The following is a 72,089-nucleotide window of genomic DNA, read 5'->3' as shown; positions in this document are numbered from 1 at the left end:
CTATAAAGAACTTAAAAAGATCAGACCTCCCAAATTTAAAGACCCAATCCAAAAATGGGCATCTGAAATGAACAGACATTTCTCAGACAAAGAAGTAGAAATAGCAAATAAATACATGAAAAAATGTTCAACATCACTGGTCATTCTTGAGATGCAAATGGAAACAACGCTGAGATTTCACTTCACTCCAGAAAGAATGGCTGCTATCATGAAATCAACCAAGAACAAATGCTGGCGGGGCTGTGGGGAAAGAGGAACCCTGCTCCACTGCTGGTGGGAGTGTAGACTGGTGCAACCACTGTGGAAATCAGTATGGAGATACCTCAAAGAACTAGGACTGGAAGTCCCATTTGACCCCGCTATTCCACTGCTGGGGATCTTCCCCAAAGAATTAAAAGAATCATACCACAGTGATATATGTGCGCCCATGTTCACAGCAGCGCAGTTTGTGATAGCTAAAACTTGGAAACAGCCCAAATGCCCATCAACTGGAGACTGGATCAAGAAAATGTCGTTCTTTTATAAAATGGAGTACTACTCAGCCATAAAAAATGAGAAATTAGAGACATTTATAGCTAAGTGGATGCACATGGAGGTGATACTCTTAAGTGAAATAAATAGGACACACATGTGTAAATACCAAATCGTTTCTCTGGTGTGAGAAACTGAAAGTGTAAAGAAGAACTAAAATGTATAATAGGTCATGTGAAATAGGAAGAAAAGGGGCAAAGGGGAAGAAAGTGGGAGGGCTAGAGGAAAGGATAGAAGGGAATGGGATTAATATGAGCAAATGGAAAAATAGGAACAAAATCTTTGTAAATAGGGAGGAATGGAGGGTTTGAAGGGAGGGCTGGGCAAGGGTGAAAAATAAGAACCAAGAGAGACTACATGATATATTTTGATTCTTATTTCTTCCCCATTACCTGTGCGCCCTTCACCCCCTCCACCCTTCCCTACTTACAAAGACATCATTTCCATTTTTTTCTTTTCTCATAATTTTTCTTTTCCCTTCTTGAATACATTACCTTTAGAGATTGCCTTTTGTTCACCTAGCATGATGCCTTTGAAGTCTATCTAAATTGTACTGATACTTCATTCCTTTGTATGGCAGAATAGTACTTTTTATGTGGTATTTTTTGCCTTTCTGTGTGTTATAGTATGTATGTATGCATTTATTTATTTATTATGAGACAGTGTCTCACTGTGTAGTTCAGGCTGGCATTGAACTCACTATGTAGCCCAGGCTGGCCTCAAACTTATAGCAATCCTCCTGCCTCAGTCTCCGTAGTCCTGGGATTATAGGCGTATACCACAATGCCTAGCTCTATGTGTTATTATATATAGATATATAGATATAAAACGTCCCCCAAGAGCTGGGCATGTGGCACATACCTGTAATACCAGCACTCAGGAGGCTGAGACAGGAGGATCACTGCAAATTCGATGCCAGCTTGGGCTACATAGTGAGTTCAAGGCCAGCCTGGAATACATAGCAAGAGCCTGTCTCAAAAAACAATAAATAAATGAAATGTCCTCCTAAAGTCTCACATGTTTGGGGGGTGACTGGGTCATGGGGGAGCTATCTATACTCATTAGTAGATTAATCCATTGATGTATTCAGTGCGGCTGAATGTGCTGTTAAGCGGTAGGGTCTGGTTGGAAATGGGTCACTGAGGTCATGACTTGGAAGGGTGTATTCTTGTCCCCAGCTCTTCCCTTCTCTCTCTGCTTCCCAGCTGCCATGCAGCCCACAGTTTCCTCCACCACGCCATTTATACCTTGGAGCCAGCTGACTATGGACTGAAACCATGAGCCAAAATAAACCTCTCCTCCTGTAAGTGGTGGGTGGCAGGTATTTTGTCCCACTGGGTTACTTGAACATTTCTTAAGAATTTCATTTTCATCTATTGAGGTTTTGTTTAGTGCATCTCTTTGTATACATTTCTTTTTTTTGGTTATGGGGATAGAAACCAGGACCTTGGGCTTGTGAGGCAGGTGGTGGCACCACTGAGCTAAATCCCCGGCCCCACATTTTTTTTTTTTTTTGGACTGGGAATCGAACTGAGGGTCTTGTGCATGCCAGGCAGGTGCTGTGCTGCTGAGCTACATCCCTGACCCTATGTAGATATTTTTAATGGTTGCTCTAGGTATTATATTATACATACAGTATTTATCACAGTCTAATTTTTTTATGTCTTCTATTTATAGTGTCTTAAATATTTCATCTACATGCATTTAAAACCACATCAGACAGTGCTATCATTTTTTTTTTTTTTTGGTACCGGGGATCGAACCCAGGTCCTCAGCTTGTGAGGCAGGTGGTGGAACCACTGAGCTAAATCCCCAGCCCGACAGCGCTATCATTTTTGTTTCAACCATGAAACATAATTTAGAAATTTCAAGAGTAAAAATAAAATATATTGTATCTACCTATGATTTTTTTCCCCACTGCTTTATTTTTCTGATGTTCCCAGATTCCTTTTTTTAATCTTTTTATTTAGGTTTAGAGAACTTCCTTTAGTGGGTAGATCTGATGATAATATGTTCTTTGGTTTTACTTCTGAAAATGTCTTGATCCCCCCCCCCCGCCTTTTTTGGTACCGGGGATCGAACTTGGGACCTTGAGCTTGTGAGACAGGTGGTGGAACTACTGAGCTAAATCCCCGCCCCCCCTTGTTTTCCCCTTTTATTCCTAGAGGATATTTTCAATGGATGTAGGACTCTGGCTTGACAATTCTTTTATTTCAGTACTTGAACATTCTGTCTTTTCCCTGTTATTTACAGTGGAATATAATGCAAATGCCCTTTTTTCATAAGCCTTGGATTTGTCTTCTCATGGAAATCTCAATTAATTAAACACTTATTTCCACATGCCTAAGCTTATAAAAAAGTTTATATTCAAATAAATTGAATTTTAATTTTGTTGTGTGCAAGCAGGGATAATTAGACCACCTTCTTCTCTGTTTGGAAGCCTTTATTTCTTCCTCTTATTTTTTTCTTTTTTATGAGACAGCGTCTCACTTTGTAATTCAGGCTGGCTGTGCATTCACTATGTAGCCCAGGCTGGCCTCGAACTCACAGCAATCCTCCTGCCTCAGCCTCCCGAGTGCTGGAATTACAGGCGCGTGCCACCACACCTGGCTTCCTCTTATCTTATTGCTGTGGCTAAGACCTCCAATACAAGCGGTGAAATTAGACTTCCATGTTTTTAAAAAATCCTCACTTTAAAAATTGCTGAAGTTCCTTACAATTATGCCCCCTTATGCTCTATGTATTTTAAAATATTGTATTGTCACTCTGGTTAATAGATTAATCTCTAACTTCTGCCTTTGGCACCTCTCTCCATGGATACTGTTCTCAACTCATGTCTTAGTTTATTTTCCATTGCTATAATCGAATACCACAGAATGGGAAATTTATGAAGAATAAATGTTTCTTTAGCTTACAGTCTTAGAGGCTGGGAAGCCCAAGAATATGGTGCAACATCTGCTCAGTATCTGATGAGGGCCTTTGTACTGATTCATGGCATGACAGAGGGCATCAAATGGCAAGACAGAAAATATGCCAGGAAGAGCTCACTTTCCTAACAAAGCCCCAATCATTTCCTCAATGTTCCACCTCCAAATCCCATTAACATATGAATTTGGGGATTAACTTTCCAACACATGGAACTCTTCCTTGTGGGTGCCCATCTAACCAAACTCAGATGGGCTCTGTGTCAGGCTACGCTCACATAGATATGTACCTTCACCTCATTAGACTGTGACATCCTTTCCCAGGACTCCCCGCCCCCCAGGCCACAGAAGCCCTCCTCACTGTGCTTGGTTTCTGATGTTCTGTGGTAGGCTTGCTCTTGTATGAATACCCCAAACTCCTCACCTAGAGAAGAACAAGAGACTTGACCATTGTTGGAAACTCCATATTCTGCATGTTTCTAATCACCTCTTGTGTCTTTAAACATAATAAAGCTACCAACCTTATATTCTTTCTTAGTCTATTCGGCTGCTATAACAAAATACTTTCATCTGGGAGCCTTATAGACTAGGAAAATGTGTTAGTTTTTATCAGTTCTAGAGGCTTGGAAGTTTAAAATCCAGTGCCAATAGATTTGGTATGTGGTGAGGGCTACTTGCTCATAGATGGTTCCTTGTTGGTGTATGCTCACATGGCAGAAGGAGCAAGGCAATTTCCTGTGGCCTCTTTTATAAGGACACTAGAAGACCAAAATGGCAGAGCAATGATCAGCAGCAAAATATAGCCTCTTTGGGACTAGGAATCCAGAGCTTGGAAAATAACTACTTGGAGAAGAGTGAAAAAGAAGTAGATCTCCAGGAGTTGGGTGAAAAATGATTGGAAAATTAGAAACTACAGAGAAGCTGGAGAAATGGAGCACAATGCAGAGAAAAGAACAAAGCAGCCTGGAAATCTCACCTTGGTTCCTGAAGAGGGGAACCTGTCTCTACAAATACAAGATAAGTCCCAGGGTTTGGGAGCTCTAGGGAGAGACAATGACTGAACCAGCAGTGGTAGCCCCAAGAAAAGCCCATGGCTATTGTAAACTGCAAAAACAGTGTAAGGTTTTACTCAGAAAGCAATTCCTTCTGCACTGCAGGCTACAGGTGGAGAAGGAATCCAGGGCAGCATCCATCATATTGCCAGTGTTTAATCAGGTACCATTGTGAGAAAGGGTTGATTATTTAAGACTGAAGGGCACGGGGAACAGTAGAGCATCTCATATACCACAAAGATAAGAGAAAACCGTGACTTGCTGGATTCCAAAACAGTACATTTTAGAATAAAACCACTCATTCAAATACACAGAGGAATTATTTTTGGACTCATTTTTTTTCTCCTTCATTGGATTTTTTTGGGATTGTGGTGTTTTCCTTTCTTACTTTTTTCTCCTTTTAATTTTTTTTTACTTTTTAATTATTTGTATTCTTTTTGTCTTGTTTGTTCTTTTCTATTACCTTTAATTATATCAATTTCCTTTTACTCCGCTAATAAGTCCTTTATCTTACTCTTCTCACCTTCTCATCTTTCACTGCTTAACTTTTCTTCTTTCATTCTACTATTCCTCACACTCTCAATTTTACTAGTATAACCATTAAACTTTATTAATCTTTAGATAGTTAATTAACTCCATGCTATTACTGTTGATTTTTATTGGAGCTATAGTTGTTGCCTTTAGGAGATATTTAGTGTATGAAAATATTTGGTTTGTCTTAGTGTTTACACTATAATTATAGATCTGTTTTCTATGGTTAAGGGTGATACATTGTTGGTATTTATGGTATGTTGATATCCAATTTGTCTGTGATGCTATTATTGTTGGTTATTTAGTTACTATTGCCAAGGTTGCATAGTTCTTGCTATTGATTGGCTTTTTGGTAATACAGTATCTGGATTTGTGTCACTAACAATACTGAGGTTTGGGCTGAGGGTGGGAGAGATGGCCATATTCCAGGTTGAGACTGAAAATAACCCATTCCTGCCTCTGTTGCTAGCCTTGCACTGTGCCGTGGAGATTTCTCAGTTGTGATTTTTCAAAATCTGTGTTTGGATTCTTGGAGCAGCTGAATTGCTATTGCTCAGCACTCTATTTTCCAGCAGTGGAGAGTTGAAGGCTTCTGAGTCTTCAACAAGTTCTTGCTGTCCTCATGGCTTCCAGTCAAAGTAGTCAATCCTGTGAGGGTTCAAGCTCCTCACAGGACACACGCTTCTCTCACATCCTGCAAAATGTGCTCCTAAATGCCAAGTTATGTAAGTTGGTGTCATTTCTGCTCCACAAGTATCAAAAGAAGGAGCAGGTCACCATGAAAGAAATGCTGCATGTTCTGCCCCATGATTACCATAACAACTTCCCTCTGAACTTTGGGAACTCTGTGAGTCCATGAATCCGGGCTTTGGCACTAAAATCAGGAAAGTGAATCACTCTGGCAACACATATGATCTAGTCCCCATTTTGGGTCTTATAATGGGATACTAGATGGTAATGATGAAAGAATCACTCAAAATTGACATCATTATATTCGTCCTGTCTCTAATCTTCATAGAGGGCAACCATATCAGTGAGGAGGACCTAACTGAAAAAGTGAAAAGATGGGACATGTTAGCTCAGTCTGAGCATATTCATTTTGAGGAAGCCTGAAAATTCATCACTGAGGATTTAGTACAGGAAGAGTACCTGATGTACCGGCAGATTCCTAACAGTGACCCTGCTCACTATGAGTTCCTGTGGGGTCCAAGGGCCCACGCTGAAACCAGCAAGATGAAACTCCTAGTTCATATGGCCCATCTTAATGGAACAGATCCCAAGTCTTACCCAGAACTATATGAAGAGGCTTTGGAAGCAGAACTAGGTGTAGAGCCAGGGTTCCTGAGAAACAGGGGACATTGCATAAGGTTGTCGGTGAATTTGGTCTCCCCTGAGAAGAAATGAGGCCCATTTTCAGTCTCTGTGGAGGCCAGGCAGTTTTCTCAGTAGTGAAGGGGCAGGGGAGGGGTAAAATAGCACTCATAGTATCTTGCTGTCTCTTCTACTTGAGTTACTTGGAAATGGACAGGGGTTTTCTTTATGGTTTTTTGAAGTATTGGTCCTTTTTGGGGGGTGCTGAAGTAGCTTGCATATTTATTGAATGGTATTGATCTCCTGTGTATTTTTAGTTCTGTGATGTTGATGTTTGTGTTTTCTGATGGGAATGTGATTTTGTGTGACATTGATCACAAATGGAGTGCCTTTTCCATTCAAATGTAACAGTCTTTCCTGTTTTATCATACAAACAGAAAAACTAGTCAATTTATTTATGATAAAATAGGAGTGGAATAGGAATTTCCTTGGAAACTGTAAGAAGTTTACATCAAATTAGAGGGACCCTAGAAATAGTGATAAGGACAAAAATCAAATTTTGGCTTATTTCTTTTCCCCGGTTGAACTATACTATTAAAATTATATTTATTGAAAAAAAATGATACTGAGGTTGACTCCTGGAGAATTGGATCCTGGACCAATTACACTGTATCCCCTCTCCCAAATTAATGAAGGTAGTCATATCTTAGGACAGAAGCAAAAGCCTCTGTGAAAAAGTGTGAAAAACGGATCTGACATCTGCCAGATGATGCAAAGAAGACTAATTTAAGATTAATTGGAATTACAGAAATCTCAGAAGACAGTAGAAATGGCACAGAAAACCTGTTTGCAGAAATGATAGCAGAAAACTTTCCAAATATGGGGAAACATTTAAACATTCAGATAAATTATGCATATAGAACCCCAAATACCCAGGGTTCAGAAAAGAACTTTCCTGTAACACATCATACTTAAAATTCCAGAAGTCCAGCCTAAGGACAGAACCTTAAAAGCTGTTAGAGAAAATCAACACATCACTTTTAAAGTTAAATTCACAAGAATTACCACAGATTTCTTAACACAGACTTTAAAGGTCAGGAGAACATAAAGGGAAGTGTTCCAAGCCCTAAAAGAAAACAACTTCTAACTCAAGACTGATATATCCTGCAAAACTATCTTTCACAATTGATGGAGAAATAATATATTTCCATAATAAAGAGGACCATAAGAAATTCATGACCGGCTATCATAGCTTTCCACAATAGCCCACACTGTGTTTTCCAGACACAGCATGTACTTTTATCTTTGCTCTTAACATTCTTTTTCTATTTACTTGGCCCAGGCTTGCTCTGCAGAGCCAGCTTCTCCCCAACTCTTCACTTTTATTTTCTCAAATAAACTTTGTCAGTGCCAAAAAAAACCAAACCAGTAATAATAATCCTGACCACAAAAGCAGCACTCCAAAAATTCTCAAAGATATCCTAACAAGAGACAATGAAGCCAACAATTCTAATAGAATGAGTATACCAGGCAGGGTGAGCAGTTAAGCTGAAGGGAGAAAAAAAGGAAATCAGCAACTGGAAAATAAAACAATGACAGGAATAAGTCAATATCTTTCCATAATAACATTCAATGTGAATGGCCTCAATTCTCCTATTGTAAAACACAGATTGGCAGAATGAACAAAGAAAAAACAATATGCTGTATACAAAAAACATAATTAATCAATATAGAAATTCACAGGGTAAAAATCAAAAGATAGAAAACAATAGCTCACGCAACAGGATCCCCAAAACAAGTAGGACTAGGTATTGTGTTTTCAGACAAAGTGGACTTCAAGCCCAAACTGATCAGAAAATGCAAAAAAATACAGTGGTTTAAAGGAACAGTTTAACACAAAGAAATAACAATTATAAACATACATTCACCAAACACCAGCAAACTCAATTCATAAAACAAACACTCCAGGACATAAAAGATGAGGTAGCAGAAATACAATTACAGTAGGGGACCTTAATACTGCACTGTCACAAATGGACAACACCTAGGCCAAAAAACCAACAAAGAAATATCAGAGTTGAGCCACACCTTAAAACAAATGGACTTAATAGATATTGACAGTGTTCCACTCAACAACAACAACAACAACAACAACAACAACAGAATAATACAAGCAAAAACAAAAAACAAAAAACCCCCCAAAATAGCTGTACTTCCAAAATGATATACAAATTAAATGCAATCTCAATCAAAATAATAATAGAATTCCTCAGAGAAATAAAGGAATCTCCACACTGGTCTATACTCCCACCAACAGTGGAGAAAAGTTCTTTTTTCCCCTTCAGTATTAGTTATTGTTTGTTTTTGGGGTTTTTTCCCATTAACTTTATTGGTACACTTTAGGTATAAAATACAGTTACATTCATCATTGGGATCTTGTACCATTACATGAGCATCTTGGTTCTTATTTTCTTTCCCTTCCCCTGCCCTCCCTTCACCTCCTCCACCCTTCCCTTTTTGCAAAGACTTTGTTTCCATTTTTTTCCTTTTCTCATAGTTTTTCTTTTCCCTTCTTTCCTTTCCCCTACCCCTCCCACTTCCCCTGCTCCTTTAGATCTTTTCTTCCTGTTACACAATATCAATTATACATTTTTTAAATTACAATATTAAGATCTAAGAGACATTACCACAGATTTTACAGAATTTAAAAGGATATAGAAAGCATATTTCAAAAATCTGTTTTGAAATAAATTTGACAACTTCTAAGAAGTACCTTGGAAGACAAATTAATGAAACTAACTCTGGAGGAAATATAAAATTTGAATAGCACCTGTTAAAGAAAGGATAGTCCTAGCTTGAAAACCTACCTATATGACAACAGCAGGCTCATAAACATTTTAACTGATAAATTATATCAAACATTTAAAGCAGAAAAAAGAAGGAACACTCCTCCCCTCATTTTAGGAACTCAACATTGTGCTAATCCTAAAATTGGATAAAGATAATAGAAGAAAAAAGTATGAACATAGATAAAAATTTGTTTAACAAAACAAACTATTAGAAGTCAGATCTGGCAGTATGTAGAGTGGTTTTGTTATAGGTATGGCAGTGTTGGTTCAGCATTGGAAGATCCACCCCCAAAGTCACCATTCTAACAGAGGAAAGGAAAAAGCCATATGATCCTGTCACTAGTTGGAGAAAAAGTACTGGAATAATTCTATAGCTGTTCATGGTAAAAGCTATCAGGAGACCAGAAGTAGAACAGAACCTTCTCAACAGATTCAAGACATGTACTCCATACTTCCAGTGAGAACACCTTATATGAATGGAGAAGATACAATGCTTTCTCCTTAAGGTGGGGAACAAGGGCAGATATGCTTACTCTTTATCTGTCCATTAAACTTTGAAACCTAGGCCCCACCAAAATAGTCTGGCAAAAAAATGACACAATTAGGATAGGATTGGCAAGGTAGAAGCAAAATCTTTATATGTAGATGAAATGATCATCCACAGAGAAAATACTAAGAAATCTCTAGGAGCCCCTAGAACTTGTGTTTGAATTTAGTAGGATTAGAAAACACAAGGTATATATAAAAATTCAGGTTGGTATACTTGCTATAAATGAAGAATTGGATATTGAAATTTAAAAATTATGTAGGAGTACAAAGGACCTAGAAAAGTTAAAAAGTAAATAAATAAAAAAAACAGTGTTGGAAGACGTTTAGTTCCTAATTTTAAGACTTCTTCTAAATCTACAGTAATCAAGGCGGTGTTGGTGTAAGGAAAGATATATAGATCATTTGAATAAAACAGAGAATCTAGAAATAGAACCACACATATATGGTCCACTGATTTTTGAAAGATTATTTAACATTAGCATTTTATAGAATATAAACTCAATTCAAGAGCTGAGGAAGAGATAGTGTTTTCAGCAAATGGCACTAGAACACCTGGGATCACCAGATTTTTTTTATATAAAAAAATTAACCTCAACCCTTTATTTCCATACATGAAAATAAGTTGAAGGGATCTATGAATGCAAATATGAAAGCCTAAAGGTATAAAACTTTAAGAAGAAATTATAAGGGAAAATGTTTATGGATTCAGGGTAGGTGAGAACTACCTAGGATACAAAAAACATGATGTATAAAAGAAAAAAAATTGATAAATGAGATTCCATCAAAATTTAGAACTTTAAATGACATCATTAAAATGAAAAGTAGTCCTGAAACAGACCATATTTACAATGCATATAACCTGTGACCAGAATATATAAAGAATTCTTAGAGCTCATTAATAGACAACCCAATTGAAAAGTAGACATGAGAAGATGAAAAATAGCCAGTATAGCACAAGGAAAGGTGTGTAACTCTAGAATCAGAGAAGTACTAATCAGTACAATAACAAGACTGAATTATACACTCATTAGGGAGATGAAGTTAAAAGTTTTAAAAGCCTTGTCATGACTTTTTCTTTTTGTTGGATTCTCCCCCTTTGTGTTTAATTTGTCACACCCAATGGACTCATTCTGCTGGGTTTCCTGGGGTTGTGATCCTCATTGTCATTTCCTAGGGTATTGTCTAAACTTTTTTGGAGTGCCAGTTTGATATTCATGAAGTTCCTGAGGTGCTCTTTATCATGAAAGTATCTTATTTCTCCATCAATTTTGAAAGATAGTTTTGCAGGGTACATCAATCTGGGTTGGAGGCTGTTTTCCTTTAGGGCTTGAAATACATCACTCCCAGCTCTTCGTGCCTTGAGGGTTTGCATTGAGAAGTCTGTGTGATTCTGATGGGCTTTCCTTTGTATGTGATTTATTTCTTTTCTCTCACTGCTTGTAGAATTTTGTTCTTCTGTTGGATTTCTGGAATCCTAACTATTATATGCCTATGTGTAGATTTTTTTTTGATCAAGGCTAGCTGGAGTCCTATATGCCTCACTTATCTGTATGTCAAGTTCTTTTCCCCTGCTTGGGAAGTTTTCTGCCATCACCTCTGTGAACAGTTTTTTTATGTCATCTGCACTCTCTCCTCTTTCTTCATTGACTCCAATCAGTCTTATGTTATTCTTCTTTGCATCGTCTAGCAGCTGCTGGATTGATTTCTCGTGTTCTTTTACAATTTTAAAGCGATTTTTCTTTTCCTGGTCACTAATTGCAATCTTTTCTTCGATTTCTGAAATTCTATCCTCACACTGGTTCATTCTGCTGTGCAGACTTTCAGTGGAGTTTTTAATCTCCTGGAAATCTGTTTGCATCTGTTTTATGGATTCCATTTGTTTCCTATGTTGGGATTCCATCATGTTCCTCAGATCCTCTATTTTTTTATCTGTGTTCTCTCTAGATTTCTTAATCCTGTCTTGCACCATGAGCACAATCTTTTCTGTTATCTCAGTAATTATTTCTGATTTCAATTTTTCCCAGATCCTCTTTCGTTGCCAGTTCAGAGAGTCCAGGTGGTTGAGTATCAGATTGTTCCATCTCGTTTCCCTTTGGGGTTGCTTTAGGTGATCTGGAAGTCTGTTTTTGAGGCTTGTTTAAATGTCTTCTCATTTCCACGGGGTGGGGTGCTTCTGGCACCCACATGGCTCATCTTCTCTGCCCTAGGAGCTTGGGATGGCAGCAGGGGAACTTCCTTCTGGGTTCTGGGACTGGCTCAGCTTCTCTGCCCTAGGAGCTTGGGATGGCGGCGGGGGAGCTTCCTTCTGGGTGCTTATTGGTTGATTTCTTGATAACAGCCATTCTTTCTGGAGTGAGATGGAATCTCAGTATTGCTTTAATTTGCGTATCTTGAATGATCAGTGATATTGAACATTTTTTCATATATTTATTTGCTGTTTGTACTTCATCTGAGAAGTCTATTCATTTCAGATGCCTATTTTTGGATTGGGTCTTTCAATTTGGGGGATCTGATTTGTTTGAGTTCTTTATATATTGTAGATAGTAGTCCTTTGTCTGAGGAATAGCTGGCAAAATTTTTTCCCACTCTGTGGGTTGTCTCTTCATTCTGTTGGTAGTTTCTTTTCCTGTGCAAAAGCTTTTTAATAAGATAAGATCCCAGTTGTTGTTTCTTTGTGATATTTCCTGTGTGATCAGGGTTTTGTTGATAAAGTCTTTGCCTACATCAATGTCTTCAGAGTTCTACCTATTCTATCTTCCAGCAGACTTAGTGTTTCTGTTTTAATATTTAGATCTTTGATCCATTTCAATTTTAGCCTAGTGTGTGGTGATAGGTATGGATCTAGTTTCAATCTTCAGCATGTGGAAAGCCAGTTTTTTCAGCACCATTTATTGAAGAGGCTATCTGTCTTCCAGTGAAATTGCTTGGCCCCTTTGTCAAAGAGGAGGTGGCTGAGTGTGTCTGGAGTTGTTTCTGCATCTTCTAATCTGTTCCATTGATCCTCAGGTCTGTTTTCTGTGGGTTTTTTTTTTTTTTGCCAGTACCATGCTGTTTTTATCACAGTAGCTTTGTAGTAGAATTTCAAGTCAGTGATTGTGATGTCCCCTAGCTTGCCTTTGTTGCCCACAATTGCCTTTGCTATTCTAGGTCTCTTCTGGTTCCAAATGAATTTCAGGATTTTTTTTTAATTAACAGAAATAGAGAAAAAAATTCTAAAATTCATACGGAACTAGAAGAGACCCAGAATAATAAAAGGAATCCTGGGATACAAGAGCAAAGCAAGGAAAAAAAAATCACAATCCCAGACTCGAAGTTATGCTACAAAACTACAGTAATGAAAACAGTGTAATGTTGATACAAAACTGACATATAAATCAACAGAAGAAAAAAAAGGATGCAAAAACAACTCTAGGTTTATTCAGCTATCTGATCTTTGACAAAGGGGTCAAAAACATATTCTGGAGAAAAGATAGCCTCTTTAAAAGATGTTGCTGGGAAAACTGGTTATCCACATGCAGAAGGTTGAATCTAGACCCATATCTCTCCCCATGTACTAAGGTAAAATCAAAATAGATCAAAGACCCAAATGCTAAAACAGAAACACTTGATCTTCTAGAAAGCAAAATATGTTAAACTCTTGAAGACAGACATAGCCATGGACTTTCTGAACCGAACCTCAATTGCACAAAAAATAACATCAAGTATTAACAAATGGGATCATATCAAGTTAAAAAACATGTGCACAACAAAGGAAACAATGGAGTGAAGAGATAATCTGCAGAATGGGAAAAAATTTTGCCAGCTATTTCTTTAACAAAGGGCTAATATTTAGAATATATAAAGAACTCAGATCAGATCCTCTAAAATAAAAGACCCAATAAAAATGGGTCACTGAAATGAATATTCTCTGAAGAATTACAAATGGCTGATAAATATATAAAAAATGTTCAGCATCTCAGTACTTTGGAGAAATGCAAATTAAAGCAAAACTGAGATTCCAGCACTTACTCCAGTAAGAATGGTTATTGTCAAGAAATCAAATAATAAGGCTGGGGATTTAGCTCAGTGGAGCCATACCTGCCTGACAAATGAAGGGTTCTAAGTTTAATCCCTTGTACCGAAAAAAAAAAAAAAAAAAAAGAAAAGAAATCAAATAATAAAAAATGCTGGCAAGGTTCCAGGAATAGAAAGGAGCCCTTCTCCATTATTGGTAGGAATGTAAACTAGTACAATCATTATAGAAATCAGTATGAAGATTGCTCAAAAAAATAAACTAGAAATTTCAATTGACCTAGCTATTACCCTTTTAGATATCTTCTAAAGAGTTAAAAGCATCCTATTATAGTGATACATGCATACTCATATTTATAGCAGTACAACTCATAAAGCTAAATCTTGGAAGCAGCCTATATGTCCATCAACAGATGAATGGACAAAGAAAATGGGGTATTTGGAGCACATAATGGAGGACTTAATCTGCCATAAAGAAGGATAAACTTGAGTCACTTGTGGGAAAATGAATGCACCTCAAGACCATAATGTTAAGTAAAATAAATCAGATGCACAAGCTTAAATATCACATGGTTTCTGTTTTATGAGAAACCTAAAGCATAGTTAAAGAGCAAAATAAAAAATAGCTAATAGTAAATAGGGAGATAGATCTTTTGCAAAAGGGAAGTGGACCAAAAGTTGGAGGAAAGAGCTGGGATAGGAGGGAAAGAGGATAAAAACTTAAGATGTGTTATGTACGTGTACCAACTCTCCATGATGAATGTAATCATATGTACGACAAACATGTACAAATAAAAATAAAAATTAAAAGAGCTAAAAAATAAACCTCCTGTTACTGTAAATAAGAGATCCTATTGGCTCTGATATAAATGTCAGTCATAATTGTTATCTTAAAATACTATATAAAATAAATAACTAGATTATTTCATCTAGTTACTAAGCTCATCAAAATTCTAGCCTGGCTGCATTAAATCTTTTGTCATCCACAGTTCTGATTGTTCTCCAGAGCATTTACAGTCAGATTCATGGAAAAGATTCTAACAAGTACTACAGACAAATTATCTCTTCCTTTCATTATCTTTAGTAAAAATTGATATAACAAAAAAATCACATTGACATTTAAAATAAATAAATAAACAAATAAATAAATACAATGTAGGCACTAATCTCATTCACGGGGCAGAGCCCTCACTTCCCACAAGTCTTACCTCTTAATGCCATCACATTGGTGATTAGGTTTTAACATATGAATTTGGTGGGGGAAATAATCACTCAGACCTTCCCATCCCACACTCTGAAGCAGACACTTTGACTACTCGAGGTCTCTGGAAGTTTGATTGTGCTATTTTGTCTTTGGTGTCTCTCAAAGTACTTTGTTTTTTCACATATTTTGTTCTTAATTGTGTGTTTATCCTCTTTGATAATTTGTATGTGGGGGCAGGCTTGAAAGTACCAGGGGTCTTACCTTTAGAGTGGCTTCCTATAGACATCCCAGCAGGTGACCTCCTTGCTTCCTTGACAAAAGACTTTGAATGGAAACATTGCTTTCCTTTCCATCATATTGGGTACAGTGGTCAGTTTGGTTCTTTAACACACAGATATGAGTGGCAATGAGCCTTAAAACAAACACACATCCATGGGGTCTAGAAATTGGAGAAAAAGGAATCATCATAATATACATCCAGTGAAACAAAATAAAAGTTCATGGGCTGGGGATTTAGCTCAGTGGTTCCACCGCTTGCCTCACAATCTCAAGGTCCCGAGTTCGATCCCTGGTACCAAAAAAAAATTCATGTTTCCCATGTCTCTACAATAATATGGGGAGCGGTCATGCCAAGAAAACAAGTAATGAAAGCATATTACAAAAGAGTAGATATATGGTGTGGGGAGTTCCTGGTCCTTCCACTCCACCACACTAGAGCTAATAAACTGTGTATTGGGAGTTAGGGTTGGGTCCTTCCGCCACTTACCTCTTGACCTCCTCATCTCCATCCTCTCAGTGGTCTCCACAAACAGTAGCCAAACCTACTCTGTCCCGAGTGAGTCTCATTTTAGTGGATCCCCACTTCATGTCCCAGCCTCAGACCTAGTCCCTATCTCCTGTCCTCTCTAGCCCACAGAGTGTGGAGGCCCTGCCCCAGGGTCCAGCAGAGCCTGTTTCCCTCTGCCTGCTATCATTGTTTCTGTGTTTGAAAGCAGCTGAGAGTGTCTTGTTATCATACTGCTGAAGCTAGCAATTAGACTTTCACAGGCTCACTCCCCCAGGACATAGCCACTTGTCCTACCTAGAGAGGATGTGGAAATCCTGAAAATGCCGCCCTGAAATAAAACCTGCAGTGGTATCTTATCTGCAATCTAGCTGATAACATTCTTAATTCAGTATAGTTGCAGGTTGGGGATTATGATATCCCCTGCCATGTCTCTGTTACCTAGAACTGCAAAGCTACTGTGATAAAAAACAGCATGGTACGGGCAAAGAAACAAACTTGAGGACCAGTGGAACCGATTAGAAGATGCAGAAACAACGCCAGACACACTCAGCCATCTCACCTTCGATAAAGGAGCCAAATACCCTCACTGGAGGAAAGATAGCCTCTTTAATAAATGGTGCTGGAAAAATTGGCTTTCAACTTGCCAAAGATTAAAACTAGACCTATATCTCTCACCATGCACTAAACTAAAATCAAAATGGATTAAAGATCTAAATATTAAAATAGAAACTCTGAACCAGTTGGAACAGAGGTTAGGTAGAACTCTTGAAGATATCAGTATAGGAAAAGATTTTATGAACAAAACCTCAGTTGCCCGTGAACTAGCACAAACAATCAACAAGTGGGATCTCTTCCTATTAAAAACAATCTGCACAGCAAGAGAAACCACCAGCAGTGTGAAGAGACAACCCACAATGTGGGAAAAAATCTTCACCTGCTCTTCCTCAGAAAAAGTCTACTATCTCGAATCTATAAAGAACTTAAAAAGATCAGACCTCCCAAATTTAAAGACCCAATCCAAAAATGGGCATCTGAAATGAACAGACATTTCTCAGACAAAGAAGTAGAAATAGCAAATGAATACATGAAAAAATGTTCAACATCACTGGTCATTCGAGAGATGCAAATGAAAACAATGCTGAGATTCCACTTCACTCCAGAAAGAATGGCTGCTATCATGAAATCAACCAAGAACAAATGCTGGCAGGGCTGTGGGGAAAGAGGAACCCTGCTCCACTGCTGGTGGGAGTGTAGACTGGTGCAACCACTGTGGAAATCAGTATGGAGATACCTCAAAGAACTAGGACTGGAAGTCCCATTTGACCCCGCTATTCCACTGCTGGGGATCTTCCCCAAAGAATTAAAAGAATCATAGCACAGTGATATATGTGCACCCATGTTCATAGCAGCACAGTTTGTGATAGCTAAAACTTGGAAACAGCCCAAATGCCCATCAACTGGAGACTCGATAAAGAAAATGTGGGTTTTTAAAAAATAAAATGGAGTACTACTCAGTCATAAAAAATGAGAAATTAGAGACATTTATAGCTAAGTGGATGCACATTGAGGCAATTCTCTTAAGTGAAATAAATAGGACACACATGAATAAATACCAAATAGTTTCTCTGGTGTGAGAAACTGAAAGTGTAAATAAGGACTAAATGTAGAATGGGTAATGTGAAATAGGAAGAAAAGGGGCAAAGGGGAAGGAAGTGGGAGGGCTAGGGGAAAGGATAGAAGGGAATGGGATTAATATGAGAAAATGGAAAAATAGGAACAAAATCTTTTAAATAAGGAGGAATGGAGGGTTTGAAAGGAGGGCTGGGCAAGGGTGAAAAATAAGAACCAAGAGAGATTATGTAAAGGTGCAAATTTCCAAGGATGAATGTCATTATATTGTATACCTAAAATGTACCAATGATTAGAATGAACAATCAATAATGTAAAATAGGAAGAAAAGGTCCAAAGGGGTAGGGGTAGTGGGAGGGGCAGGGGAAAGGAAAGAAGGGAAAGGAAAAATGCCGAGAAATGGAAAAAATGGAAATAAAGTCTATGTAAATAGGGAAGGGTGGAGGGGGTGAAGGGAGGGCAAGGAATGGGGAAAAAATAAGAACCAAGATGCATTATGTGAAGGTACAATTCCCAATGAGAAATGTAATTGTGTTGTATACCTACAATGTACCAATAAAAGAATTTAATGAAAAAAAAAATTCTTCCTTCAGATAAAAGACAATTACTGGACAAGCCACCAGGGGGCAAAGTTACTCTACTTTAGTAAATACCAATTGCTTCTTAATAGGAAAATATTCATGGAGAATATACATGAACCATAGACACAGATAAAAATCACCGGATATCTAGTATTCCAGATAACCACCCACATCATTATGGCATTTTGTTTACATTAGTTTTCCGTCTACCTAAATGCAAACAAAAACTTTTAAATGGAGTATTTACTTGCGTAGTATCTTATTTCTACTTTGAAACAAAATCCTGTGAAGATCTTCCCGAGGTATTAAATATTTTCCTATGCCACTATTTTCTAATGTCTAATTTTTATAAAAACATAGACAAGTTGGGTGTGGTAGTTCACACCTATAATTCCACTTACTCAAGTAGTCGAGAGGCAAAGTTTGAAAGTTTCAGGCCAGTGTGGACAAGTAAGCAAGACCCTATCTCTAAATAATTTTTTTAAAAAAGAAGCCAGGCATGATGGCACATGTTTTTAATCCCAGCACTCTGGGAGACTGAAGCAAGAAGATCGCGAGTTCCAGGCCAGCCTGGGCAATTTAGCAACTTAGTGAAGTGAGACCATCTCAAAATAAAAAATAAATAACAGCTGGGGATCGAGCTCAGCGTGAAGGCCTGGGGTTCAATCTCAATAGACACAGGATAAACACACATAAAAACAAACAAAATCATGGACATATACTTCATCATAGTTCGATTGTTTTACACATCATTGATGAACTCCTTAGCTTAGATAATGCCTGACTAACAGAGGAATTGCTGGTTTAAAAGCAATATACTTCTTTTAGGTTTCGGACATGGATTGTTTTGTTTTTTTTTTTTGAGTCAACATGATGGGTTTATTGTTTGCTTTGGGGTTGTTTTTTGGTTGGTTGGTTGGTTTTGGAGGTGGGGGTGTTTGCTTTTGGCCTTAACTTTTCTTTTTTTCTTTTGGCCTTAACTTTTCTGCTGAGCTCAGATGTCATACTCATGATAATTATTTGGTAAAGCTAATAGCAAGGAGAGCGGTATGTTTATTGTGCTACAGATTCACTGGCAGATGAAAGTTGACATCAGTCCTCTTGACTGGGACACCGTAGATGCTCATTGTCAAAGGAGTCTCTGGGGAAGGAGTAATGTCTTCTGGAAATTAGTATTTTATGTGACTGAATAGCTGCATGACCTTTAACCCAATGGACCCAACAAGGCAGGCAGTGTACACGGGCAGAACACCGAAGTCCAAGCCCCAGAGAAGAGGGGACACTGGCTCCACACCACCATGTATGTGCATCTACTATCACTGCTGATGAAAATGTGCTCAATGCCATTTAGTGGCTGTGTTACAGTAGGCCCTTAATAAATAAATACCTCTTGAGTGTGGTTCTAAAAGAGGCCATATGGGGAGAAAGCCGTCGCCTCAGATTCCCCCCTCAGGGCAGTGGGACAACAGTGGGACTTAATGCTACTGAAGTGCAATTTAAACAAGGCAGGAACAGTGAGGTGTGCTTTGACACAGCCAAGATCACACAGCCATTCTGTATTTGGGTTTGTGGCACTCCTGGTCGTTACCAGTTCCTTACTTCCAGCAAGTGGATATCACCATTGATGGCCACTGTGTCGATGCTGCCCAGGTCCAGAAATCTGTGCTTGTTCTCCAGGCTGTGTGCTCCATTGATTGCAACCTTGAAATCTCTAGGATCACAATAAATTATCATCTCAAAGTACATCCCAGGACTGAATGGGAAGAAGGTAATATTTCTCTCTTCTTCTCCCCAGGCATCATTAAGAAAAGAATTTCTTACAAATGCTTTAATATTCAGGCATGGGTTCAAGTGTAGAGCAATATCCTTTGATTTTCCTGCTATTAGATCAGCATTAAAGCTTTTGGCCTTCATATTCACTTCTCCTTTAATGACAACAGTTCATCCAGGGCCCATGGGGGAATTCAACCTTGCTTCGCAGGGCAGGGTAAACTGTGAAATGCCAGACTTTTGTACATTTTCTCTATTTATGTTTGTCAGTCCTAGAGTAGATGCTTGGGTACTTTGTAAATCCGAGCTGAATCTAAAGCCAACTGAGTGAACATTCACGTGGTCATAAACGCCTAGTGTGTCTATTTTCTCTAGCTTAATCCTGTGGGCATAGAGCAGAGTATGTTTTCCATTCACAGCCACCTGGAATTTGTCCTTCAGCACCATGATCACAATTTCCAAAGATTTTTCTTTTTGGAAGGGCATGTCATAGGTGATCTCTTCCCATCCCCACCTTTCATTTGTCAGAGTGTGCAGACAATGTAGTTGCCCTGCTTGAAGTCGGGGGGTTGAAGTGAAAGGCCACATTGGCCCGGGGCTTCATGCTGCTGCCACACTGCAGGCCCACCTGGAATCGCTCAGCACGATTAGGAACATGGCCACGGATGACAATCAAGGATCCAGGCTCCAACTGCTCAGAAATGGTGCCAACATAGGGGATGGTTGGGTTATGGATGACATTTTGAAGGTTAAGGATAACATAATTCTTTTCCAAGTTAGTGTAGATTTTGTTGATTGGAATCTCTTTTCAGTGAGTAAGATTTTAACTATGTTCCATTTAAAGGTTATCCAGATTATTTGCCCTCGGCCAGAGCTGTCCAGGGAAGAGTAGGACTCCTGACGACCTCATTTTCCTGGCTCACCTCTGGCAGACGGACATGTATTGTTAAGGTGTTTTCCAGAGTGACAACTACACTGTCCCCAGAAGGAAAAGGAAATGCTGCTGTGGCTCTCTCATTTGCGATATTGTTCATATCTTTTAAAATCAGTGTCAATTTGACAGGTAACATGGCATCATAGTTGTTTTAAGTTATAAACTCCTCAACATTCAAATGTAAAGGGAATGTGAGCAAATTTTTGTTGTCATGTTTTTGTTGTTGTTCTCCTCAATCTCGTATTCTAGGGAGATGAGGCCGAGAGAAAAACAAAATAAACTGAGAGACCAATTGTTAGAGATTGGGTGAAGTGTTGCAGAGGAACGAAACGAGATAACTCAGGACAGATAGTAAAATGCATGCTCACTGGATATGGAGAGGTTAAATGATGTTTTCCCTATGCTCATCAGCTACTGTACTTCTTTGTTAACTTTGGTAGAGTAAGGGGTGGGAGTGAAGGGAAACTGATCCGAAGTTTGCTGCTGTAGTAATAATGTCCTACATCTGGCAAAGGGGGCACTGAAATCCTACATTACTCCTCTGACTCATAACTCTGAACCACTGAAGTGGCCTTGTACTAGTGGGAGATCTATTTCCGATGTCAACACACAGTGGGTGTGTACATATTCTCTCTCTCTCTCTCTCTCTGAAACATACACCAGTGTAAGCCTTATGATGAGAACAGTCAGAGAGAGATGATCATCCCCAGTCCTTGAGCAAAAGCCCTGACCCTCCTCTTTCTTTCCTCACACAGGGCCCATCAAAGCATATGATTCTAAATGCAGTACATGTTCTCACTGTAGAGCACTTGTAATAAGCAAGGACGTCATCCAGACTCAAAAATATATTCCTTACACTCACACAACTGGTATAACAGTCGCAAGGACCTGAGTTCGATCCCGGGTACCAAAAAAAAAGAAAAAAAAAAAAACAGAGACAACTGGTATAACAGTAATGGCTACATTTTGTTTTATACCGCCTTACTAAAGATTAGCTTTGCTTTGAAAAATGGTCCCCTTTTTTTCCCTTTGCTAAGCATTGTAACTTCTAAAGAAAAACCTTTAAATGGCTCAAATATTAACTACTAGAATCAACTATTCCGGGAATAGGGAACAAAGAAGGGGGAAAACCACATTGCTTCCCAGACCTCCTAATCAATCATTTTTCTTTAGTTTTTCAGAACCTGGAATACCTGGTGGTTTTCAAATATCATCAAAGTGTGGGCCAGAACCTTGCTAATCTTGTACTTTAATTAAAAGAATAATGTTTAATTTGAAGGAAAATAATGTTTATCTAAAGGGTCATTAGGACTGGCCCAGGAGACAAGGTTCACTTATAATCACAAGAATTTGAACTAAAGTTCCTAGGGCAGAGAAGGTGAGCCCGTCCCAGCACCCAGAAGGAAGCTCCCCATCTCCATCCCAGGCTCCTAGGGCAGAGAAGATGAGCCGGTCCCAGCACCCGGAAGGAAGCTCCCCGCCTCCATCCCAGGCTCCTAGGGCAGAGAAGCTCAGCTGGTCCCAGCACCTGGAAGGAAGCTCCCCGCCTCCATCCCAGGCTCCTAGGGCAGAGAAGCTGAGCTGGTCCCACCACCTGGAAGGAAGCTCCCCGCCTCCATCCCAGGCTCCTAGGGCAGAAAAGCTGAGCCGGTCCCAGTACCTGGAAGGAAGTTCCCCTGCTGCCATCCCAAGCTCCTAGGGCAGAGAAGATGAGCCATGTGGGTGCCAGAAGCACCCCACCCCGTGGAAATGAGAAGACATTTAAACAAGCCTCAAAAACAGACTTCCAGATCACCTAAAGCAACCCCAAAGGGAAACGAGATGGAACAATCTGATACTCAACCACCTGGACTCTCTGAACTGGCAACGAAAGAGGATCTGGGAAAAATTGAAATCAGAAATAATTACTGAGATAACAGAAAAGATTGTGCTCATGGTGCAAGATAGGATTAAGAAATCTAGAGAGAACACAGATAAAAAAATAGAGGATCTGAGGAACATGATGGAATCCCAACATAGGAAACAAATGGAATCCATAAAACAGATGCAAACAGATTTCCAGGAGATTAAAAACTCCACTGAAAGTCTGCACAGCAGAATGAACCAGTGTGAGGATAGAATTTCAGAAATCGAAGAAAAGATTGCAATTAGTGACCAGGAAAAGAAAAATCGCTTTAAAATTGTAAAAGAACACGAGAAATCAATCCAGCAGCTGCTAGACGATGCAAAGAAGAATAACATAAGACTGATTGGAGTCAATGAAGAAAGAGGAGAGAGTGCAGATGACATAAAAAAAACTGTTCACAGAGGTGATGGCAGAAAACTTCCCAAGCAGGGGAAAAGAACTTGACATACAGATAAGTGAGGCATATAGGACTCCAGCTAGCCTTGATCAAAAAAAAATCTACACATAGGCATATAATAGTTAGGATTCCAGAAATCCAACAGAAGAACAAAATTCTACAAGCAGTGAGAGAAAAGAAATAAATCACATACAAAGGAAAGCCCATCAGAATCACACAGACTTCTCAATGCAAACCCTCAAGGCAAGAAGAGCTGGGAGTGATGTATTTCAAGCCCTAAAGGAAAACAGCCTCCAACCCAGATTGATGTACCCTGCAAAACTATCTTTCAAAATTGATGGAGAAATAAGATACTTTCATGATAAAGAGCACCTCAGGAACTTCATGAATATCAAACTGGCACTCCAAAAAAGTTTAGACAATACCCTAGGAAATGACAATGAGGATCACAACCCCAGGAAACCCAGCAGAATGAGTCCATTGGGCGTGACAAATTAAACACAAAGGGGGAGAATCCAACAAAAAGAAAAAGTCATGACAAGGCTTTTAAAACTTTTAACTTCATCTCCCTAATGAGTGTATAATTCAGTCTTGTTATTGTACTGATTAGTACTTCTCTGATTCTAGAGTTACACACCTTTCCTTGTGCTATACTGGCTATTTTTCATCTTCTCATGTCTACTTTTCAATTGGGTTGTCTATTAATGAGCTCTAAGAATTCTTTATATATTCTGGTCACAGGTTATATGCATTGTAAATATGGTCTGTTTCAGGACTACTTTTCATTTTAATGATGTCATTTAAAGTTCTAAATTTTGATGGAATCTCATTTATCAATTTTTTTTCTTTTATACATCATGTTTTTTGTATCCTAGGTAGTTCTCACCTACCCTGAATCCATAAACATTTTCCCTTATAATTTCTTCTTAAAGTTTTATACCTTTAGGCTTTCATATTTGCATTCATAGATCCCTTCAACTTATTTTCATGTATGGAAATAAAGGGTTGAGGTTAATTTTTTTATATAAAAAAAATCTGGTGATCCCAGGTGTTCTAGTGCCATTTGCTGAAAACACTATCTCTTCCTCAGCTCTTGAATTGAGTTTATATTCTATAAAATGCTAATGTTAAATAATCTTTCAAAAATCAGTGGACCATATATGTGTGGTTCTATTTCTAGATTCTCTGTTTTATTCAAATGATCTATATATCTTTCCTTACACCAACACCGCCTTGATTACTGTAGATTTAGAAGAAGTCTTAAAATTAGGAACTAAACGTCTTCCAACACTGTTTTTTTTATTTATTTACTTTTTAACTTTTCTAGGTCCTTTGTACTCCTACATAACTTTTAAATTTCAATATCCAATTCTTCATTTATAGCAAGTATACCAACCTGAATTTTTATATATACCTTGTGTTTTCTAATCCTACTAAATTCAAACATAAGTTCTAGGGGCTCCTAGAGATTTCTTAGTATTTTCTCTGTAGATGATCATTTCATCTACATATAAAGATTTTGCTTCTACCTTGCCAATCCTATCCTAATTGTGTCATTTTTTTGCCAGACTATTTTGGTGGGGCCTAGGTTTCAAAGTTTAATGGACAGATAAAGAGTAAGCATATCTGCCCTTGTTCCCCACCTTAAGGAGAAAGCATTGTATCTTCTCCATTCATATAAGGTGTTCTCATTGGAAGTATGGAGTACATGTCTTTGATCTGTTGAGAAGGTTCTGTTCTACTTCTAGTCTCCTGGTAGCTTTTACCATGAACAGCTGTAGAATTTAGTCCAATACTTTTTCTCCAACTAGTGACAGGATCATATGGCTTTTTCCTTTCCTCTGTTCAAATGATGACTTTTGGGGGTGGATCTTCCAATGCTGAACCAACACTGCCATCCCTATAACAAAACCACTTTCTATATCCTGCCAGATCTGAACAGCCCCTCCATCTTAAATTCATTCTCACCCACTCTTGTCTCCCAACTATTGGCTTCTGAGTGGTGAGCAAAATGACATTGGGTCCAGTATCAGTCATTGCCACTACTCTTTTCTGAATTCCTAAGTATCCAGGAGACAGGGTGAGGTCTGGGTGTTAACTGCACCCTTGGGACAGTTCCTCCAACATGAATTATGTTTTTTTTAAATTCATTAATTTAATTGGTACATTTTAGGTATATCATATAATGACATTCATCATTGAGAACTTGTACCTTTACATGATGTATCTTGGTTCTTATTTTTTCCCCATTCCCCTGCCCTCCCTTCAACCCCTCCATCCTCCCTATTTACAAAGACTTTTATTCCATTTTTTTCCATTTCTCATATTTTTTCCTTTCTCTTCTTTCCTTTCCCCTATCCCTCCCACTTCCCCTTCCCCTTTGGAGCTTTTCTTCCTATTTCACATTATTTATTATTCCTTTTGATCCTTATTTACACTTTCAGTTTCTCACACCAGAGAAACTATTCAGTATTTACACATGTGTGTCCTATTTATTTCGCCTAAGTGTATGGCCTCATTGTGCATCCATTTAGCTATAAATGTCTCTAGTTTCTCACTCTTCATGGCTGTGTAGTGCTCTATCTTATAAAAACCACATTTTCTTTATCCAGTCTCCACTTGATGGGGAATCGGGCTATTTCCAAGTCTTAGCTATTACAAACTGTGATGCTATGAACATGGGGGCACATGTATCACTGTTGTCTGATTCTTTTAGTTCTTTTGGGAAGATACCCAGCAGGGGAATAGGTGGGTTAAATGGGACCTCTAGCCCTAGTTTTTTGAGGTATCTCCATACTGATTTCCACAGTGGTTGGACCAGTCTTCATTCTTACTAACAATGGAAAAGCGTTCCTTTCTCCCCACAACCCCATCAGCATTTGTTGTTGGTTGATTTCTTGATAGCAACCATTCTTTCTGGAGTGAGGTGGAATCTCAGTATTGTTTTTATTTGCATCTCTCGAATGACCAGTGATGTTGAACATTTTTTCATATGTTGATTTGCTGCTTTTACTTCTTTGAGAAATGTCTGTTCATTTCAGATGCCCATTTTTGAATTGAGTCTTTAAATTTGGCAGGTCTGATTTTTCAAAATTTCTTTATACTTTCTAGATAGTTGTACTTTGAGGAACAGCTGGTAAAATTTTTTTCCCACATTGTGGGTTGCCTCTTCACACTATTGGTGGTTTTTCTTGATGTGCAGAAGCTTTTTAATAATACAAGATCCCAGTTGTCAATTATTTATTTATTTATTTATTTATTGGTACCAGAGATCGAACTCAGGACCTATCGCTTCAATCCCTGGCCCCCAGTGGTTGATTGTTGAATTATGTTTAGTACCACATCTGTCATTCTAGAGTGGCATCGGATCTGGAAGCACTCATTAAGGAGTCTCCAAGGGCCAGTGATGTAGCTCAGTGGCACTGTGCCTACTTGGCAAGAGCAAGGTCTTGAGTTTGATTCCTGGTACAAAAAAAAAAATAAGTCTTTAAGCCGGGATGATGGCACATACCTGTGATTCCAGCAATTGGGAGGCAGAGGCCAGATCAGAGTTTGAGGCCAGTCTATGCCAAATTACCAGTTCAAGGTCAACCTGGACTAATGAGATCCTGTCTCAAAAAAAAAAAAAGTAAACACATACAGTCTTTTAAAAAGGGCTTCAAAACAACTTCATGATAACAATAGTGAAAGTACTTGTAGGTGCAGAGAAAACATGGATCCAATCTACCCAGTTAATCCATTAAGTGCATCACTTTCCTTCCTCTTTTCATGTGCCACAAGGCTTCTTTGTGACATTTGAATGACACAGTGGCACCTAGAAGAGGTGGGTACATGTAGCTATTGGACATAGACCATGAGGCTTTAGTGGGATATGACACAAGGCACAAACCCACAAGACAGTGCTAATGGGCTCAGTTGGCCAAGATGGACAGGATTGTGCTCCTGGGATGGGAAGCCCAAGGCCGTGGTTCAGAATAGGCAGGGCCCACATTCTTTCCTTCCCCTTAGGCCTGTTCATTCACACAGGCTCCTATACAACAGAGTTATAGTGAAATGGACATGCTAAACAAAACCTCTTTGCCTGGGAGCAAGGATTTAGAACATGGAGCTAAACCACTGGTGCCTGTGCATTGGGAAGGGCACATACCTACCCCTGCGCCTTGCTGCCCTGAGGCTGGCTTGCAGACTATCTGCATGAAGCTGGGGCTCGGGACCACCTCTGCTATCCTGCAACTGGGAGTCACTGCCCTGCTTTTGGCAGGGCGCGGGAGAGCACAGCCCCAGAGTGACTTTTCCTGAGTAGCAGATCCACATAGAAAGTCAGGATTGGCCAGGGCAGCTTGGGGAAGAAAAAAGCCTTCCTGGCTTTGCCTCATGCTCCGCAGTTCTGATTACTGTGTGGTTCAGGGGATCCCGGATTCACCAGATGCCAGCTTACATCATAGATGAGTGAAAAGTGCATCTAAATAGCCCAATGCAAGAGATATTGTGTGAATGTTTATGTACTCCCTGTATGGAAAATTGTTTTCCATGTATAGCAGCAATAGACGCGGAAAATGAACACATAAATTACATTCAATCAGGTAAAAATTCAAAATTTATGTTTGTGGAAGAAATTATTCACATGTAAAATGAATGAGGAATAGATATTAACCAAATATCAAAATGGTTACTGTGCTTCATACATAAATGTTCACAGAAATATTCAAGTAAAACAATGACACACCAATTAAGGAAAGTCTGCACAGGATATAAACAAATAATCTAGCTAACACGAAGAAATGAATAAACACCAAACATATGGAAAAGGATCAACCTTAGTAGTAAATAAGTAAAAATAATAAGTAAACAAAGAAAAATAAATGCAACATTGGCTCCCAAAGTGCCATTTCTTTCTGGGTTGGGAAATTAAAAAAAAACAACCCAGTAACAATGGTGAAGATATAATGAAATGAGCATTTTCATATATAGCTAGAAGGGGTATAAATAGGTAAAAATGTCCTGGAAAACAATTTGGTAATCATTCAGAAAATCAAAGGTGGCCTGGTATTACCTTCCTCCTGTTAATTTGATTTTTTTTTTCTTCAGTATTTATGCTTCCATTACATTGGGTTTTTTTTTGTTTTTTTATTTGTACCAGGGATCAAACTCAGGTCCTTGCGCTTGTGCAGCAGGTGACAAAACCCCTGAGCTAAATCCCCGGCCCTCCATTTCATTGTTTTTAACAATTAAACTGCCACCTCATTACTCTTAAGAGCAGTATAATGAAACATACATACATTTAGAATTATGTTCATCATAGCTTCAAAGGTTTCCCTGAAATAAGCCTGCGATTCACATCTTTTTCCTTAAGAGAAGAAATGCTAACAGTAATTTTTTCTTTTACCCAAACACCCTCGCTCAAACAATTAAATGATAAATAGAAGTCTAATGCCACTTAAAAATTTGGTGTCTGCTACAAGACATTCATCTGATATGCCTCCCTGCATAATATGTTTATTAAGCCTAACAAATCATTTTTAAAGCCTATAGGAATTCTCTTTTCTTTTTTTTTTGCTTGTCCACTGGAGACACATTGGTTTCTGAATTTTATTTAAAAAAGAGATGAATTAATGATATTTAATGAAATTTGTCATGTTTAATTCCATGGAAAGGATATTTCAAAGCTCTTTTTCTGTTACTCTCTGAAGTATCACATTTTTTTTTGTATTAAATTCTTTTATTGGTACACTGTAGATATACAACACAATTACATTTCTCATGGGGAATTGTACCTTTACATAATGCATCTTGGTTCTTATTTTTTCCCCATTCCTAGCCCTCCCTTCAGCCCCTCCACCCTTCCCTATTTACAAAGACTTTATTTCCATTTTTTCCATTTCTCAGCATTTTTCCTTTCCCTTCTTTCCTTTCCCCTGCCCCTCCCACTACCCCTACCCCTTTGGACCTTTTCTTCCTATTTTACATTATCGATTATTCATTCTAATCATTGGTACATTTTAGGTATACAATATAATGCCATTCATCATTGGAAATTTGCACCTTTACATAGTCTCTCTTGGTTCTTATTTTTCACCCTTGACCAGCCCTCCCTTCAAACCCTCCAGTCCTCCTTATTTAAAAGATTTTGTTCCTATTTTTCCATTTTCTCATATTAATGCCATTCCCTTCTATCCCTTCCCCTAGCCCTCCCACTTCCTTCCCCTTTGCCCCTTTTCTTCCTATTTCACATTACCCATTCTACATTTAGTCCTTATTTACACTTTCAGTTTCTCACACCAGAGAAACTATTCGGTATTTACACATCTGTGTCCTATTTACTTCACTTAAGAGTATCGCCTCAATGTGCATCCACTTAGCTATAAATGTCTCTAATTTCTCATTTTTTATGGCTGAGTAGTACTCCATTTTATGAAAAAACCACATTTTCTTTATCGAGTCTCCAGTTGATGGGCATTTGGGCTGTTTCCAAGTTTTAGCTATCACAAACTATGCTGCTATGAACATGGGCACACATATATCACTGTGGTATGATTCTTTTAATCCTTTGGGGAAGATCCCCAGCAGTGGAATAGCAGGGTCAAATGGGACTTCCAGTCCTAGTTCTTTGAGGTATCTCCATACTGATTTCCACAGTGCTTGCACCAGTCTACACTCCCACCAGCAGTGGAGCAGGGTTCCTCTTTCCCCACAGCCCCACCAGCATTTTTCTTGGTTGATTTCATGATAGCACCCATTATTTCTGGAGTGAAGTGGAATCTTAGTATTGTTTTCATTCGCATCTCTCGAATGACCAGTGATGTTGAACATTTTTTCATGTATTTATTTGCTGTTTCTACTTCTTTGTCTGAGAAATGTCTGTTCATTTCAGATGCCCATTTTTGGATTGGGTCTTTAAGTTTGGGAGGTCTGATCATTTTAAGTTCTTTATAGATTCGAGATAGTAGACCTTTGTCTGAGGAAGAGCAGGTGAAGATTTTTTCCCACATTGTGGGTTGTCTCTTCACACTGCTGGTGATTTCTCTTGCTGGGCAGAAGCCTTTTAATGAGAAGAGATCCCACTTGTTGATTGTTTGTGCTAGTTCATGGGCAACTGAGGTTTTGTTCATAAAATCTTTTCCTACACCGATGTCTTCAAGGGTTCTACCTAACCTCTGTTGCAACTGGTTCAGAGTTTATATTTTAATATTTAGATCTTTAGTCCATTTTGATTTTAGTTTAGTGCATGGTGAGAGATACAGGTCTAGTTTTAGTCTTTGGCAAGTTGAAGCCCAATTTTTCCAGCACCATTTATTAAAGAGGCTATGTTTCCTCCAGTGAGGGTGTTTGGCTCCTTTATCGAAGATGAGATGGCTGAGTGTGTCTGGCGTTGTTTCTGCATCATCCAATCTGTTCCACTGGTCCTCAAGTCTGTTTCTTTGCCAGTACCATGCTGTTTTTATCACAGTAGCTTTGTAGTATAGTTGCAGGCTGGGGATTGTGATACCCCCTGGCATGTCTCTGTTACCTAGAATTGCTTTTGCTATTCTGGGTCTCTTCTTGTTCCAAATGAATTTTTGGATTGTTTTCTCGAGGCCTATGAATGGATCTCAGATGGAATTGCATTAAATCCATATAGCAGTTTTGGAAGTATGGCCATTTTCACTATATTAATCCTTCTTACCCAGGAGCAGTGGATGTCCATTTTCTGATATCATCTTCAATCTCTCTTTTCAGAGTGCCATAGTTTTCAGAGAAGAGGTCTTTGATTTCTTTCGTTAGGATGATTCCTAGGTATTTCAGTTTTTCGGATGCTATTTTGAAAGGAATTATTTGCCATATTTCTCTCTCAGTGAGTCTGTCATTGGTGTAGAGGAAAGCTATTGATTTTTTTGTGTTGATCTAGTAACCAGCTACTTCACTGAATTTGGTTATTAAGTCTAGAAGACTTTTGGTGGAGTTCTTGGGGTCTTCTATATAGAGTATCATGTCATCTGCAAATAATGAAAATTTGACTTCTTCATTTCCTATCTTTATTCCTTTTCTTTCTTTCTCTTGTCTAATTGCCGTGGCTAATGTTTCCAGAACTATATTGAACAAGAGTGGTGATAGTGGACATCCTTGTCTTGTTCCTGATTTGAGTGTGAAGGATTTCAGTTTTTGACCATTTAGTATGATATTGGCTGTTGGTTTTTCATAGATGGCTTCTATCAGTTTGAGGTAGAGACCATCTATTCCAATTTTTTGTAGGGTTTTTATCATAACTGCATGTTGGATTTTGTCAAATGCTTTTTCTGCATGTATGGAGATAATGATATGATTTTTGTCCTTGGCTCTATTGATATACTGTATTACATTGATTGATTTGCATATATTGAACCATCCCTGCATCCCTGGGATGAATCCCACTTGATCAGGGTGTATGATCTTCCTGATGATCTTCTGCATTCTGTTTGCCATTATCTTATTAAAGATTTTTTCATCTATGTTCATTAGTGAGATTGGCCTATAGTTCTCTTTTTCAGTTGGGTCTTTCTCTGCTTTGGGGATCAAAGTGATGCTAGCTTCCAGGAATGAATTTGGGAGTATTGCTTCCTTTTCAATTTCATTGAAGAGTTTAAACAGTAGTGGCAGCAGTTCCTCTCTAAATGTCTTGTAGAATTCAGCAGTGAAGCCATCAGGGCCTGGGCTTTTCTTAGTTGATAAGTTTTAATTATGCTTTCAATTTCATTGGTTCATATTTGGTTGTTTTGAATTTTTAGGTCTTCTTCATTCAACTTTGGTAGTTCATATGTACCTAGGAATCTGTCCATTTCTTCTGTGTTGTCCATCTTATTGGCATATAGGTTCTGGAAGTAGGTATTGATGATCCTCTGGATTTGTGCTGGGTCTGTTGTCATTTCACCCTTTTCATTCCTAATTGCATGGATTTGGGCCTTTTCTTTCCTTTTGCTGACAAGGTTGGCTAAAGGTTTGTCAATTTTGTTGATTCTTTCAAAGAACCAACTCTTGGCTTCATTGATTTTTTGTATCATTCTCTTAGTCTCAATTGCATTGATTTCTCCTCTGACCTTTATAATTTCCTCCCTTGTGTGAGCTTTGGGGCTGTCCTGCTCATCTTTTTCTAGAAGTTTGAGGTTCAGCATCAGGTTGTTTAATTGGGCTTGTTCTGTTTTCCTAATATGCGTAGTCACTGCTATGAATTTCCCTCGTAAGACTGCTTTCATTGTGTCCCATAGATTCTGATAGGTTGTATTGTCATTGTCATTTAATTGAAGGAAGTGTCTGATTTCTTCTTTAATTTCCCCTGTGACCCATTGGTTATTCAGAAGTGTGTTGTACAATTTCCATGTGTTTAGGAAATTTTTTGAGTTTCTTTTGCTGTGGATCTCTAATTTCATTGCAGTATGGTCTGATAATATACAGGGGATAACTTCCATTCCTTTGCACTTACTTAAACATGTTCTATGTGTGAGTATGTGGTCTATTTTGGAGAATGACCCATGTGCAGCTGAGAAGAATGTGTATCCTGATTTTGTGGGGTGGAAGACTCTGTAAACATCTGTTAAGTTCATTTGTTCAAGAGTTCGATTGAGTTCTAGTATTTCATTACTTATTTTTAGTCTAGTTGATCTATCTATTTGTGACAGTGGGGTGTTCAGGTCCCCCACTACAATTGTATTAGTGCATATATGACTTTTCATGTCCGTTAGTATTTGTTTTATATAGTTGGGTGCACTAGTGTTTGGTGCATAGATATTTATGATTGTCATCTCTTCCTCTTGGATTCTTTCCTTTACAAGGATGTAGTGTTCTTCTTTGTCTCTCTTAATCAGTGTTGGTTTGAAATCTATTTGATCTGCAAAGAGGATAGCTATTCCTGCCTTTTTTCGGGTTCCCGTTGCATGGAGTATTATTTTCCACCCTTTAACTTTCAGTCTATGAGTTTCCTTTTGAATTAAGTGTGTTTCTTGTATGCAGCATATTGTTGGATTTTGCTTCTTGACCCATTCTGCCAGTCTATTTCTTTTGATTGGTGAATTGAGACCATTAACGTTGATTGTTATAACTGAAATGTATTGACTTGTTATCGCCATGACTTTTTCTTTTTGTTGGGTTCTCCCCCTTTCCATTTAATTTCTTGTCATGCCAGATGGGTTCATTCTGCTTTGCTTCCTGGGGTTGTGATCCTCAATGTCTGTTCCTAGGCTATTGTGTAAAATTCTTTGGAGTGCTGGTTTGGTATTCATGAAGTTCCTAAGGTGCTCTTTGTCATGAAAGTATCTTATTTCTTCATCCAGTTTGAAAGATAGTTTTCAGGGTACATCAATCTGGGTCGAAGGTTGTTTTCTTTTAGGGCTTGGAATATGTCACTCCAAGCTCTTCTTGCCTTGATTGTTTGTGTTGAGAAGTCTGCTGTGATTCTGATGGGCTTTCCTTTGGATGTGATTTGTTTGTTTCTTTTCTCTGACTGCTTGTAGAACTTTGTTCTTCTGTTGAGTTTCTGGAATCTTAACAATTATATGCCTATGTGTAGGTTTTTTTTGATCAAGGCTATTTGGAGTCCTATATGCCTCACTTATCTGTATGTCAAGCTCTTTTCCCCTGCTTGGGAAGTTTTCTGCCATTATTTCTGTGAAAAGATTTTTTATGTCATCTGCACTCTCTCCTGTTTCTTCATTGAGCCCAATCAGTCTTATATTAGTCTTCTTTGCATCATCTGGCAGCTGCTGGATTGATTTCTCATGTTCCCTTATAATTTTGAAGCAATTTTTCTTTTCCTGGTCACTAATTTCAATCTTATCTTCTATATCTGAAATTCTGTCCTCACATTGGCTCATTCTGCTGTGTAGACTTTCAATGGAGATTTTCATGCCCTGGAAATCTATTTGCATCTGTTTTATGGATTCCATTTGTTTCTTATGTTGGGATTCCATCCTGTTCCTCAGCTCCTCTCTAGATTTATTAATCATGTCTTGCACTAGGGGCACAATTTCTCCTGTTATCTGAGAAATTATTTCTGATTTCATTTTTTCCAGATCCCCTTTTGTTTCCAGTTCAGCGGGTCCAGGTGGTTGAGTATCAGAGTGTTCCATATCATTTCCCCTTGGGGTTTCTGTAGGTGATCTGGAAGTCTGGTTTTGAGACTTATTTACATGTTTTCTCATTTCTACTGGGGCAGGGGGCTGTTAGCGCCTGCACGGATTACCTCCTCTTAGCTGGGTGAGGTGGGACAGGGGCCAGGATTAGCAGTATTGATGGTGGCCCAAAAACCCTTTCCTGTGGCCTGGACGCCCCTTCCTCGGCCAGCAGTGGTGGGACAGAAGGTGGCCCAAAAGCCCTTTCCCCTGGGCTGGGAGCAGCGGGAAGGATGGTGACCAGGAAGCCCCTACCTCTGGGCTGGGAACAGCGGGACTCAGTACCTTGGTCTGGTGGTCTGGTGTCCTCTGCGTCTTTGTAGTGTGGAACCAGGGGCTGCTTGTCAGCAGCGGGGTGATTCGGTTGATTCAGTGTTTTCCACGTGCCCGAATTCTCTAACCTAGGGAATTATATCATGATACTGATTTTTTTTTTTTGGTCCAAAACACAGGCTAGGTGGTTTCTCACTACATTTGATGCTAATGAGTTTCAATAAAAGCAGAATAGCTCTTCATAAACAGCTGAGAAGCTCTAAAGTGAATTTGGCTATTTTCTCATTACATGACAAAGAATGGTTTGGGTTTTGAACAGCAATATTTTAACAGCTCCTAAACAGGGGCATGAGAAGGAATCAAGTTTGCACCAGTCCAAGTACCTACAGTAATATGATAGAAGCAATAACCACCAACACTTCACACTGCTTCCCTCTCATGCTCCTAATAACAAGAATTTCTCACTAGTAATAGTGTATTAACAAACTAGTGTCTCAAACGGCTAAGTGTGAAAACATCACTTAAGAAAAGAAGTACATTACTTATTTTTGGCCAGTCAAGAGTGAAATGGCCATTTATATTATTTTTAACTGTTCTAAGTTCAGAAAGTTTTGTATCTGATCATCTAAAATGAAAATTTGTTTTGCTTGTAATGACAGAATAAAATGGTAAAGTGGCAAATAGTTCACCCTTTGTTGAAAAAGAAGTATGTTCTAAATTTACATACTACAAACTACCTAAGAAATGATATCTGCATAGTATAAGTCATGTTTATATTATGCACCAATTTAGGAGGGAGGAAAAGTTCACAGGGATTTATTCACAAGATATATAATAATATCCTAAGAATGTTGATTTATACATATGGGATCTGTATAAACTGTACATGGTCAACTTAGCTGGATTCTAACAAGCCCTATAATGCAAAAGCTGACTAAAGGCCCCAATAAAGCACTGAAAGTCACAATTTAGTCATTACTTTCTCTTCTCCAATATAACATTATCTGGTAGTCATCACTGTTGATGGCGTGGTAATATGTTACACGTTTAGACCACTCTGTCAATTTAATTTCTAAAACCTAAGTCTAAGGAAACAAGCCAAAAAACAGAGAAAGATTTATATTAAAATGCTTTCACCAAAGCATTGCTTATAACAACAAAATAATTGCTTTTTTTTTTTTTTTTGGTGCCCGAGATCGAACTCGGGACCTTGTGCTTTCGAGGCAGGTGGTGGAACCACTGAGCTAAATCCCCAGCCCGACAACAAAATAATTGAAAATAACCTAAATCATAATGAACATGGGAATAGATAAATATATAACAATCATCTGAAGCAAATATGTAACCATTCTAGTCATCTTTTGTCAGAAAATTAATGACGTTGGGCTAGGGATTTAGCTCAGTGATTCTGGCACCTGCCTGGCAAGTACAAGGCCGCGAATTTGATACCCAGTACCAAAAATTTAAAAAAAGGAAAATTAATGACATAGAAGAATGCTCACAATATAAACATACTAGAAAATAACATGCTACAAAATAGATCTGAATTTTTAAAATATATCTTTAGAGCTGGGGTGTAATTCAGTGGTAAAGTGCTTACCTACCATGTGCAGGATTCTGGATTCTTTCCCTTTTATCCTACACACACACACAAATACATAAAAGAATAAAGAAAATAAGAATATCTTTAGCCATAGCTAGATATAACAAGATAAATAAAATACCAAAATAGTAAGAGCATTTTTATGGAGAGTTAAATCAAAATATCTGAGGCTGGGTGTAAACCAACCGTCTCACTTTATAAATGGGGAAGTGAAAAGTAGCACATACAAGGATAGAACCCTGGTATTGGCCTAGCGGAGTCAGCAATTCTCCAGTGCCTTAGATTCCAAAGAACAGTAAGGATGAAGGAAAAGTTCCCTGAAATGACTTTCAAAACAATTTCCTCTTTGAAGGGCCATTCTCCAGGGCCGTGTGCGTGTGTGTGTGTGTGTGTGTGTGTGTGTGTGTGTGTGTGTGTGTATGTGTGTGTGTACAGTACCGGGGATTGAACACAGGGACACAGGGCCTTCACACTGAGCTACATCTTGAGACCCCCTCCTAACTTTACTATTATTTTTAAAATTTTGAGACAGTTTCTTTTTGTTTGTTTGTTAAATTGAGCTTTATTGATGAAATTGAATTCAGACTATCTTGTGAGAAACAGCAGCAGGCCCACCAATCATGATAGCAAAAATATGACAGTCACCTATTTATATAGGATGCTGCTGCTTATCAATTAGTAATTAAATGTAAGGACCTGTAAAAGAGGTGCAAAGAAACAAAGCATTTTAGCCCCAAGATTGCTCTTTATAGAAATATATTGTATTACCTGCAGTACTCACGGCAACATGGAGACAACATCCTGAAAGACAGTGAAGTGAAGCAAATGGCTTTGCCAACCATGCCAATCCTCTGCCAAGAACGTGAAGGCAGCTTTCTTTCCTTTCCTTTCCTTTCCTTTCCTTTTCTTTCCTTTCCTTTTCTTTTCCTTTCTTTTCTTTTTTAGCAAAACATTTTTTTTGGTACCAAATATCAAACTCGGGACCTTGCACTTTTGAGGCAGGTGGTGGAACCACTGAGCTATGTCCCCGGCCCAAGAGTAGGAAAATTTATTAAGAGAAAGATGGATCTGTCTAAGAGAGATGGAAGGGGAACCATTAAGTGGGTTGGCCCTAGCAAAACATTTATTGGTACATTTTAGATATACATAATGATAACATTCATCATAGCGAATTTGTACCAGTACATGATATATCTTGCTTCTTTTTTTTCACCTTTCTCCCCATGTACAAAAGCTTTGTTACCATTTTTCCTTCGATTTTCTTTTTTTCTTGTCTCTTCCTTCCTATACCCGTACCCCGTCCCTTGTTTCCCTTCTCATTTTAACATTTTCTTCCCATTTCCCAGTGTCTATTGTACATTCTAGTCCTTATTTCCACTTTTGGTTTCTCATTCCAGAGAAACAATGTGGTACTTAAACATGTGTGTCTCATTTATTTCACTTAGGAGTATGGTCTCACGGTGCCTCCATTTAGCTAGAAATGCTCAAGTTCATCATGAAGGCAGTTATCCATAACTCCTTGAATACTCAGCTTTGTAAGGTTTTGAAATTATTGTCCATCATCATGTGCATGTTTGAGCATTTAGCTGACATGGCTGTTGCTCTCCCTGTTGTCCCAACCCCAAGCCCAGACACAACATGAATTGAAAGGACTATATATCTGTTGCATCACACAACAACCCAAACATTTCTTATATCTTTGATAGTGATTTTAAAGTACTTCATAATTAAATATGAGCATTTTGTTCAAGGACAACCATTGTACAAAAAAATCATAAAATAAAAGTTGCTGGAGTCTGACTTACAACATGGATTATGGTTTGAAATCATGTTTACTTAAGTCTCAAATTTATAAAAAAAAATCAGTTCTGGGCTAGCTGTTGTACTGCTGAAGTTCTCTGGTGTAGTCACTCTCACCCACATTGTATCCCCTTTCTTAACACTGAGGGTGGATGGTAAAAGGTTCAACAAAGTTGACCGTACTCTTCCTTGGAGGTGAAGTAAGCTCCATGGTTAGATGAGTAGTTTCTCCACATATCATCAGTTGCTGTAGACTCAGTGTCATCATTTTTGTAAGGATTCAGTCCATTGTAAACAGCTTCAATCATATTCTGGCCTTTGACCAATTCACCCCCTGGTGGGAGGCTGGGGATGTTCTCACTTGCTCATGTGTCTATCACACATACTAAGTCTGGGATGCATTCGCCCGCCTACTTCATTATGATTTCTTTGACTCTGCATTCCAGGTACCTGTCCAACTCTGTTTCCTTCTTCATTGCTTCTGGAGATACTTTGGATGCATTAGGCAAACAGCTCAAAATCACACTCACGTTGTGTGGACTCCCCTTATACAAACAGGTGTCAACTACTTCATTGCAATCTTTCTCAAGATCATCAGTGACTTCCAGCCTGGATCTTACAAAACCCCAGAGCTCCTCGTTTCCCATAACATCCCAGATACCATCACGTGCAGGAATAATGAACAGATCATCATCTTCTGAGCTCTCCATATCATGGACTTCAGGCTCTGGTGAGACAAGCTGCTCTCTAGGACCTTACCGTGCACACATTTGTAATCAAAATCCCCAAGGGCCTGGACACAGCCAGAGAGCCATTCACACACTGAGTCATTGCAGAGCCACCTGCATTCTGAATTTGGTCCTTTTCCAGCGAATTACTCGGTCTGTGATCTTGTGTGAAGAAGTGAACATTCCTGTTCCGACAAAGTAAACCTCTTGGGTCTCCTCAGTTAATGAAATAAGCGTGTTGGGGAGAAATCAGGACACCCACAGCTGTTGCCCCACTTCGGCCCGCACCATGTTTCTTCTCTGACATAGCTGTCAGTGTTCCTCAATCTCCAGCAAACCGGTTCTGATGCCATTCTTTCCATTTGCACAGAAGGTGCTCCTGAAGACCCTGTCACATCCTGGCTATTGGTGATGTGATCTCACAAATGCTCACAGCAGTGTTTGGCAACCTGAGAACCAGCACGTCCATGGTACACCGCAAAGAATGACCATGTTTCCGGTCCACGTGGCCAGCACGTCACAGGCGCGTTGACACTCTCCATTTCCACTCGCCAATCCTGCATGCAGCTTAGCCTGAATCACAGCCCATTACCCTGCCCCTGGGCATTATTCTGTGCCATCTTTGGCTTGTCAAAAAATGCTCCCTTGATTCTCTAGGTCCGGAGCAGCCGTAGGTGGGTGGGTCCCCGGTCAGGCAGCGTGGCCTGGGAAGGGGCTCCCAGGGAGTCACCTCACAGGCGGAGGAGAGGATCTCTAGGCGCCATCCAGGCTCAGATCATCCTGGCGCCAGGCGGCCACAGAGACCGGGTCCCGGACAAGAAGGAGGAAGAGCCTAGGAGACATCACTTCGGTGCCCCACCTGCCTGGCATCTCCCCACCCATCCTCCCCAGCCACCCGTCCTGAGCCCCAACCACTGGGCATCTGAAGCTGCAGACCTTGCTGAGTCTACTTTTCTCCAGCTCCTGCGCTCTCCAACCACCGCCTCTGGACACAGAGTCTTCTTGCTACAGTGCTAGGTGCTCAGGCTGGACTTGAACTTGTGATCTTCCTGCCTTAGCCTCCCAGAATGGTGGCATTACAAACGTACACCACCATGCCTGGCTCACCACATATACATGTATGTATGTATTGAGATAGGGTTTCACTATGTATTCCAGGCTGGCCTCGAGCTCAAGATGATCCTCCTGCTTCATCCTCCCGAGTGCTGAGATCACAGGCGTGTGCCACCACACCCAGCCACACCTGGAACATTTAACAAACTTTTATTCTGGAAGAAGATATTATGAAGAAGAAGAAGGAGAAGGAGCAGGAGTCAGAGGTGGAGGCAGAGGTGGACAAGGAGAAGGAGAAGGGAAAGAAATAGAAATTATCTGAATGGTGACTGGTGTCTCAGGCTGACACATGAATCTTCCTAGGAGATTCTGCTGTGGACACAATTGTTGGCTTCGTAGCCATAATCAGTTCCATAGGAAAGATTAATGCTGGGTGACAGGTTCTATTTTGACTAAACAGCTGTATTTTCATGCTCGAATTCACCCAATAATTGTTCAACTTTCTGCTCACATGAGAAACAGTTGATAGCATGGCGGGCAGGAGGCAGCGAAGCCTGCCCTAGATCTTTCCCTTTATATTCCAGCCGGGCTATAAGCTTATTGATTGATGCCACCGCATTCAAGGTGGGGGCTTCCACTACCCACACACAGGACTATGCTAAGCCAATTTAAACATCACACATCCTTAATCCATGTTCTCACACCCTAGATCTAGCCACCTCTGAAAAGCCTCACCTATGAGCACATGAGGCTTGGTGGGGGAGCTGCAGCTAGATTCGAGCCATAACAGGAACTGAGGCTGAAAGACGACAGGGAGAAAACACACGGAACATTAAGACTCGGAAACTGGAGATTGAATGAAACATGATGTGTGGACCCAACAATTTTGACAAAGATGAGAACAGCCCAAAATGTATGGCAGTGAAAAGACACGAAGCGGGAGTGGGCATATTTTATATCACGGTTGGCTTCTTTCTCTAGGACTTCCCAAATAAATGCCCGGTATGATTCTCCACCAAGACGTTGTCAGTGGCTCCGATCTCACCCCTTTCCAATACACAGAACCAATAGCCTTTATATTTTCTTATTTACCATACAAATAAAAACCCTGTGCAGCACTCCCACAATTCCTGAATTGCTCAAGTTTTTCTGCACAATCCGGCTCAGTCCCTCTGGCTGCAACCTGCCACTACAAGAGCTTCCAAACAGGATAAAAGTCAGATAAAATCTTGATTGGTAAAACATCATGATGTAGTGTTTTTGCAATCAGGACACTGGAATAATGTCAAGAGCTCTGCGACAATGTTACGCATATTCTCCAAAGTAACACAAATAATGCCTAGGGAAAGGTCACTGCCTAGTGAAAAGAACAGGTGTCCCTTCAACCCTTCCACCCCTCGCTATTAACAAAGACTTTGCTTCCGGTTTTTTCCTTTTCTCATATTTATTCCTTTCCCTTCTTTCCTATCCCTTACCCCTCCCTCCACTCCCCATCCCCTTTGGACCTTTTCTTCCTATTTCACATTATCTATTATACATATTGATCCTTATTTACACTTTCAACTTCTCACACCAGAAAAACTATTTGGTATATACACACGTGTGTCCTACTTATTTCATTAAGAGTTTGGCCTCAGCTTTGCGCAGCAGCAGTAACATAGCCAATGAGGTTTATCTGAGGTGTGATTATCGCTAATTGAAAGAGTGTAGCCTCAAGGTGCATCCATTTAGCTATAAATCTCTCTAGTTTCTTAATCTATATGGCTGCGTAACACTCCATTTTATAAAAACAAAACAAAACAAAAAAAACCATCTTCTTTATCCAGTCTTCAGTTGATGGGCAATTGGGCTGTTTCCAATTCTGAGATATTACAAACAGTGCCAATATGAACATGGGTGCACATATATCGCTGTACTATGACTCATTTAATCCTTCTGGGGAGATACCCAGCAAGGGGATGGCTGGGTCAAATGGGACCTTTAATCCTAGTTTTTTGAGGTGTCTCCATGCAGATTTCCACAGAGGTTGCACCAGTCTACATTCCCACCAACAGCTGACAGGTTTTGTTTATCCCCACAGCCCCACCAGCATTTGTTATTAGCGGATTTCTTGATAGCAGCCATTCTTTCTGGAGTGAGGTGGAATCTAAGCATTGTTTTCATTTGTAACTCTTGAATGACCAGTGATGTTGAACATTTTTTCATATGTTTATTTGCCATTTGTACTTCTTTATCTGAGAAATGTCTGTTCGTTTCAGATGCCCATTTTTGGAATGGGTCTTTAAATTTGGGTGGTCTGATTTTTAAAATTTCTTTATATATTCTAGATAGTAGTCCTTTGTCTGAGGAACAGCTGGTAAACATTTTTCCCACATTGTGTGTTGTCTCTTCATGCTGTTGGTGGTTTCTCTGGCTGTGAAGAAACTTTTTAATAAGAAGAGATCCCATTTGTTGATTCTTTGCTAGTCCATGTGTGACTGATGTTTCATTCATGAAATCTTTTCCTACACCAGTGTCTTCAAGAATTCTGCCTAACTTCACTTCCAGCCAGTTTAGTGTCTCTATTTTAATATTTAGATCTTTAATCCATTTCCATTTTAGTTTAGTGCATGGTGAGAGCTATAGGTCTAGTTTTAATCTTTGGGAAGTTGAAACACAATTTTTCCAGCACCATTTCTTAAAGAGGCAATCTTTCCTCCAGTGAGGCTATTTGGCTCCTTTGTCAAGGATGAGGTGGCTGAGTATGTCTGGAGTTATTTCTGCATCTTCTAATCTGTTCTACTGATCTTTAGGTCTTTTTTGCCAGTATCATGCTATTTTTAACACAGTAGCTTTGTAGTATAGTTTCAAGTTGGAAATTGTGATACCCCCTACCTTGTCTTTGCATTTGTTATTGGTTGATTTCGTGGGAGGGCAGGGGAATGGGGAAAAAATATGAACCAAGATATATCATGTAAAGGTACAAATTCCCAGTGATGAATGTCATCATATTGTATACCTAAAATGTACCAATACATTTAACAAAAATATTTTATACAAAAAAGAAAGAAAAGAACAGGTTTTTGAAACCAGGACATTGTCATGGAATTAGTCAGCAGTGTGTAGCACTGAACTTCGGTAATCATAAAGTGCTTATGTGGAGTAAAAACAACCTCTCTCTTGTCCCAGAGTAACTTCTGAAAACAGATAGCAGAGGAGGGTAATTGAGCAGGCAGTCTATGCCAGGGAGGTCAAGAGTGAAAGACGCCGGAAAGCAGGGATATTGCTAATCAAATCAAACCTCAGGTAACACTGTTCCTCAGAAGCCTGTTCCTTCAAACTCAACGTCAGTTCATCTCAATAAATCAATCCTCGCAATGCTATCAAATAATGCATTTAGGGTTGTACCACTTATTTTCTACAGGGGGAGTCTCAGAGAAATTAGTTTCGTTCTGGCCAGTAACAGCACAACAGACTAAAGTAAAACTATTGGAAACAGCCTTTGAAATGATTTCCTGTTTTCCTGATTTTTGTTGTTGATTATTGACACTAATCTACCAAGCACAGTTATGGCTAATAACATTTTAAATGTGTTTTTAGTCCTATTTAACTGCACGCCACTGAATAATGCAATAGCAGATCATAAAATACCAACAATACAAGTACATTTTGGTGTATAATGGCAGTGACCGAATAGTAACTTGAAAACTTGTTTGCATTGGAAGGGCATGCTAATACTCAGGTCATTTTCATGATTTATTCTGCAAGCTAAATAATGTTACTAAGATTTGAGTTTAGACAGGTCCTACAGAAGAAAGAGGAAAAAAAATGAATAATTGCTGATACACAGTGCAGATTGAGAAATCTACTCTTTTTTGGTAAATGCGGCTCTATGATACTATCCACAGTGGTTATGTAATAAAAATGTCCTTATTCCAAACATTGATAATATTTGAAGTAAACAGAAGTTAGGATTAGTGAGGCTACAGTGGCAATTCCTGCATTCTGCATTCCTGAAAGGACCAACAATACAGACAAAATAAATCACAAGTACCAGCAATGAATCCTCCAGTTTCCCAAGTGTAATTGAGATAGATTTAGAAAACTTCATTACTGCATCAATATTAGAGTCATTGAATTACTTGCACATGAGATAATTTACATCATTCAAGTCAGTATCAAGAATCAACCAGCAAAAAGCCTGTTAAGTAAACTCGTCCATGAAGGCTTTTGCCTCACTGAAAGTATCAGGATACATAGATTGGACTCCTTAGGTTTTTGTGCAAAACATAAGATATTTTTCTTTAATTGACTTTTCTCCTTGAATATATATTGGGAGTCAGAAGGTAAATGCATGATTATAAGCAGATATGTATTTCCTATTACTCAACTGGACAAGGTTGCACTTGAAGCAATAAAGGCACAATCAGCACTTGTGGCAAAAAGGGCAGGGACAGCAGCCTCACTGCTAAAGGAGGAGTAGCATATTCTTACCACTTTATGTGCCTAACTGCCTGGCCTTGGGCCACGGCTATCCTCCTCGTTTGTAAATATAATTTACAAAAATCTTTTAAATATTTAATGGTAATACCTGAGAAAGAAGACATGGGCAATGATTAAATTTCAAGGAGGTGCAGGGGTTGAAGGCTGAGCAGGGGAATGGGAAAAAAATAAGGATCAAGATATGTAATGTACAGGTACAAATTCTCAGTGATGAATGTGACCATAAGGTATACGTAAATGTACCAATATTCTCAATAAAAATTTTTAAAATATATGTATTAGGCAAGGTGTAGTTGTGCATGCCTGTAATCCCAGAACTCAGGAGACAGAGGCAAGAAGATCACTGTGAGTTCGAAGCCAGCCAGGGCTACATAGTGTGCTCAAAGCCAGCCCGAACTGCCTAGTGAGACCCTGTCTCAACAAAGCAAAGCAAAAGAAAATAAAAATATATTAAATGTATCATTATGGTTCTAAAATATAATTTCATACTCCAAGTTGATTAGCCAGAGCCATTCACTCCCACAAATATGGACATAGATTTCCTCATTTGTCAACTGAAATCCCCCAGTGATTTTCAAATGACAGAAATAAATATTTAAAGATGGAATTGAATTGAATTCAATGATGTGATAGTTATTACAAAACTGTGGGATAATGAAATCCTAAATGTTACTCAGAGGTGGCCCACGACCTGCCCAATAATGCAGATTTTTCAAGTGGGCTTTGTGCTGAACAATGATTTATCAAGAATTTTTTTCCATTCTCAGTAGATTTATGAAATACTATATACAAAGACTAAAATTTCTAAAAATGTAATGATATTAAACCAATTTAATGGTTTGGGTCTTTAAAACAAAAGATTCACCTAGGTAGCCAGTTGAGCTCAATAACTGTTGAAATGGAAAATACACAAAGACATTTTTCTCCCATATGTGAGTTAATCATATTGGAAATTTGTCTTAACACAGTGCTTATGAAATACTTATGAAAAAGGCCAGGAACTACATTTAGTAATATAAACTGATCCTATACAAATGTCTCTAAGACAAAATTCTAACTGTTTTTAATGAAGGACAAGGACTGACCTTTAAACAAAATTACAGTTATAAAATATCAGTGACATCATTTATAAATCAAGACTATCCCGAAATGTCTATTTTTAAGAAAATTTATGATAAAGGAACAAGACCAGAATTCAAGTGGCAAAAATTATGTGAAACATACAATTATAGAATAATTTCAAAGGCATTCAACACACATTAATTTCTACTTTACTTCTGTAAATTGAAATTTACAGTAAACCTTATAAAGGAAACTTATGTGGGTCACTAAGACCAAAATTCATTCGATGCCATGAGAATGAATTTTTTTTTTTGGCTTTTTGAGAGAAGGTCTCACTATTTAGTTCAGGCTGACCTTGGACTCACTATGTAGCTTAGGCTGGCCTCGAACTCGCAGCAGTCCTCCTGCCTCAGCCTCCCGATTCCTGGGATTGCAATAGTACACCATTATGCTTGGCAAGAATGAATTTTGAGTAGTAAATGATAACCAATCCACTCTGGGCTGACAAGAGGAACTAAGAAGTATCCACAGTGACCTGAAACTTCAAGTGCCCCACCAGAAGATCTATTTCCAAATGTGCACAAGGAAAATACTTGCATTTGAAGAATTCTTAGAGCATATAACCCAAACCAAAATTAAACAGGTCCAAATGATTTCAATGTCATGGAAAATATCCCTCCCAAAATTGTATTTTAAAGTAAAATGGGAAATGAGATTTTGGTTACTTGATTCCCTTCGGGGACCTAAAACAGCAAATTCCTGCCAAACAAAACTATTAGCATTGTTTGTAAAGTTCCAGAAACACCATTTGCTTTATGGAAAACGCACGGAAGGCACCAGGATGACATCTGGTTGATGCAGTGGTTATTAATGCGCTTTTTACACCGAAGCCCCAGCAAAGTGGTGAGTGCACAGCCCCGAGCCTGCCAGGCCGCCCAACTCCACGGCTCCACATCGAAATCATCAGGTTAAGATGTTTTCTTCTGAAGATAGCATATGAGGAAGAACATTCAAATTTAACCAAACAAATTATGTAAAGTGCATACTCATGTTGTTAAGAAAAGAGAAAACATCACTCAAAGGCAGCTTACTACCCGACCAGTCATCACCTGTCATAATCTGTTTTTCAGGGCTTTCTCTCCCTTTTTACTTTTTAGTACTGGGGATTGAAGCCGGCGCCTTGGCACTGAGCTGCATTTCCAGGCCTTCTTTGATTTTTTAATTTTATGTTACTTTTTTGCATTTAAAAAATGTTATTGGTACATTTTAGGCATACTTAATGATCACATTCATCATATGGAATTTGTACCTGTACATGACATATTTTGCTGCTTCTTTTGTTCCCATTCCCCTCCCCTCCCTTCAACTCCTATTTCCCTCTTTATTTACAAAAAGCTGTCATAATGTCAAACACACACACTCAGCATGTTACTTTCCTCTCTTTCAGGTTAAAAAACAAATCACACAAATATGGTCTCTGATAAGAAATCTCACAAAAATGGCCATGACTTAAACCGACACACCCCTTCAATATCTACCCAACAAGTCTGTAAAACAAAGGCCTGATACAGTCCTTGGTGGCCAGTGGACAATAAGCGGTCCTGGGCAACACCAGGTGAGCTCTCAGCATCAGCTGTTTCCTTATTTTTAAGTTAACCACCTCTGCAGGGTCAGGACCAGGATGGTTCAAGGCAACGCATACAAAAGAAAAATATTTTTTTTAAAACTCATCATATTACATGAAACAGAATACTGGCCTGCTGTGCATAAGGATTTTCCCTGTCATCAGTTGGAAACATAAGGGACCATCTCTTAAGGAACCTGTAACACATATGCCTGATTCAATACAACACACACACACACACACACACACACACACACAATTAAGACTTAAAATGAACTAAACTCATACAGATTGGATTGTTGTCTGAAGGGGTTGCCATGTTCACATCATGGAGGGGAATTTTCTACAGGAGCTCAACTCTACAGGGCACTAATTTAATGGGCCTGGTCACTAGGAGGGCTTCCTTGACAATGAGTCTATGGCCCCACCTCTGAACAATGTCATTGGAGGGTCTGAAATCATAGCTCTTTCCACTCTTTCCAGGTCTGTAAGCACAAACTGCATGGCTCATGAATGACTCAAGCTTTTGCTCTTTGTTACACTTTGGGTCTACATGTCACCCCGAAGCCTCATGTGGTCATAGGTGGGGCCTTTTCAGAGGTGGCTGAATCTAGAGTGTGTGATGGTGGGATTAGGAGCGGGTGATTACTAAATCAGTACACTGATTGGTTTGGCACCTCTGTAGTCCTAGTGGTCTGGATACAATATGAGCAACAGAAAGAGATTTGTCTTCCCCTTGTTTACTTGCTTTTGCTGTCTTCTGCTTGCTAGGAACTGGTTCTCCTCTGCTAAGCCACCCTGCCTTGGAGCCAGCCAGTTATGGACTGAAACCTCTGCAAACTGAGCTACATAAACCTTTCTTCCTTAATTTGTGGTTTGTTAGATATTTCATCTCAGGAATGAGAAAGTAACTAATACATTCATGCAAATGTTTATTCATAGTCTTTTTAGAACTATACCATCTCCCAATGTCCAAACCTACTGTTCAGCTATTGGCTTATTTTTCTTGTTATTTCCACTTTTGAAAACGTGGCCCATCTCTATCCAGATCCAGCTCAATTGCACCCTCCACCAAGAAGCCTTCTGTGGTTACTGCTCTTGTGCTTACACATATGTGTGCATTCTTGGCTATTAGGTGAGCACATGGAGTGATTTCAGAGCTGAAAGGAAGGAGAGCTCTGTGGTCTCTTAGATGAATATTAGCACACAAGAACTTTTTCTACACAAGTACTTTCTATGTCTCCTTGACCTATGGCTTACAGGTGATACTGTATCAGTCATTTTTCCATTACCTAGACAAAATACTTCACACAGGCAACTTAAAGGGGCAGAGGTTTATTTTGTTTCAGATTTTCAGAGGGTTCAGTACCATCCATGGTGGCTGGATACAAAGCAGAAAGGACATGGTGGAAAATTATGTCAGAAGAAAGCTACTTAACTCATGGCAGCCAGGAAGGTGAGGGTAGAGGAGGGCAGGAGAAAGGAGAGGAGAGGAGAGAAAAGACAGGAAGGAAGGAGCCGAGGACAAGAATACACCATTCAAGGTCACCAGACTTCTAAGTGATCCACCTCCTCCAACCAGGCCCATTGTGTGACAGCGCATTCGGCTAAAAGTCAACATTTGACTAATCCACTGTTAAGTACAGAACCCCCATAACCCATATACCTTTTTAAAGCTCACCTCAGAATACATGATACTATCCTTTCGTGGGACATTGTAGATCTAAAGCATGAATTTTTCACATTCACACTTCCTACTAAGTCAATGTTCTAGGCTTCAACTTGTATGGAAAGAAGTAGCAATCACTCATTAATTTATTATGTATGTGGTTGTGGTTATGTGTATGGGTGGAGACAGTGAAGGTTGGATTCACATTCAAGCCATTCCTCCCAGATGTGCACCTCTGATTGTGTTTGTGTGTGTGTGTGTGTGTGTGTGTTTTGGGGCAGGGTTTGACTGGTTGCCTATAGTCCACAGGCTGATGCAAACACAACTCTCCCGCCTGGCCTAATTTAGTTTGGATATGCTGGGAATTGAACCTAGCACCTTACTCATGTTGGGCAAGCACTCTGTCACTGATCTAAACCCCACCACTGTAACTTGTAACTTTCAGTGATCTCTTGCCTCAGTGTCTTCATCTGTTAAGTAAGGACCACCATATTGGGCTGCTATGACATTGAGGGAATTTATACTAAGGGTTTCTTTGGTGCCTGGGACATACCATGATCTCTCTTACTATTGCTTTGATTTTATTATCGGCTTCCTTCATGTTTCCTGTCAAATCTCACCTGTTCCTGGAGGTTTTCTGCACCGTCACAGACTATACCTATATGCCTTTTAAAATTCATTTCTTACCATTCATGCCATATGATTAGCATGCAACAACGTACTAATTATCGCTTACCCAGTTTTATCATTTTCATCTATAGTAAGGATTCTATGCCAATTGATACATCAACTGTTGTCCCAAATCTTCATATATGTGTGTATAGAATGCCTCACCTCTCCTTTCTAAATTTGATACCAGTTTTGCATTGGACAGCTTAGTGGCTTATTCTATTCAGATAAAATAAGCTCAGTGTATAATATCACAGATATGGGGATTGGATAAGGCACCGTGGCATAGTACTTTTCATTGGGAGGTCTCCAGAAATATCTTCCCTTCAGGAATTAACACTATTTCTTGGTCCACTCTCTTTTGTTGCCAGATCTGGCAGACTCTGTGTGGTAGATTACTAAGGCATCCTGAAAAGGGTTGATTCTCACTGTCAGAAAAGGATGCGTGGTGCAGAGATGTGTATGATGGGATGAGAATGGATGTGTTCCACAGAAGATAGGAGGAGGGTTGAAGGGTCCAGGAGAAGCAGGTGCATAGGAGGTAGGGTATGAACAAGGACTCTCAGAGAAGGAAGCATAAGTTGGCCCAATCAGATGGTAGAGCAAATTATGTAAGTAGCCAGAGATGACATGCACACACAGTGCACAGAATCAAGTGTACACACATTCACATGCAAGTGCACCATGACTGCAACCTGTGAGTGCCAAAGTGCCCATTGTCTGAAGTAAGTTCCCTGGCATCTTCACATTCGCCCACAGTGAAATGAGTATGAGAGAGGCACCTACAGTCTGGCCCAGAATAAGTCCACCCTAAATGAAAACAATTCCCTCACTCCTGAAGTCATCCAAGTTCCAAAATCCCTTGTTCCTGTGGAAAACACACAGCCTGACGATTGGTTCATTCATTCTTGCTGATCCTGACTTGGAAAGACTCTTGAAAAGTACCACCAACTCTCTTCCCTCAAATTTCACCAAATGTTTCTGTCTGTTCTATGTTTAGGTGACCATGAATAGTGATAGTAGGTCATAGACTAGGGGGCAACTCATTCTTTGACAAAAAATGACATAATCAAAATGCAATTCCATTACCACAGAAGACCAGGAAAGGAAGTGTTTTGGACTCCCAGAGAGAACATGAATCTTCTCAGCTTGGGATTCTCTAGAATAAATGGCAACAATGGAGTTGCTGACCCCTGCAGCTAACTCCTCTATGACATCCCAGAGAGACATCAGGGCCCAAGCCCTGAGCATAGCACCTTTGCAGATAGAAAGACCAGAAAAATCATACTCTTGTCTCTGGAAAAGCAGCTAAGATCTACACTGCAAGGGTTCCTTACACACCTGAATTCTAATTTCAAAATTCACCAGAGGGGACTCTGAGATGAGTTCCTAATTCAAAATACTAATTGACAAAATATTTAAAACATACCCATCTGCAGAGTGAAAAATAAGTTCCGGTTTACTATGAATGATTTGGTAAGCATGGGTATTGATACATTTAAAGGATAGACAATGACACAAAGATTCATATACTGACTACTGTGTTTCGATTCTGCATTTTATAGCTAGGTCTCTTCTTTAATAAACAAGGCTACTTGCAAACATCACCCATGACTCTCATCCTGGAGGCTCCAAACTCACTAAGAGCATGGTGGCTCTAACACAGCCCCAGCTGGATGCGACAGAATTATGTCGCCCCTGCAAGGAGTCCTTTAACAATGACTGTAGGCTGTTTGGTGGTTACATAAGCCAGCTTCCTCATGATATGCCAAGGAAGAATCTGAGGTGTGTGTTTTCTACTTAGTCATCTCCTGGGGAATGAACTCCAACTACCCACAGTATTGACTTATTAGATCATTGCCCGCTTAAGTGACTGCCTTCATGTACACCTCACATGTACCCATGACAAGCTCTTCCCTTCAATGCTCCTGCACATTTCCTCTGCCAGATGATTTTATAATGCAACGTTGCTGTCCACGCACACTCAAAATCGTGTTCAGATTCATTGTTGGGATCGCACTGAATCCATAAATTAAGTTTGAGGAAAATGGACTTCATTTCAAAGTCAGCCTCCTTTTCCAGAAAATAGTGATCTTCTAAAATAATATTTTATTGTTCAAGAGGTACCTCATAAAATGTCCCATGTGTATTTTCCTCATAGTTCAAAATCATATTCATAGATATTTTGTAGTGTTTGTGTCAGTATCAAACCAAACATTAAAATATTTAATTGCTATTATATTTCATAGTTATTAGAAGGATATGTAATATTTAATGCATTTTATTCATGTCATGCAAGTTCTCCTGCCTTACTACCTAGGGACTGCCTTGGTTTTATGTGAAGGCAATTCTTTCAGAAGCGAAAGACAAATTGCCACTTGATTCTTTTAATGAAGTACTAATAACACTAATAGAAATAAGTCATCGCCCTTCTCCAATTTGTCCCAGACACTGAAAACAGGTATCAGATTGTCCTAGAACAGTTCTATGTGGTGTGGAAACTCCAAAGCATCATATGCTTAACTGTGGATGAAGACTGTAAGATCATCACATGCTTATCATATACCATGGGCTAGAAAAAAACGTACCCTACTGTAACCTTTAGGAAAGTATTACTCACATTTACTGTATCCTGACCTTGTCCCCATCCTAGAAACAAAGATTGATCGGCTTAGCCCACCCCAATCAACAAAATGGTTTGCCCTTGTAAGGATGGACATATCTCACACTCACCGGGGGCATCCTGAGCAGGATGCCCCCTACCTTGCAGCACCATTCTGCTGTTGAGATAGCTTTTCTTCTGCTTCCTCTACATTTGGCACACTTTAAATGAACTTTTGCTTTGTACTGTATCAGTATTGACTCCCTCATATTCTGCTAAGAGCCCCACTTCTCCATTTTTCACTGGAGTGAGGACGAGGACCTGAAGAGAGGCAGAGGGTAACTCATATCCCCTCTGCCAGATGCAATAGTAGCCACATTGTTTTATTTGGCATGCCTTGCTGCCTTGCTTTCCATATATTTTTTGTTGTAGTTTGAAATTAACCTGATCTATTTCTAAGTTTCTGTTTCGTTTGTTACTTTGTTACTCTTCTTGGAAATTCTGTAGCTTACCCCAGTTTTTATAAATGGCTTTTCCAGGTTTGTGTTGTGTTAGTTTGCTATACCCTTCCCCCTGTTTTTTTAAATAACCTTGGTTGCTGGTTACTCTAGTTAACGAAAAGCTTTTTCTCTGTGTGCTTTGGTCAGGGTTGCTACCATCTTGTCTTATTGCAGACTAAATTACTCTTATGTGGGCATGCATCAACAGCCATGCTGCCTTTTTTCATTAATTTCTCTTTGTCTTCTTTCCTTTTTTATATAATAACTGGCCTTATGAGCTAAGCTTCTGATTTCAAAACAACTTATGGGCTTATGGAAAACCAGAGAGAAGAAACTTTTATTTTCTGTCCCCAGGAAGAAAAATTGTGTACTATCCCTTTAAAAAGTCAGAAAACCATTAGAGGGTCACAGCTACAATGAGAGGACTATTCCTTTAAGAAGTCAGAAAACCCTTGGCGGGGGCATAGCTACAACTGGAGGACCAGGGTGGGGCAAATGTGGATGCATAGAGTGTGGCAAATGCAGGGCAGCAGGCAACATCAGAGGCCTCATCCCATCCTGGTCAGGGTGTGACCAACCTACCCAGCTCTACAAACACAAGAGAAAAAATTTGTCTGTTTTAAAATGCCCAATGCTATCAGAGGAGGCCTCCGGGTCAGAGTGCCATGGCTCCCAGCCCAAAGGAGACTTCCAGGTCAGTGTGCCACAGCTCTCAGCCTGGAAGAGGCTTCCGGGTAGGCGAGCCACAGCTCCCAGCACAGAAGAGGTCTCCAGGTTGGTGTGCCATGGCTCCCAGCCCAGAGGAGATTTCCAGGTCAGCATGCCACAGCTCCCAGCCTGGAGGAGGCTTCCAGGTAGGCATGCCACAGCTCCTAGCACAGTGGAGGGGAGCCACGTGGGTGCCAAGAACACCCCCCGCTCTGGTGGAAATGAGAAGACAGGTAAACAAGCCTCAGAACCAGACTTCCCAGATCACTTACAGCAACCCCAAATGGAAATGAGATGGAACACTCTGATACTCAACAACCTGGACTCCCTGAACTAGCAATGAAAGAGGATCTGGAAAAAATGAAATCAGGAATAATTTCTCACATAACAGCAAAGATTGTGCCCATAGTGCAAGACATGGTTAATAAATCTAGAGAGGATACAGATAAAAAAATAGAGGAGCTGAGGAACATGACAGAATGCCAACATAGGAAACAAACTGAATCCATAAAAAATGCAAACAGACTTCCAGGAGATTAAAAACTCCATTGAAAGTCTATGCAGTAGAATGACCCAATGTGAAGGCAGAATTTCAGATATACAAGATAGTATTGCAATTAGTGACCAGGAAAAGAAACAATTCTTTAAAATTGTAAGGGACCATGAGAAATCAATCCAGCAGCTGCTAGATGATGCAAAGAAAAATAACATAAGACTGACTGGAGTCAATGAAGAAACAGGAGAGAGTGCAGATGACATAAAAAACTATTCACAGAAGTCATGGCAGAAAACTTCCCAAGCAGGGGGAAAGAATTTGACATTCAGATAAGCAAGGCATATAGGACTCCAACTAGCCTTGATCAAAAAAAATCTACATGGGGGCCGGGGATTTAGCTCAGTGTTTCCAGCGCCTCGCAAGCTCAAGGACCCAAGTTCAAACCCTGGTGCCAAAAAATAAATAAATAAATAAAAATAAAAACATCTACACATAGGCATATAATTGTTAAGATTCCAGAAACCCAACAGAAGAACAAAATTCTACATGCAGTGAGAAAAAAGAAACAAATCACTTACAAAGGAAAGCACATTAGAATCACAGCAGACATCTCAGTGCAAACCCTGAAGGCAAGAAGAGCTTGGAAGTGATGTCTTTCAAGCCCTAAAGGAAAACAACCTCCAACCCAGATTGATGTACCCTGCAAAACTATCTTTCAAAATTGATGGTAAAATAAGATACTTTTATGACAAAGAGCACCTTAGGAACTTCATGAATACTGAAACAGCACTACAAAAAATTTTAGAAAAAAATTCTAGGAAAAGACAATGAGGATCACAACCCCAGGAAGCCCAGCAGAATGAATCCACCGGGCATGACAAGAAATTAAAAGCAAAGGGGGAGGATCAAACAAAAAAAAGTCATGACAATGATAACCCAAAACATATCAGTTATAATGATCAATGTTAATGGTCTCACTTCACCAATCAAAAGAAATAGGCTGGCAGAATGTGTCAAGAAGCGAGACCCAACAATATGCTGCATACAACAAACACACTTAATTCAAAAAGAAACTCATAGACTGAAAGTTAAAGGGTGGAAAACAATACTCCATGCAATGGGAACCCAAATAAAAACAGAAGTAGCTATCCTCTTTGCAGACCAAGTGGATTTCAAACCAACACTGATTAAGAGAGACAAAGAAGGACACTATATCCTTGTAAAGGGAACAATCCAAGAGAAAGAGATGACAATCATAAATATCTATGAATTAAACACTAGTGCACCCAACTATATAAAACAAATACTAATGGACATGAAAAATCATATAATCACTAATACAATAGTAGTGGAGGACCTCAATACCCCATTGCCACAAATAGATAGATCAACTAGACAAAAAGCAAGCAACAAAATACTAGAACTCAATCAAACTCTTGAACAAATGAATTTAACAGATGTTTACAGAATGTTTCACCCCACAAAGTCAGAATACACATTTGTTTCAGCAGCACACAAGTCGTTCTCCAAAACAGACCACATACTCACTCATAGAACATATTTAGGTAAGTGCAAAGGAATTACAGTTATCCCCTGTATATTATCAGACCATAGTGTCATGAAATTGGAGATCGACAGCAAAAGAAACTGGAAAAACTTCATAAAGGCTTGGAAATTGAACAACACACTTCTGAATAACCAATGAGTCACAGAGGAAATTAAAGAAGAAATCAGACAGTTCCTTCAAATAAATGCCAATGACAAGAGAACATATCAGAATCTATGAGACACAATGAAAGCAGTCTTATGAGGGAAATTCATAGCAGTGAATACTCATGTTAGGAAAACAGAGCAAGCACAATTAAACAACCTGATGGTGAACCTCAGGCTTCTAGACAGAGAAGAGCAAGACAAACCCAAAACTCATACAAGGGAGGAAATTATAAAGATGAGAGCAGAAATCAATGCAATGGAGAATAAGAAAATAATATAGCAAATCAATGAGGTCAAGAGTTGGTTCGTCAAAAGAATCGACAAAATTGACAAACCCTTAGCCAACCTTATCAGAAAAAGGAAAGAAAGGCCCAAATCCATGCAATTAGGAATGAAAAGGGTGAAATTACCACAGACTCAGCAGAAATCCAGAGGATCATCAATACCTACTTACCAATAAGATGGAAAACACAGAAGAAATGAACAGATTCATAGACACATATGAATTACCAAAGTTGAATGAAGAAGACCAAAAAATTCTGAACAACCTACTATCAATCAATGAAATTGAAAATGTAATTAAAAACTTATCAGCCAAGAAAAGCCCAGGTCCTGATGGCTTCACTGCTGAGATCGACAAGACATTTAGAGAGGAACTACTGCCACTACTGTTGAAACTCTTCAACAAAATTGAAAGGGAAGCAATACTCCCAAATTCATTCCTGGAAGCAAGCATCACCTTGATCCCCAAAGCAGAGAAAGACCCAACCGAAAAGGAGAACCATGGGCCAATCTCGCTAATGAACATAGATGCAAAAATCCTTAATAAGATACTGGCAAATAGAATGCAGAAGATCATCAAGAAGATCATACAGCCTGACCAACTGGGATTCATCCCATGGATGCAGGGATGGTTCAACATACGCAAATCAATCAATGTAATACACTATATCAATAGAGCCAAGGACAAAAACCATATGATCATCTCAATAGATGCAGAAAAAGCATTTGACAAAATCCAATATGCATTTATGATAAAAATCCTACAAAAAATCAGAATAGATGGTCTCTACCTCAATCTGATAAAGGCCATCTATGAAAAACCAACAGCCAATATCACACTAAATGGTCAAAACCTGAAATCCTTCACACTAAAATCAGGAAGAAGACAAGGATGTCCACTATCACCACTCCTGTTTAATATAGTTTTGGAAACGTTAGCCACAGCAATTAGACAAGAGAAAGAAATAAAAGGAATAAAGACAGGAAATGAAGAAGTCAAATTGTCATTATTTGCAGATGACATGATACTCTATATCAAAGACCCCAAGAACTGCACCAACAGTCTTCTAGACTTAATAACCAAATTCAGTAAAGTAGCTGAATACAAGGTCAACACACAAAAATCAATAGCTTTCCTCTACACAAACAAAAGACTAACTGAGAGAGAAATAGGGCAAAGATTTCCTTTCAAAATAACATCCAAAAAACTGAAATACTTAGGAATCAACCTAACAAAAGAAATCAAAGACCCCTTCTCTAAAAACTATAGCACTTTGATAAAAGAGATTGAAGTGGATATCAGAAAATGGAAAGACATCTCTTGCTCCTGGGTAGGAAGGATCAACATAGTGAAAATGGCCATACTTCCAAAAGTGCTATATAGATTCAATGCAATCCCAAGAGAATTACCAGCAGCATACTTCATGGACCTTGAGAAAACAATCCAAAAATTCATTTGGAACAAGAAGAGACCAAGAATAACAAAGCAATTCTAGGTAATAGAGACATGGCAGGGGGTATTACAACCCCCAACTTGAAACTATACTACTAAGTTACTATGATAAAAACAGCATGGTACTGGCAAAGAAACAGACCTGAGGACCAGTGGAACAGATTAGAAGATGCAAAAACAACTCCAGACACACTCAGCCACCTCATCTTTGACAAAGAAGACAAACATCCCCTCTAGAGGAACCATAGCTTCTTTAATAAATGGTGCTGGAGAAATTGGGTTTCAAATTGCCAAAGACTAAAACTAGACCTATATCTCTCACCATGCACTAAACTAAAATTGAAATGGATTAAAGATCTAAACATAAAAACAGAAATGCTGAACCAACAGGAACAGCGCTTAGGTAGAACTCTTCAAGACATTGGGGTAGGGAAAGACTTTATGAACAAAACCTCAGTTGCCTGTGAACTAGCATGAACAATCAACAAGTGGGATCTCTTCTTACTAAAAAGCTTCTGCAGAGCAAGAGAAACCACCAGCAGTGAGAAGAGACAAGGCACAATGTAGGAAAAAATTTTCACCAGAGATCCCTCAGACAAAGGTCTACTATCTCAAATCTGTAAAGAACATTAAAACATCAGACCTCCAAAATTTATTTATTTTTATTAAATTCTTTTATTGGTACATTGTAGGTATACAACACAATTACATTTCTCATTGGGAATTGTACCTTTACATAATGCATCTTGGTTCTTATTTTTTCCACATTCCTAGCCCTCCCTTCACGCCCTCCACCCTTCCCTATTGACAAAGACTTTATTTCCATTTTTTCCATTTCTCAGCATGTTTCCTTTCCCTTCTTTCCTTTCCCCTGCCCCTCCCACTACCCCTGCCCCTTTGGACCTTTTCTTCCTATGTTGCATTATCGATTATTCATTCTAATCAATGGTACATTTTAGGTATACAATATAATGACATTTGCTATTGGAAGTTTGCACCTTTACATAGTCTCTCTTGGTTCTTATTTTTCACCATTGCCCAGCCCTCCCTTCAACCCCTCCATCCCTCCCAATTTACAAAGATTTTGTTCCTATTTTTCCATTTTGTCATATTAATCCCATTCCCTTCTATCCTTTTTCCTAGCCCTCCGACTTCCTTCCCCTTTGCCCCTTTTCTTCCTATTTCACATTACCTATTATATATTTTAGTCCTTATTTACACTTTCACTTCCTCACACCAGAGAAACTATTTGATATTTATTCATGTGTGTCCTATTTATTTCACTTAAGAGTATTGTGTCATTGTGCTTCCACTTAGCTATAAATGTCTCTAATTTCTCATTTTTTATGGCTGAGTAGTACTCCATTTTATTTTAAAAAACCACATTTTCTTTATCCAGTCTGAGTTGATGGGCATTTGGGCTGTTTCCAAATTTTAGCTGTTACAAACTGTGCTGCTATGAACATGGGTGCACATGTATCACTGTGGTATGATTCTTTTAATTCTTTGGGGAAGATCCCCAGCAGTGGAATAGCAGGGTCAGATGGGAATTCCAGTCCTAGTTCTTTGAGGTATCTCCATACTGATTTCCACAGTGGTTGCACCAGTCTACACTCCTACCAGCAGTGGAGCAGGGTTCCTCTTACCCCACAGCCCCGCCAGCATTTGTTATTGGTTGATTTCATGATAGCAGCCATTCTTTCTGGAGTGAAGTGGAATCTCAGGGTTGTTTTCATTTGTCTCTCTCGAATGACCAGTGATGTTGAACATCTTTTCATGTATTTATTTGCTATTTCTACTTCTTTGTCTGAGAAATGTTTGTTCACTTCAGATGCCCATTTTTGGATTGGGTCTATAAATTTGGGACAGACCTCCAAAGTTTAAACACCCAATCCAAAAATGGGCATCTAAAATAAACAGACATTTCTCACACAAAGAAGTAGAAATGGCAAATAAAGATACGAAAAAATGTTCAACATTACTGGTCATTCAATAGTTACAAATGAAAACTATGCTTAGATTCCACTTCACTCCAGAAAGAATGGCTGCTATCATGAAATCAACCAATAACATATGCTGGCGGGGCTGCGGGGAAAGAAGAACACTGCTGCACTGCTGGTGGGAGTGTAGACTGGTGCAACCACTGTGGAAATCAGTATGGAGATACCTCAAAGAACTAGGACTGGAAGTCCCAGTTGACCCAGCTATTCCCCAGCTGGGTATCTTACCCAAAAACTAAAAGAATCATATCACAGTGATATATGTGCACCCATGTTCATAGCAGCACAGTTTGTAATAGCTAAAACTTGTAAACAGCCCAAATGCCCATCAACTGGAGACTGGATAAAGAAAATGTGATTTTCTTAATAAATTGGAATACTACTCAGCCATCAAAAATGAAAAATTAGAGACTTTTATTGCTAAATGGATGCACATTGAGGTGATACTTTAAGTGAAATAAATAGGACAAATGTGTAAATACTGAATAGTTTGTCTAGTGTGAGAAACTGAAAGTGTAAATAAGGACTAAAAAGTATAATAGATAATGTGAAATAGGAAGAAAAGGGGCAAAGGGGAAGGAAGTGGGAGGGGTAGAGGAAAGGAAAGAAGGGAATGGAATTAATATGAGAAAATGCCAAAAAGGAAACAAAGTCTTTGTAAATAGGAAGGGATGGAGGGGTTGAAATGCGGGCAGGGGAAGGGGGAAAAATAAGAACCAAGAGAGGATGTAAAGGTGCATATCTCCAATAATGAATGTCATTATATTGTACACCTAAAATGTACCAATAAAAGGATATACAAAAAAAAAGAAGACCCCAGGAATTCCATCAAAATCTTCTAGAGTTAACCAAGTTCAGTAAAGTAGGTGGATATAAAGGCAACACACAAAATTCAATAGCTTTTCTCTACACGAACAACAGACTCACTGAGAGAGAAATAGGGCAAATAATTCCTTTCACAATACAATCCAAAAATCTGAAATACCTAGGAATCAACCTAACAAAAGAAATCAAAGACCTCCTCTTTGAAAACTATAGCACTCTGAAAAGAGATTGAAGATGATATCAGAAAACGGACAGACATCCCCTGCTCCTGGGTAGGAAGGATCAATATAGTGAAAATGGCCATAGTTCCAAAATGGCTATATAGATTCAATGCAATTCCAATTGAGATCCCAACAGCATACTTCATGGACCTTGGGAAAACAATCCACAAATTCATTTGGAACAAGAAGAGACCCAGAATAGCCAAGCAATTCTAGGTAACAGAGACATGGCAGGGGGTATCACGAACCCCAATTTGAAACTATACTACAAAGCTACTGTGATAAAAGAAGCATAGTAATGGCAAAGGAACAGACTTGAGGACCAGTGGAACAGATTAAAAGATGCAGAAACAATGCCAGAAATACTCAGCCACCTTGTCTTTGACAAAGGAGCTAAATGCCTGCACTGGAAGAAAAAGAGCCTCTTTAATAAAAGGTGCTGGAAAAATTGGGTTTCAACATGCCAAAGATTAAAACTAGACCTATATCTCTCGGCATGCACTAAACTAAAATTGAAATGGATTAAAAATCTAAATATTAAAATAGAAATGCTGAACCAGCAGGAACAGAGGTTAGGTAGAACTCTTGAGGACATTGGTGTAGGAAAAGATTTTATGAACAAAACCTCAGTTGCCCGTGAACTAGCACAATCAACAAGTGGGATCTCTTCTTATTAAAAAGCTTCTCCTCCAAGAGAAACCACCAGCAGTGTGAAGAGACAACCCACAATGTGGGAAAAATCTTCCCATGCTGTTCCTCAGACAAAGATCTACTATCTCAAATCTATAAAGAACTTTAAAAGATCAGACCTCCCAAATTTAAAGACCCAATCTGAAAATGGGCATCTGAAATGAATAGACATTTCTCAACCAAAGAAGTAGAAATAGCAAATAAATACATGAAAAGATGTTCAACATCACTGTTCATTGGAGAGATGTAAATGAAAACAAAGCTGAGATTCCACCTCACTCCAGAAAGAATGGCTGCTATAATGAAATCAACCAATAACAAATGCTGGTGGGGTTGCGGGGAAAGAGGACCCCTGCTCCACTGCTGGTGGGAGTGTAGACTGGTGCAACCACTGAGGAAATCACTATGGAGATACCCCAAAGAACTAGGATTGGAAGTCCCATTTGACCCAGCTATTCTCCTGCTGGGTATCTTCCCCAAGGATTTAAAAGAGTCATATCACAGTGATATATGTGCACCCATGTTCATAGCAGCACAATTTGTCATAGCTAAAACTTGGAAACAGCCCAAAAGCCCATCAACTGGAGACTGAATGAAGAAAATGTGGTTTTTAAATAAAATGAAGTACTACTCAGCCATAAAAAATGAGAAATTAGAGACATTTATAGCTAAATGGATGCACATTGAGGCGATACTCTTAAGTAAAATAAATAGGGCACACATGTATAAATACCGAATAGATTCGCTAGTGTGAGAAACTGAAAGTGTAAATAAGGACTAAAAGGTATAGTAGATTATGTGAAATAGGAAGAAAAAGTGGCAAAGGGGAAGGGGAAGTGGGAGGGGTAGGGGAAAGGAAACAAGGGAATGGAATTAATATGAGACAATGAAAAAATGGAAAAAAAAGTCTTTGTAAATAGGGAGGGATAGAGGGGTGGAAGGGAAGGCAGGGCAAGGGGGAAAAATGAGAACCAAGAGAGATTATGTAAAGGTGCAAATTTGCAATGATAAATGTCATAATATTGTATATCTACAATGTATCAATGATTAGAATGAATGATTGATAATGCGAACTAGGAAGAAAAGGTCCAAAGGGGTAGGGGAAGTGGGAGAGGCAGGGGAAAGGAAAGAAGGGAAAGGAAAAATGATGAGAAATGGAAAAAATTGGAACAAAGTCTTTGTCCATAGTGAAGGGTGGAGCACTTGAAGGGAGGGCTGGAAATGCCAAAAAAGAAGAACCAAGATGCATCATATAAAGGTACAATTTCCCAATGAGAAATGCAAATGTATTGTATACATAAAATGTACGAATAGAAGAATTTTAAAAAAATGTTTTCCTCTATGCCACAGAGGCCCATTTTGGTCACAAATTGTTTACTTTAACCGTGCCGGGTCATTATAGTTTTTACCTTGTAAAAGAGTTGGTTAGAAATAAAAAAACAAGAACAAGGGAAAGAACTGACAGCAAAGGTGCCCAATAAAGGTTAATATATTCACTATCTGACCCTCTCCAGTACAGTTTTGTCAGCTAGATTCTAGGAGCGATATGAAGAAAAGGAATAAACAGGAGTTTATTGTTTAATTTGCATTTCACTATATACATGTTTGGACTTGGCAGCACTACAAAACATCAGGGAGTCCTCAGATGTCTGCTGTGAATGACAACCAGAAATTCAGATTGACAGAGGCGATGGTAAGAACTGCCCATGCAACATACACTGGCCACTTGTCACTAGCTACATGGAGCTGAGTGCTTGAAATGGGGCTCAAGGTGCTGAAGAACTGTATTTGAATCTAACTGAATTTTAAGTAATCTTTTCATTTTATTTTAAGACAGTTATATTTAAATGGCCACATGTGACTAGTGGCTTCTGTGTTGGACAGCATACTTATAGAGAAAAATGGGGAAAGGGTGGGGTCCATTTCAGGCACTTTCATTTAAACTCCAGAGCAATGGGTAGTAAGAAGGAACGTGCAGTTGGGCCCATATAGAGCCCTATAAAAATGGAAGCAATTCCTCACACCACCTCCAGCTAGTACTATTTTCAAACTCCTTATTCATGTGGAAAACACACAATGGCTTCATCCATCTACTCACTCATTCACTCATGCCTGCTGACCCTCAGCTGCAAATACATGTGAGAGGTACCATCGTTTCCTCCTAAACTCCAAGTTTCTCTATGTTCTTGTGTGCTAGGGGGGCATACATAGTGGGAACCAGGAGCTCACAGCATGGGGCAAAACGTTCTCCAACACAAAAGATGATAGAGATAGAAACAAAGATCCAGCTGCTATGAGAGATCAGGATAGGTGAGTGTTTGGGCATCACAGGGTTCTTCCTGTCCTGTAGGGTGGGCTCATCAGGACCATGTGTGGGTCCAGCAGCCTCCTGAGAGTGTCCAGGTCCGAGGCAGGGCCTGTTCATAAGGGGGATCTGGAGAGCCTGGCCTATTTCTCCACCCCACCCCAGGGTTACCTAGACTTTAAGAAGTAAGAACACGTAAATGTTCATGCGGCAGATAGGATGTCAGAATGGTGGCGAAGGATATATAGAATCAACTGAAAATGAAGTCACCAGGCAAGCAAGCCTGCTCCCCAGGGCCTGGCACACCAGGGGCACTTGGGAACTGTTAGTTCAATGGGTGGATGAAGGTGAAGACAACAAAAGAGGGGCCAAACCGGACACCCCATCAGATGGATCTTCTGGACAGTTTCCTCCCTCCCACTTGAAAAGGAGGAACGGACAGGAAATCCTTGCTCAGATGCAGAAGCTGCTGAAAGCAAGACCAGACCTTGCTCTATCTGAGTAGAATGGGAATATAAGAATGATCGATACTGTGACATCTGTTAATGACCTTCAGAACATTAAATGATGATAGGAGGAAAACATACTACACAACTAACACATGTCATGTGGCCCTTGCAAATTTAACATTCATTTATAATATTTAAGGACGTTAGATTGGACCAAGGGAAAACCTAACTAAATCTCCACCTTCACGTGCTTTCAGTTGATATTAAAATCTACTAATTTTGGAGGTGCTGCACATGAGGAATATATTGTGTGACCTCTACCAGCTTTACTGGAGATGACACCTCTCAAGCGGCCTAGTGGCTTACAAATTGTTCCCTGGCAAAAGTTACCTTTCATTCTCTTCCCCTGTTCTCCAGCGAAACATGCCTTTGTATTTTAATGATTGGCTGCAACTTTAGCTATTTCTGCGGAAAGGAACTAAAATGACACAGGTCGAAACCCTTGCTAATCAATAACATTTCTCTAGATTTATAGAAGCCAGATCATCTGGTGAGGTTCAGGTAATAGCAGCTTGAACATCAGAAAAGCAGGCCTACCATAAAATGTGAAACTACTGTACCCTGGAGCTGAGCTGTCTGATATACCTGTTCAACATCCCTATATAGGGCTTGTGCCTGCAACTCCTAAGCTAATTAGCCTTTATGTATGTATTTATTTATTCATTCGTTTGTTTGTTTGTTTATTTTTTTTTTGAGACAGGGTCTCACTTTGTAGTGCAGGCTGTCCTTGAACTTACTGTGTAGCCCAGGCTGGTCTTGAACTCACAGTGATCCTCCTGCCTAGCCTGCCAAATGAGGGATCCCTGGGTGTTTCTCTGTTTTTGGGACTGAAGATCGCATCTTCCAACTTGCCAGTTGTTGCTGGTAAAGCTCTTTCTTACCCTGTGACTCTGTCTCTCAAGTTATTGGCTTCACTGGGTGAAAGCAGAAATGGACCTTATGCGGTAATGTGTTGAGACTGGAATAAAAACCTAGGCTTAAAGCACCAGAGTCTCGATGATTCTTTCCCAGACTCAGCTGCCCAACCCCCTCCCTGTGCCTTCTGAAACTCATAGTGTGTAATCCCCCTTTTCGTAGACCATTCTTCTACCCCACACCTTTAAAGATGCTTGGCCCTTAACTTGCTTAGTTACTTTTCTTTTTTCTTCAATGAAACAGAATGCCTGATACCCATAACTTGAAGGAGGAGAGGTTTTTCATTTACAGTCCATGGTTGGCTGTCACCAAGGCAGATCAGCCAGCCATGCTGGAGGAGGCTAGGTAGGGGAAAGCTGCTTACATTGTGGTGTCAGAAAGGAGAGAGAGGAGTGAACAGCCAGAAAAGGAGATACACTCTTCCAGGCCACACCTCCAGTAACCCACCCTCTCTAGCCAGACCCCACCTCCCAACAACAAGTCCACCATATTGATCCCATGATCCAATCACCTTCCAAAAGCCCCTGCTATGAGTGCATGAGGCTATAGGGGGGCATGTAGATATAAACCATTCTGACCCTGGTCTCCAAAAGACTCATGCATGTCTCTTTATGAAAAATGCATTTAGTTCATCTCTAAGACTCAGCAAAGCTTGACAGTTCAGCATTGCTGAAAAGTACAAGTTCAAAGTCTTCTCTGAGACTCAAAGCCAAGTCTTGGCTGTGAACCACTGAAAAAATAAAAAAGAAAGTTAAGCACTTCCAATATACAATTGAACAGGGTAAATGTTCCCATTCACCAGGAAGGAGTAGAAGAATAAAAAGGAATGGGAACAAAGCAAGATGGAAACCCAAGTGGTCAGACATTAAATCCTGTAGCTCCATGTCCAGCACTCAGGAAAGTGATGGTAAAAAGTGTACTCCAAACAACGTGGGCAGCCCTGCCCGTATGCCATCGCCAGTTGCAGCTCTCAAGTCCTCTCTCTCGGGTTGGCTCTGCCTGCAGCTTTTCTCAGATATTCCATGTTCCTGGCTTCTCCAGCTTCCTAGGACTCCCCACTTCACTTTTGAGTTCACTCTCATAGACACACACACTGCCCTCTCAGGCCCACACTGCTTGGCCTCCCAGGCCTTCTCCTGAAATATGAGTGGAAGTCTTCCCGAACTGAGAGCTATTGCATTCTGCATGCCTGTGAAACTAGTGCCACTTGTAGGATGCTAAGGTCAGCCCACAGGTTGATCAGTAGCTGGCTCCCCATTTATCCTTGTTGCAAGGGATTCTAAGTGTTTGGATGGTAAAGCACTGTGAACCAAATCCCAGGGAACCAATTCCCTGGGCAGCCCTTCTTGAGCAGTGGTCCGTGGGACTCTCTTCTCAAAGCCAAGTCTTTCTCTTTTGCATGCTGTAGCCTGTGAAGGACGGGGTCGTGCTGATTTTTCAGATACCATCAAGTCATCTTTCCTATTGTCCTGATATACAGGGCTTCACTATTTTTTAATGCTAATACTTTCCGCAACTGACCTCTCCTCAGTCAAACCTTTACAGGCTCCAACTATGTAGCCGCTTGCTTTCTGCTGATATTCAAAATTTTTAAATCACTCCGCTAGACTGTTTGCTCTTGATTCTCAGTGTAGAGCTGGAGAAAAGCTCCCAACAGTACCCACACTACAGCCTGAACAGCGGGCTGCCTTGAAATGCCTTCTCTAGATTAATTAGTTCACTACCCTTAATATCAATGGCCTGCAAAGTCACAGTACATGAGCAAAATGTAGACAGCTTTTCTGTTGAGTCATAACACACGTGGTCTTGAGTCCAACTGCCCATGGAGTCCTTGTACCCAACTGAAACCTGAGGCTGTTCTTTACAATCTGCATTTGAATCTGCATTCTGGTCTTCTAAGCACTAATCAGAATCTCCCATCAATCTCATCTTACAGCCTTCTAGGGTTTCTCTAGTCACTATCTTCTGTTCAAACTTTCCAAACTCCTTCCACAAACCAATTCCAGAGCCTTCTAAACTACATGTCCAAGTAGTCACAGCAATAACCCCACTCCTGGTGGACAATCTGTCTTACTCTCTTTCCTCCTCACTGAGATACAACACCTGACACCCACACATTAAAGGAGGGTTTTATTTTGATGCACATTTATTGTCTGTGTTTACCTGGCACCAAGGCAGATATGGCATGGTGGAAGGCATTGGGCAGAGGAAACCTGCTCAAATCATGGTAGCCAGGAAGGAGAGAGAGAGAGAATATGGACGACCTGTCAAAGGAGATACATGTTCCAGGTCATGCCCACAGTGACCTGCCTCTTCTGACCAGAGCCCGTGTCCTAACAGCAAGTCAGCTTATACCTCCCCAGTGATTTAATCACCTTCCAAAAGTCCTGCCTATGACCACATTATTATTAGTCCTGCCTTTGGGGTACATTATTAATATGAACCATAACAGTTACCAGGGATACTGCTTTCTCACAGCCCTCTCCAGTGAAAACTGTCCTTTCCTTTCATACCCTGTACCTCAGGGTCAGGTGGTGCCACAGTATGCCTCCCCAGTGCACCACTGCAACCTTGTACTTCCTCTCCCTTTCAAAAGAAGCCCTGCATTCCCAGGCTTCTCTGCCCAGCTCTCTTGCCAACAGCTGTCATCTGCAAGTGAACCAAACTCTCTTCTGACATGAAGACGCTGTTGCCCGTCCTACTCCTACCTCATATGAGACTCCACTTTCCCTGTTGCAGAATGAATCCATTGACATTGACCTCCTGTGTTTGGTTTGTTCTATCCCTGTCCTTCCTGCTCTCTCCATATTTATTTCTGTGAGCTCCTCCCTGGCATCTAACAAGTGTCCTCACCTCACTCAGAACTGCATTTTGTGTTTCATGAGGAAAGAGCTCTCTTTACAAGCAAAAACTAGCAATGATGTGTGGGTTTCAAGCCCCAGACTGAGGAATTGGAGGTGTTTTAGGTGATTTTTCACTTCTTGGGTGGAGATGGCGACAGCCCATAGACTTCCATGCACATTACAGGATAGGAAAGCTACAGCGGACTCAGCTGTTGCCTGTGTATTCTCTGAGGGCAAACTCCAGTTTTGTGAGAGGATGCCTCAGAACCATTTCTAAGGGTGACTCTCTCTCCTGATGGTCTAGGTAGCCTAGTACTAGAAGCCATTCAATCCTATTATGATATTTAGTGCCTGGAGGCCCAGAAGGAATCTTCCAGCCTTTCCAGGACCTTGCCCGCAGGGCCTTGTAGTGCATGCAAACAAAGGATACAGGGCCAAGAAAGCTGGATTCTGAAAAGGGTTCAGAAAGTTGGTAAAACGCAGTGCTGCTGGGCATGGTGGCACAGACATGTAATCCCAGCACTTTGGAAGCTTGGCAAGAGGACTGCCATGATTTCAGGGCTTGCCTGGCCTACATTAGTATGTTCAAGGTGAGCCCGACTACATAGCAAGTCTCTGTGTAAAAAACAAAAATGCAGTGCTACCTGGGTTCCTAATATGGCCATTCATGCCATCATTCTGAATAAAAGAGCACTGGTTAGCAAAGAGTGGTCTCCTCACAGGTGTGATGGGCATGTCTGACATTATTCTTAAGACTTGGAGGTCCATCAGTCTCTCTACCATGCCACTAAAGCTGAGAATTCTGTGAGCCTTCTTCCCAGTCTTTGCAAAGAAGCCACTTGTTTCTGCTTGTCAGTTTCCTTTCCTTTCCTCTCTCCCCCTCCTCTCCCCTTTGTTTCTTGCAGTTTCTAGGTGATGCCTAGATGGGGCGGGCAAGATGCTCTCCCACTGGACTCAAGTGTGGTGCTTAGAACAAAGGAATGAAATGGTGAAAGGGGCCTTTTAGAGGATTTGGGCTGCTGGATGCTTTCTTGTTTGTTTAGAGGACAGTGGGCTATGTTTGCCTCTGTGGTGCCTTGTCCTCTTCAAGGTGGATTGAGACACAGGGTCATCTCCCAGCCAAAGGCCCCAGGCATCTTCAGCTCAGCAGACTGTGGCAAGACTTTATTCCTAGGAACAGGATGGAGGGAGGGAGAGCATCTGAGGGCCATATCAACAGAACATCCTGACGGGGGGATGTACCTCGACTGGCGGTGGCTTTCCTGTCCCTCCGGCAGACCCTGACCAGGGCACTGCCATTTGCCCCTGGCCACGGGGAGGTAGCAGGGCTGCCATCCAGTCCTGGATCATCATTCCCATCTTCACCCACAGCTCCCCTACTCACACAGCACCCCTCTACCCCAGCCTCCCTCTCCAGGAGGCACAACGGGATGACAATGACCACCTTAGCCCCAGGGAGTGGCTTGGATGTGACTTGAGGTTGGGGACTGGCAAAGGTCTACATCCCCATCTTTGTGTCCCGAAGGCTGGACCACGTATGTGATGGGGAACGGGATGGGCAGGGATGGGCTTGGCCCAGCAGCACTCTCCTCCCTGCTAGGGCTCGGTGACAGTGCATGGCTCAGCAGAGTGCCCCATGGGTGGTGGTGTCCCGCTGGGCATGGTGGGGTCTTCCTGGTCCATTGGGCAGGCTCAGCGGGACCATGCCTGTGTTCAAAAGCCTCCCAGTGGTGTCCAGGAGGAAACCCCAAGCGGTCTGCAGAGCCTGCTTGCTGCACCCGTTACAGAGCTGGGTCTCCTGAGGACTCAGCATCTCTATGGCTAAAAGAGTCTCTGGGACGCGGGGCTGGGCCAGTCTGGAGGGCACCAGACACCTTGGAATCCGTTGGTGTAAAGGCACAGGAGTGACCCCTGAGCTCCTGGGAGGAGCTGCGTGAGGGGCCCCGGTAGCCTTGATTCACCAAAGACGTCTCCAGGAGAGAAGTCCATTTTGGGGGAGGGCCTGTCTGCACAGGTGGCACGGGCCTGGCGAGGTGGATTGTGGGTAGAAAGGGGCGGGGCTTCGCGTGGCGCCTCCTTCAGGCAAAGGAGCCTGTGGGGAGTTGAGGTGGTTGGCTCTGAGGTGAAGAGGCGGACAGCCATGCAGGCCCCTGACGGTGGTGCGGGTGGTGGGCAAGGCCAGGAAGATGACCAGGGTGACTCCAGAATCTCCGACAGCCAAGGCACCTCAGCAAACGTGGCTGTGGACCAGGGCATAGACCTCGGAACCATTTTGCTGATTGTGTTGGTATCTTTCGGCCAGGGGTCCGGTGGGCAGGCTATGCTGGTGGTCAGTAGGATCGGGGCACACCTGCATGAAATGTATCCTTTGGGATGTGGCCTTTGGGGCCAGGGGCCTCGGGGACATCAGGGAGGCAAGGCGAGGCGAGGCAAGGCGGCAAGGGCGGGGCGGGCAGGAATTTAGAGAGGGGAGTGGCTTGGGGGTGGAGAGGAGAGGCTGAAGCCAGAGACTCTGGAATGGAACGGAACGCGCAACGCAACGCAACGCAATGCAACGCAACGCAACGCGGGATGGGGCCAAAGGGGCCAAAGGGAGAGAGAAAAGCCGGTGGCGAGGAAAAACGGAGGAGCTGGGCCTTAAGGTTCCACCGCGCCCATAAGGCCTAAGGTTTCAGTCCGTTCAGTCCGCGGAGGCGGACAGGGAGGGCGACCCCTGAAGGTGCCTGGTGGGGCGCTGGGGCAGCCTGAGAGAGCCCGGGGAAGGCGGCTGGGAGGTCCGGGAGGACTGTGCCTTAACTGTTTCTCCCTCAGCAACCTCAGGGTGCCTTTCCTGTGTCCCATGGAGGCAGAGGTCACCCGAAGAACCCTGGCTCCGTTCCAGGACTCGCCGGAGATTCACAGGGAGCTCATCGTGGATGGCCGCTTCATGATGGTGTCAGTCCCACATGGGGCTGGGGTTCCAGGGAGGGTGCTCAGAGGGGCGTTTTGAGGGAGACAGGGAGGCTCCTAAGAGTTCTGTCTGGGGCCAGGGACTTAGCTCAGTGGCGCCATGCCGGCCTGGCAAGCGCAAGGTCCCGAGTTCGACCCCCGGTACTAAAAAAACAAAAGTTAAGTCTAACTGGAGTGTGTGGGGACTCTGACCATCCACTTAACTTTCACTTTCTCTTCCATTTAGGAGATGGGTTTCTCAAGACCCTCTTTGCTGAGAGCGTTCACCTCCTTCATTGAAGACCTTTTTGTCCTCTTCAATGTCATGCAGGTCTTGAGGCCCCTGCTTACCTCCATGTCTCAGTAGGAAAAAGGGACTGAAGCCCGTGTGTCCCGTGCCAGACAATGCATCCGTCCGTAGGGCTTGTTTACTGAATTACCTGACATATTAATCTTAGGCCCTGTTTTTAACCCTTTAGTAGTTATTGGGTTCTCAGGCCTGCTTGTTTTGTTTCCCTGTTGCTGGAGGGTACAATTAAATGTTTGTCACTGCAGAAAATAAAGCTGAGCAATGATTCCATGCTTGAGTTATTGTTGTCTGTGTTTTTTTTTCACCTACAGCATTTCCCTTATTTTCTAGCTTTTGTTCTCTGAGGACAGATGGCAGCATCTCACAGGGGGCACCTATCTACAGGCTGACAGAGAGGTGGAGTTAGTAAATATAACAAACAGGCGGCTAGAAACAGCAAGGCTGACATAAGCCTTCGCATCTGGAGGGCGTGAGGTCAAGAGGGCAGCGATTTTGTGCTGCTGGGGTGGGGGCTTTGGTCTTGTCACCCGCTCCCCCTCCAGGGCCCAACGCAAGACCCTAAGGAAGGGATTCCAGGTGTGACTGAGGGGACCGTGGCCCAGCGACCGCCCCCAGGGGCCTCCTCCATGACACCCCTCAGGAGGGTCAGATCCCTGGGGCCCAGAATGGAGCCAGCCACTACTCTTGATGGGAGGGTGGCTCGGGACCAAGTAACCCCGTCCTCACGGATTCTGTCACCATCAGCTGATGCTGGACTTGATTGGGAATGTTTATCACTTGTTTTTGTTTTGTTTTTTGGTGGTACCAGGGATCGAACTCCGGACCTTGCGCTTGCGAGGCAGGTGCCGGCACCACTGAGCTAAATCCCTAGCCACCGATGCTGGACTTGAGCTGATGATCTGCTCCAATTCTGGCCCAACTTGTGTTCCCAACGCGAGCCGAGGAGAGCGGTGAGGAGCTGGGGGAGAAGTCCCCCTGGAGCTGGACTTGAGAGGAGGGCTCGTTTCCTCCTGCACCAAGCTCCCCGGCCCCAGCGGAGATCTTCTTTCCCACACGGCTCAGGTCCACTCTCCCCCAGAGCCCCTTCCAACCTCATGGTTCCAATCTCTCTCCTCTGAAAAATGTTGTAAAATCTTCTGCACCCAAACAGCAATCCGAACGAGAGGTTTTAAAGGAATAATGACATTTACTTGGGAATGGAATGGCATTGCCACAGCAATATGGAAGCCATAATAAACTATGAGTGCAGCTGAGGAGGTGAGGCAAGGGGGAGTTTTTAAGGCCAAAAATGGGGAGGATTTCATCCCGTAGTTTGAGACACAATGATTAATCCTTGGACACAAGCCTTAATCACAAGGTGACACCTGTTTGAAAAGACAGCCGTAGGGTGAATGTCCTTGTGGAAGTGTTTCTTTGTTCTACCAGGTGATAGTGGGTTTTGTGCAAAGTTGAGAAGTTGTGATGGTTACTCTCAGACAAACGTGCAGGACAACCTTTCTGTCATACCTGCCTGCTTTCCTCACTTTTTGTCCGAGTTATTCTCAGAATTTCACATTATATTTGCATTCAAGGGAAATGTCATCAAGATAAACCTGGATTTTGTGCGGTACCCACTACAAAATCATAAAAGCTGCGACCCACTATAAAATCATAAAAATACCTATTGACAGCTTATGGTAGTACTTTAACATGTTTATCTACTGGAAATTCATTGTGGTGTGAGAAATGACACTGCATCGCTCC

The 72,089-nt window shown here is 40.5% G+C and overlaps 1 protein-coding gene and 4 pseudogenes across 2 annotated transcripts; 2 read left to right on the top strand and 3 right to left on the bottom strand.

Annotated features, from left to right (window-relative positions):
* The window catches only part of LOC101706803 (putative COBW domain-containing protein 7 pseudogene), a 5,156-nt pseudogene extending 4,100 nt beyond the window's left edge, over positions 1–1,056 (bottom strand).
* Positions 1,057–19,528: 18,472 nt separating this feature from the next.
* On the bottom strand, positions 19,529–20,506 carry LOC101707163 (galectin-8 pseudogene; annotated as a pseudogene).
* Positions 20,507–37,837: 17,331 nt separating this feature from the next.
* On the bottom strand, positions 37,838–68,467 carry LOC101707530 (protein phosphatase 1A pseudogene; annotated as a pseudogene).
* Positions 41,176–41,244, top strand: LOC147821565 (U4 spliceosomal RNA; annotated as a pseudogene).
* Positions 68,468–69,156: 689 nt separating the features above from the next.
* On the top strand, positions 69,157–70,599 carry LOC147821564 (EKC/KEOPS complex subunit LAGE3-like). 2 transcript variants are annotated; one of them, XM_087199790.1, is made up of 3 exons: positions 69,157–69,391; positions 69,920–70,042; positions 70,284–70,599. In XM_087199790.1, exons 1-3 carry the CDS (start codon positions 69,249–69,251, stop codon positions 70,312–70,314), a joined length of 297 nt encoding a protein of 98 aa, XP_087055916.1. In that variant the 5' UTR covers positions 69,157–69,248; the 3' UTR covers positions 70,315–70,599. The 2 variants fall into 2 exon arrangements, with proteins under 2 accessions (XP_087055916.1, XP_087055915.1); XM_087199789.1 differs by having other exon boundaries at positions 69,157–69,469.
* The last annotated feature ends 1,490 nt before the right edge of the window (positions 70,600–72,089 follow it).

This window comes from Heterocephalus glaber, unplaced genomic scaffold, assembly GCF_053883595.1.
Source record: "Heterocephalus glaber isolate CG9 unplaced genomic scaffold, H.glaber_assembly_v1.0 deba00001729, whole genome shotgun sequence".
Taxonomy (NCBI): domain Eukaryota; kingdom Metazoa; phylum Chordata; class Mammalia; order Rodentia; family Bathyergidae; genus Heterocephalus; species Heterocephalus glaber.
This window is presented reverse-complemented; position numbering and strand designations above follow the sequence as displayed.

Bases quoted from the DNA above. Each gene is read 5' to 3' on its own strand.
- LOC147821564 (XM_087199789.1), top strand. From the start codon at position 69,249: ATGCAGGCCCCTGACGGTGGTGCGGGTGGTGGGCAAGGCCAGGAAGAT. The intron at 69,470-69,919 runs GTATCCTTTGGG...TTTCTCCCTCAG, and splicing joins GGGGCACACCTGCATGAAAT to CAACCTCAGGGTGCCTTTCC. The intron at 70,043-70,283 runs GTCAGTCCCACA...TCTTCCATTTAG, and splicing joins GATGGCCGCTTCATGATGGT to GAGATGGGTTTCTCAAGACC.